Source organism: Aythya marila, assembly GCF_965140915.1.
Source record: "Aythya marila genome assembly, chromosome: 7".
Lineage (NCBI taxonomy): Eukaryota > Metazoa > Chordata > Aves > Anseriformes > Anatidae > Aythya > Aythya marila.
In genome coordinates this window covers 34,494,153-34,566,241 of record NC_139048.1, presented here as the reverse complement: position 1 = coordinate 34,566,241, position 72,089 = coordinate 34,494,153, and the positions used below count along the sequence as shown (strand labels likewise).

At 40.0% G+C, this 72,089-nt stretch overlaps 1 long non-coding RNA gene across 1 annotated transcript; it reads left to right on the top strand.

The window, feature by feature from the left end:
- Window positions 1–38,857: 38,857 nt before the first annotated feature.
- LOC309879960 lies at window positions 38,858–66,439 on the top strand. The gene is made up of 3 exons (XR_014317870.1): window positions 38,858–38,888; window positions 40,714–40,884; window positions 66,347–66,439. It is a non-coding gene; the product is annotated as an uncharacterized lncRNA (long non-coding RNA).
- Window positions 66,440–72,089: the final 5,650 nt, after the last annotated feature.

The window sequence follows — 72,089 nt, the reverse complement described above, 5'->3', positions numbered from 1 at the left end:
GGTCTCAGGGACTATTTTTTTAAGACTGAAGCTGCTAGTAAATCAACAGGGGGTTCTGGTCTTTAACATTTGATTTAGAGGCAAGAGAAGTAGTTAAAGCTAACAGCTGATAATCATCCCTTAAAAAGTTACTGTGTACTTCCTTTTCCAGTAGCAGTAAAATAAATCCTGAGGAGAGAGGCATGGGTCATGTGCAGGGCCTTTTGGAGTGAGAGGGTGGTGAGTGCCAAAACTCTCGCAGCTGGTGGCTTTGTCATTACTTCAAGTCACGATCTGCATTCGTGAAACAGCCACTTCAACCTTGATTATGGAGTCACTGATAAATCCACAGAAGCTTATTTTTCTAATAGCATAAAGGTGGAAATTACATGCCTGAAGTCAATTGGCCACAGCATGGTGATGTTTTTTAATCACCATTCCAGCCCATCTTCAGTTAGTTTTGCCTGAAATTCCATCACTGAGGTGAGAAATATACCAGTATTTTGCATATGACACCTTCCCAGCTTGGCCCTGGGCTCGTAGTTGACTGGAGTTTTTTAGTTAATTACTAATATATTGACTGATTTTCGTATATTCCACGGGAACTTAAACATGGGCAAAGTACATCACAGGAATTGTGTAAAATGTGGTCATGTGGGTCTTACTAGAAAGTCAAGAATTTAATAATCCAGACAGATGCTAAGTGAGATTTTCAAAATCGTGGAGGTGTGTAGCTCCTGTTTCAAAATAGTTCCAAAAATCCCTTCAGTAGTCGCCTGTCTTTTTTACACTTTTTCACTGTTTAAAATATGCCTTATGGGCTGTCATTTATACTTGGAAATTACTTGACCATACATATGCAGCATTAGCAGTGTTGGATGAGAGTGGATGAATAAAGATTGCAAATACCAATTAATTTGTAATTACGTATGATACAGAGATTATTGGAGGCTTTTTGAATTCATGCTGTGTTGGAGGACTTTATTTTTCATTATTTTGTTACTCCATTAATCCGTAGAAGAAAAATAACTCCTGATGCAAGATGAAGCACTGTGGTGCTTCTTATTTTTACCTAGTTATGGACTACATCTTAGGAGTGTAAAAGGAAAAACCAGTGTGCCATTGATTTTGACAGAGGCAGAGTTAATCCTTGCTACAGGGAGCAGCTTTATGATTGAACCCAGCAAGAATACCCTTGATAACTAGTGTGTGCTGTTTTAGTCTGTGACATTTAGTCATCTGAAAACATCAGGGCTGTGATAATAGAAAAATAAGCTTTAATTTTCATTTCTGATCCTTTCAATTATGCTGATACATCATCTTCTGGGACTGTTTATAGGGTATAATTTAATCATATTCTTTCCACCTATGGATTAAACAATAGGTAAATTAAAGTTGAAGCATCTAGGTGAAGTTGTCTTTGCCGTAATTAACTGAAATGACTGGGCAGTATCTACAATTATTATTATTACTAATATTTACATAATGGTAGCGGTATCTAGAGCTTTGTTTATCAGTTATAGTCTATACTGTTCATACACTGAGAGAAATGCATATGTTAATGATATATCCTCTCATGCTCTGTTTTTCCAATTTGCTGACTTAATCCCTACAAAACCCTATTAGTTGTTCTCTCAATGAATATTTATTGCACATTCACTTTATTTTGGCCTTTGTACTAGTGACAAAGGTTCCTGTAGTAGCACGTGTGAAACCAGGGCATGACAAATGGGGTGCCATATCTTTCTCTTACATATCTGGAATTAAAATATGAGCTCCATAGCTGGTGCAGCATGATTAGGTCTGTATTCTTTTACAATGCAAAAGCTCTAAGTGAAAAGTGATCAAATATCTCTGCAAAAGGACTGGAGATGATCATCAAATGGTGATCATCAAATGCTGAATTTCACCATATCTGCTGCTACTTCTTTCATCATGTATTGGGACCACGGGCTTATGGTTTGAGATGTGAGGAGACAGGAAGGCACAACAGCAACTTGTCATGATGTAACCCGTATGTTTTTCTTGGCCACGTTTCTTGGTGTCTTGTATGTACTTTTCCCATGTCTGCTGTTTTGGGAGACCGTGACAGAGGTACCTTCAGGGAGAAAACACTATTTTGGCATTGTGATGATTTTTGTGTCCTTCTGTGGAGAAGCTGGAGCTGGAATTAACATTGTCTAAAACATGAGCTGGCTTTGCCAGGTAAGATACCCAGACCTTCCACCAGCAGAGGCTATGGAGAATGGCATCTGTAGTTCCTGTTGCTGGTAGCATATCCGTTCATTATTTTGTGGTACAAAGCACAAATAGAAAACGTTGAGGCTGAAAAGCCTAAATGATTTTGGCACTGGTTTCTGCAGTAGGCATGCATGTCATCTCTCTGTAATGCTGTTGCTGCATAGACTCATACTTAAAATTGCTTCAGTGCTCTCGTCTGAATCAGTAATATGAAAGAAAGAAAATACAAACCTGTCATTTTCTGACCATACAGAGAGTGACAAACAAACTGTGAGCTTGCTTGCATGCCTTATATTGTTGTGATGAAGTGATGTGCTTCCATTTCAATCCTCCCAGCCCTTAATACGCTCTAACAGCCACTGTTAAAACTGTGTTTTCCTCTTTTTAGACCTTGATTTCTTTTCTGTAATGGCTGTGCCTTTTGCTTCAGGGCAAGGGTTGCTTTATGGACTCTGCATTTTTAGTTTGTTTTCATTGTTTGTTTTTCTGCACTGCCTAGATGTAAAACATCAATGTACAAATTGAGTGTAATAGTTCGATGAAAATTTGGTCCCAGAACACACTCCTGGTCCTCAGCTCTCTTTCCCTGCTCCACCCATACGCACCTAGGCTGGAGTGCTAACTGTAATCCTTGAAATAGAAGGAAAAACCTGAACTGAGATGCTGCGTAAAGCAATTAGTCAGCTGCGTGCAGGTTCACTTTGAGAAATCCCTCCTGATAGTGAGTTGAACAGGGAGGTGCTAGTAGCTCTAGGATTAAAAGCTCTTCTTTTGCTTGAGTAGGAGCTGTGCGGCCTTCCTGTCACCCAGCATGGAGGGAATGTTTCTGAGCAAGTTTCTGAGAGTTCACTGACTTTCAGTTGGGACTGAAGATGATAAATGCCTTCCTTACTTATTTCAATTTTATTGCAAAGAAAAACATTTTATGCTTGAATTTTCTGGCACCAGTTCCCGTGGCTTTAAAGAAAAGGTAATAACTCATTCTAGACCTTATTTAATGCTGATGAAACTGCTGGATTTTAAAGAAACTTCCCACAGTCAGGTTGTTCCATGACGGTCTATTGTAGGGTTGTGCGTTGATATGAAAGACGATATCTGCTCTTCACTGCCGGTGTTGAATTACATTCTGCCTTGTCATGGAGTAATAGTATGTGAAAAGTTGATTATAAAATAAAAATCAGGTGAAATGTTGAATCTTTTGAAATGAATGAGTAGCTTGTCATTAACTTGATTGAGGACGTGACTTCTCCATTGACAAGCTGCTCCTGTGATAGGGTGTTACTGTGTGGGTTTCCACTGTTTCTGGACAAGGGGACAAGGGATGTTTTTTGACTAAGTATGATTGTTAGGTACCAGCATCTAATTCCCTAATGAAAAGCTATCCCCCAAAACAATGGGAGGAGCCCTTACAACAAAAATCAAAGGCAAGTCTGGAGGGTTACTTTCTTTCTCCTAAAAGCTAAGTCATGTTATGGGGCTTGCTCCTAGTTTGTTTTGACTAGTGATTCTTCTCACCTTCAATGGTAACTGGTATAAAAATTGGTATTATTTCGTACCTATTTGCATCATCTAAGGAAATGGCTGACAGTGTTTGACAGAAGTTTTTTCTTTTTTTTTTTTTTCTTTCCCTCCTCTTTATGAATTATTTAAATTCCTTAATCAAAGCACTTTTTTTTCTTCAGGCAGGTAATTCAGTTCCTCAACGACGAATGGTACCACCTGTGTACCGTGCCATCATTAAAGTGTTCTTTAGTCCTGCCATTTGAATTTGGAAGGAAATCCATTCCCTAAAGGAATAAAAAGAGCAGGATTGGTGGCCAAAAAGTCAGGGTGAATTAGTCACCAGAAATATCTTTTATTCATGGAATTAATAAATAAGGGAGAACTGCAAAAGATACGCTGCTGGGTTTTGTCACAAAATGAAATAAAAGGAATTGAAAAGCTGGCTTCCTGACAAAACATCACTTACACTTTTAACAATGCATATTTTAAAATCAAATGCAAAAACTGCTGATCAGTTTTGTGCTCTTCCGAGTTTGTTTGTGTCTTCTGTGGGTATTTTTAGATCTGAAAGCTGTCTTTATGAGAATATCCACTGAGAGCTGTGCTCCTTGCAGTAAGTTTGGCCTGCAAAATCTGTTTCATGTGAAGTTAGTTTTGTGCTGCCATCCCTGGCTTGCTGGAGCAGTAAATTCACAGGTGGGATATGAAGTAAATAGGAATTTGAGCATGAAGGATCATTAGAGATTCAGGCAGCCCTATTCTCCCTCTGTTATTAAATGCTACTTGTGTGGTGAAGTTTGTGTCTTCTGGCTTTAGAAGTTGGGCTGGCAGAAGAGAATTTGGCAGTTTCAAACAATCCCCAGCATTGAATGGGACAGTTTACTTTTTGTTTGCTCAATTTTCGGCTTTGCTTGAAAAGCAGCTGTCCAGATAGTGCACATTTTGAATCCCTGTGGCCTGGCCAAGCTTGTTCTGAGAAACAGGTGAGGGGAAAAAGAAGAGAAGGATCCTTTCTTTCTTTGCTGAAACATACTAAAACAAACAGACAAACATAACAAAAAAAAAAACACTACCACTAAGAAAAAACACCTTAAACCATTAAAACTACTGAAGGTTTTGTTGTAAGAGTCCTTTAAAAGCAGTTCACTAAGATGGTAGACTTCTACGACCTTACGAAGGTGTCACTTTTGGGCTGAGATACACAGGGGCTCAAGCAGTAAGAATGAACACTTGCACTCATGGATAGTAGGGAAATCAGGACAACTTGTTCCCCTGCTATTTCAGGAGAACTCTTAGGGAGGATCAGAGGATCTAGGAACATTCACTCAGCTGTCCAAGAGAAACATGAAAGACCTCTAGGTTCAAAAGCTTGTACTGAAAGGAAGCTCTAACACATGTCAGTAACATCCTCAACTCTTTTTATTTTAAATTATGCTACAGTACAGTTCTTTTTTTTTTTTTTTTTTTTTTTTTTTTTTTTTTTTTTCCTGGAAGACAACCCGTAAGTTTGTAGCATTAAAGTAGTTTAGAAATGTCATACATGGTATGCATAGTGATAAATTAATGTTTATTCTGTGCTTCCAATCTTGAAAGATTTGAAATGAGAAAAATGAAATTTTACAATTACAGGTTTATCCACTAGACGATGGCACCAGCGTAGCATATGACTTCCTAACTATATTACTTTTAATCAGCTTCAGTTGAATTTAACAAGATAATCTCTGCAGTTGTTTTGTAAATATAGAAGGCAGTGAATTTGCTCTGGTCTGTGCTTGCGAAGCATCTACCCAGGCTCCAGCCTCCACTCATAATGGCTTTATTTTCTTCTTGTATCAGTTTGACCTGATGTAATTAAAGTACCTTCAAAAGACTGTCTCCTCATTTTATGTGAGCAGGATGTGAATTAGACCCAAAACATAATTTAGAATAGATAGAATCCAAATTCAATACAACTACATAATTAACATATCTTTGTATTCATGCAGAAAGGACTCTGTTCAGAATGAATTTCTATTATGCTACTGTTATCACAACAGTAAAGGTGAAATGCCACCTGTACTATCCATTACAGTCGTGGAATAGATGAGCTGTATTTTATTGTCAAAACCTGAATCAGTTTTGCTGCCTGAAAAGGTACTGATCTGTTGTAATGAGGTTCTGTCGTTGGTATCTTGCTTTGGTAAGTACCACTGATGTGACCAGTGTCTCCACGCTCAGTTCACACACCTGACTGCCTTTCAGCTGTGAAACCTGGGACTAGGCATTCTTTGATTACAGGACCAGCACCTCAGGTTTATTCACTGCCAGGCTGCAGGTGCACTAGTTGGCTTGGCCTTGCTTCGTACAACACGTGTTGTCACACAGCAGAGTGGGAGGGATAGTTTTTTTTTTTTTCTCCTTTCTTCTGCCCAGTTGCTTCTCCCTTGCAGAATCCAGGCTAGCTGCAAAAGTTTCAGGTTTCTGGGAGAGAGCACAGCCATTCATCTGGTCTTTTTAGACCTCTTGCGCAGTGACTTTGAATATGTGAATACTGAATAATGGCGATCTATCCTGAAGTCAAGACCTCCCCCACCTTAGCTTCCTTCTGCCAAGCCCTCCCTTTGCAAAGACAGAAGAGCTGACTGGTGTTTGGGGGAGCAGGGCTTGGCTGGCTGAGGCCCGGGAGCAATTCTGCATAAGGTGACGTGTCTGGCACAGGCCCCTATTCTCCTGCCCCCACATAAGTTTCTGTGGAAAAAATAGTTTGTTCAAAGGCAAGGAAGCTCTCTGGCAGAAACCTTGTGCAAGCAGTTAGGAGTCATTTTGGGTCAGCAGCCCTCAGTTCTTTTCTTGCAAGAAGGCCTAATTCTTTCCATGTTTGTAAGGGCTATTGCCACATAAAGGATGATCCAGTCCTTGCAGTGTAAGTTAGAGTTGATAAGTGGACTGTACGTACTTGTGAACTTCCAGATAGAGTGTGGAATATGAGACAAAAAGTTGGTGACCAGGACCTGGCTTTTCTGGAGATAGCTCACATCTCCTGCTATTTAACCAATGACTAATCACACGTTCCTCTTGTTACACCATATGAGATGGTTGCTTTTGTGGTGCTTGCCATTTAGCATGTACTTGATCTTACCTAAGGTCTGCATCCTGAGTTTGGGCTTTGCCCTCTGCAGCTGGGAGATGTGGAGAGGTCCAAGCGTGGGTGCGGGCAGTGGCAGTATTGTGGTGTGTGCTGGTACTGATTAGCATTCCCTTCTGTTTACTTCAGCTACGTCAGGGGAAAAGCCAAGAGGATTTATACACCACTGGAGCCTGTGCCTGCTCATTTGCACTATCTTCTGCTCTCTTTTTACCAGCTCCAGATAGCTAGTGCTTAGAGAGTCCTGTGGGGATGAGTTCTGAATTGGCAGGGCTATTGACCTGTTTGTTAGCTTTCCTTCTGCCTCCTACTACTTGGTGACAGAAAAGGCAGAATGCAACTTGAAATTTAAGGCTAGTGTTTAAGATGCTAGTGAACAACAGGTGGTATCCTTTGGCTTTTCCATTGCGTTTTGAAATAAGACTTTTGAGCAAAAAGTCTTCATTTCTGGTATTTTCAGGGTTACAGTACTCAAAAAAAAAAAAACAAAAAACATTGATTTTGAAAGATATCCTCCACTGCTATTGGCTTCTACAGATCTGAGCTTCTACAAAATGATATGGAGCTCATGATTCCGCCACTTTAAATCTCCTTATCCGTGTATAATTAAGGTGAAAAATCAGTTTAATAAAGTGAATTTAATGACCAAGCTTAAGCTTGGTGTCAGCTGGAAAAGTTACTGAGCTTCTTTTCTCTAGATTTGCATATAAGATTCGATGTCTGAAGAGCTCAGTTGTCCATTTTCAGACTCTGAAATCCTGATTTTCCTATTACTATTTTATACGGAAGATCAAGCTTGAGAAAACACTCCTGCCAGAATTTGTTTTACATGTTGATTTCTGGAAAGAATACTCCACTGAAAATATTTTTCAAAATTTTAAGTTATCATATTTGTTACTTGAAGAAGCTCTTGGCTGTAGTTAACCTTTTCGTTGATATGTATCTAACTCAGAAGGCTCCCTTGATTGTTTGGCCCTCTGGTATTGGCTCAGCAGAATAGGAAAGAAACATTTCAGTTCATTTTCCTGAAGGGTGTGGGTTTTTGTTTCCTTATCACTAAGTTAGTAGTACTATTAATGTTTTTTGGCAGCAGCTGGAAGTACAGAGTATGGAAGGTGATTGTATTTATTTTACTTTTCTGGGTTCTAGAGTATAATAGTTAATTTTCACAGCATAAGACCAATAATGGAGATGAGTATCACTGGAGAGGACAAAGTTTTCTGCCCATCCAGGTCTGCCACTGCCTGACCTGCTGGACATGGTCTCTGAATTAGTTTGTATGTGAGTTTTTAACACTGCTCTACGCAGAAGCTGTTCCTGTATATATGATAGAATAACCAACCAACCAACCAAAAAAAAAAAAAAAAACCAGCTCACAGACTACTTCTGTACAAGATTTTTAATGGGAAAAAAATATATATATTACAAATCTTCAGAAGTTGATTCCTGAAATTTCTTTTCATTGCAAATGCCAGGTCACTTAAAATGTTGAGGAAAAACTTAATCGTTGCATATTGCTTATCAGTTTTATCTAGATCTAGTAGTAATTTAACTCCTTAAGGAGCACAAGGGCATAAAAATAGTTCAGCAACTGCAGTAGAAATAATAGTTGATCTGAAGTTATCCAGTAAGAGTGTTCTCATGTTTAATCACTCTGCTGTCTTACTAGTTCGCATTGTGAACATTTTTGGAAATGCTGTGCTGTTGTTGTCCTGGTATGGAAGTGTTCATAGATACTCAAAAGGAAAGGCAAAAATACTCCAACCATTAGGAAGGCCTAGGTGGTCCTTGGACGGTTAGGAAGGACCTTGCACAGTAAACCATGAAGCTGACTTCTGCAGAACTGCCGCCCTCTGCCATTAAGTGCCCCATTTTCTAATCCAGAGTAGGACAGGAGTGCAAGGATTAGATGAACACGCGTTTTTGTTTCCATGTCACTGCCATAAGGTACACATCTCCAAAGTGCAACATTGTTGTTCCTTACATGGTGGATTTTCCAGCAGCAGGGGAAATGTCACCAAGTGACATCAGCTAAGCTCAAAGGAAGTGCAAATGCACTTTAACAAAGGCAAATATTTTGTATCTGCCATCCTGTTTTAGCCATACTTAAATGTGCATTTCAGATTGTTGGTACTTTATGCATCTCACATTATGTAGAAGTAGAAACTAAGTTAGTTCATAACAATGATTTATATTCCATCCAAGCAACACACACATTGTCTGATGAGATTGGGGACTGGAGCATATTAATGCGGTTGAAATGTTCCAGTTTCCAAAATAGAAAAAAAAAAAAAAAAAAAAAGTTCTGAGGAGTAAAACTAGAATAGCTACCATTACTATCTGTAGAAGTACAGTAAAAGGCAAGTGGTCTGCATCCATATTGCCTGCCACTGTGTTCTGTCTGTTTTTTATCAGCTGAGCTGTGCAGGGTGCATCCAAGGAGAACCTGCAGGTTTTGGTGATGTGCTCCTTTGGCTGATCTGGTTTTGATGGTGGCAGGGAGGGGGTGCTGTGCAGTGAATGCAAAGCAGAAGTGAGATGTTTTAATTCCTTTGCTTGTTAGAAGATCCTCCTGCATCTTTGTGAGAATGAGCAGAAAGCAATTATGATGCTTGGGGCAAGTCTCAGGACTAAATTCACCTGGTAAGAGAAGTTGGTGGGGAACATTAAACTGTGCCTAACAGCTTTGTCTGCAAACATGTTCTTGCCCATACCACACACACTGCCACGGCTGCACAACGCCTCCCAGTCAGATCAGGGCTCTGTCCACCCCAAGTGGTTTAATTACATTTCCTCTTTAAATAACAATAATTAGTTAAGCTTTCCTAGGAGGCTCAAAGGAACAAAATCAAGCATTTTGTTCTGTGCCTTGTTGCTTATTTCTTTGTGTCTTCTGCACTGTGTATGTAGCTTTGCCTAGTGGAAAGGCTCCTGGAATGCATCAGGAAAACAGATGTATTTCATTTGTGATTTCAGTGATTTCCATATATGAGAGGATCCTTAGAGATGTCTGCACATGAAATGAATGCAGCTGCTCAGGTTGTTGCCCAAAAGAACAAACACACGGAAATTAAATGTGCTGCTAAGACACTCTCATTTTCTGCTTGTTCTCACTGATGTCAGCGTCCATCTGTCTGCCCAGCCCTGAACCTTCACTGTCATTTACCACAACTGCCTCTCCTCCAGCTTCTTGGTCCCCACTGCCAAATACTTGCAGTACTCGCTCTTTCCATGTTCTGATAGATCGCTGCACACTGGCTGAACATAAAGAAACCCCAAACGATTGCTCCCTCCCGCACCAGGCTGTTGCTTAGTTCCCTGCTCTGCAGACTGGGGAGGGCTGGATAAAGAAACAAATCCAAGCAGAAATAGGTAAGTAGCCTAGGGCTATATTTTGCTCCTCCATGCTGTATGGGCTGTCCCAGATCACAGTTTAAGATTTCAGACGTTTTTCTAACGACACCACACAATTTTTCTATCCCTTTTATGTTGAAATGATGAAATTCAAAGTCTGACTAATGTGCATCCCTTGAAAAACCTCCTCTTCTGCCATGTTCCTGACCCCTCCTACACTGCCACTGTGTGAGAGGTTTATGAGTGCAGAAGTGGACTGGTGCAGGAAATAGGAGTATTCAGATGGATTGAACCAAGACCAGGAGGTTTCTGTTGGAGAATTTAATGTATTTTTCTGAAGCGATCTGAGAATCAGGCCTTGTGGTTTAACCTGGCAGGTGGCTTAGCACCATGCATCCCCTTCACTCACTCTACCTCCAGTAGGATGGGGAAGAAAATAGAAAAGTGCAAGAACTCAGGGGTTGAGATAAGGACGGTTTCATAAAAAAGAGAAAAAAAAGAATGGAACACAAACCCACCGCCACACAGAATACCCAAAGCAAGTGGTGCACGATGCAGTTGTAAACCACCCACTCACTGATGCTTGTCCCTGAGCAGCAGCCCCATGGCCAACTCTCTCAGTTCATTGTTCAGCATGACCCATGTGGCATGGGACATCCCTTGGGGTCACCTGTCCTGGCCCTGTCTCCTCCCAGCTCCTTGTGGACCCCCAGCATGAAAAGTCGAAAGTTCCTCGACTTAGTGTGAGCAGTGCTCTGTGACAGTGACAACATCAGGGTGTTGGCAGCATTCTTCTGTCCGAAATCCAAAACAGCACCACGCCAGCTACAAGGAAGAAAATTAACTCCACCCTGGTGAAACCAGGATACCTTTTTTTAGGCTTTGAAAGTTTCCCGTTTTTGTCAAGTGTTTTGCCTTGACTCCTTGGAGGGTGTCTGAAATCAATCCAAAGAAAACATGACCTCAGATAGGGACTTTAATCTGTGTGCAGCTATTTTCTGATCTGTTCTTTGACCAGAGTGGTGCTTGTCTATGCTGTTACAACGTGCATCACCATGTATGGAAAGGCTGAAGGAGATGCTCTTTTTGCTGCCATGCCCCCTGGGTTTCTGCTAGCAGAGACATAGCTGTATTTGTTGCTCTGACAAAGGAGGGTGCAGTGGTGGGAGGACCTAACAAGGATCCTTTTATTCCTCTGTCTGTCCATCCCTCCCTTCCCTCATGTCCTGTCAGATTTGCGTGGGTACGGGGGGCACATCCCAAGGTTGGTGTGTGGAGGAGCAGAGCAAATGCTCCTCCAGGGCAGGCAGCGGCTCCAGCTGGGCCCAGCTGCTGCTGTGTGCAGCTGGTGCCATAACTGGAGTCACGATACAGGTGTGCTCTGCAGCAAGTGCTCTCACTGGGCTGCTGCTGGTGGTGTTCAGCTGGGAACGGGTAATGTTTTTGTGTTTGTGGGAACTTTATGCTGTCTTTCGATACATCTGGCTGCTGGAGAGAGGATGGCAGCTTAGCATGGGCTTTGATGTGTCTCAGTGAGGTATTTCTTTTTGTTCTTTCGCAGAGGAGGCTCTAGTGGTACAAAAGCATCACATCCTGGTTGCTGCACTAAATTCTGCCCCTGTCCCTTCTGATGCAGCTAAGAATTCATTATGATTTAACCTTGAACCTGCACATTTTTATCTCGCTGAGAGGCTCGAGCACTTGTAACTGAAAAATCTGTCACTTCCAATTCATCTGCTAAAGAACTGAAGCAATCCCCCAAGTTCACTTTTCTTTGCTAACTACTGAGTGTGAGCCTGTTAATGCGGATGGGTTTCTCTCAACAAGGGGCAGCAATGCTCTAGAGGGCAGGCTTGGCCTGTCTTAGAAAGAAGCATTTCCAGCTAAAGCCCACATTCATGCAGCCCAAATAACATTTCAACTCCTTAGCTTTCTTTTTATTCATAAATCAGACAAATCAATAATTGTTTAAAATGTGAAGGCTTTAATTTGCTGGCATTACGTGAAAAGTAAAGGCAGCGTTAAATCAAAGATGCTTCTGCAATGAGGTCATGGTGTCTCTGAATATGCAAGTTGCCTTTTCACTGGTGTGGGCTTTTCTTTCCCATTGGCATTAAGCAGGTTCTGTGTTGAAAATCATAAAAGGTCAGCATCTAGAAATGCAGTTATGTAAAGTTTCTTCTTGGGCTGGTTGCAGTTTCATAGAATGCAACATCTTATGATCCCTCATTAACTCTGTTAAAAAAAACTATTGTAAAGTGTTTTTCTGGGAGGTCTCTGATGGTCCCCTTAGCAGTGGGCTTTGCCAGCTGGCCTCGTCTTAGTTGGTGGTGAAAGATTCGGAGCTGGAATACATTGTCTGGTCCCACAAGCTCTGGGTTAGTACTTAGGCTGCCAGAGGGAGGGGAGGATTGAAGAAGAAAAAAAAATAAATTCTCCAAGAGCTACATTCACTGTGTTTGTGATGCAAATATTCATGTGGTCTAAAATGGTACAATGCGCTGCGATCAGCTGGGCAGGATGGCTTGCCTTTCCCTAGGGCCAGCTCAGGTCTGCTGTGGGCATACAGCAGGAGTCACAACCCGTGGGCAAGATTCGGATGGACGTGTTGATGATGGAGACTGGTGGCGCTTCGACGTGGCACGGAGCAGACAGCGGTGCTCCTCGGGGAGCGTGGGGCTGCTGATGTGCTTCTCGTCACCTCCGCACTTAGGTGAGCCAGCACGCAGCCAGTTGGGAAAATGAGTATCTCGGGTGAGTGATGGAGAAAGGGGCCAGCAAGAAGGCCAAAGGAAGTCGGCTTTTACTCCATGTTTTGTGGTTCTCTTTACTTTCATCTCCCGTATATAAAAGTTTGGGATGGAAATGGTGGTGAGATAAAAAGGATAAGGAAAAGCTCTAGGTTGTTGAATCCAATCTTATCTTTTTCTTTGCTCCTGGGCTGGTCAGTAAGGGTAAAGGAATAACGATCTTTTTCTGTAGCTATGTGTGTAGCAGAGTGAGGACATTGGGGAAAAAAAAAAAAAAAAAAAGCCAAGACTGTATAATATAACCATCAGTTTGAAATGTCTGCATCCTAATTATGGTGTGTTTATATAGCAATTTTGCTCCCCCCACTTCTGTTATTTTGGTTGTTTTTATTGGTGGTGGTGTTTTATTTTTCCCCTCAGACCTTTACTGCTCCCCTCCTAAGGCATTCGCAGTCTCTGGACATGGGGTGAAATGATTAATAGCCTGTATTGATTTTTTAGAATGAGGAGATACAGTAGGATGAAGCAGGGAACAGCAGACTTTAAATTTTCCATTATGTTTTCAGGCCTGGAGAGGGTGCTTGGAAATGACTATTTCCATTGGCATGTCCGTGAGTTTCTGAATATTAACAGCTTTTTCTTGTGTTTCTTCTAAAGCTGATAAATGCTTCCATTTACTTTTTTTTTTTTCTTTCTCCTGCTAAATTCTCATTTCTGTTAGGAACCGATCTTATTAAATGGGATTCTAAAACAAAGTGTCAGAAGAAATAGATCAGTTGTCTGTCTGTACAGAGGTACATGATTACCAAATGAACTGTACATCAAAATGGTGGAGCAATGGGGCATGCAGATAGAAGAAGATCATTTTCAAGGGATTTGTGAAATTTACAAAGCCAATTACTATTCTGCCAATGGAGAATTTTTCACTAAACATCCAGTAAAAGTTTAAATGCCCATTAATTAATGTTTAACTGATCCTTAATGGCAGTGAAGTCTAGTGACAGGATGACTTCGACATGAAAATGAGTCCGGAGCTGGCTCTGTGGCATGGGGAGATAGATCACTGTTAATATGGTCGCCCATTTATTACTCTGGTGTCTTAATTCAGCTGCATTCAAGGGCAGCGAAGTGAGAATTCCATAATCAGTTTGGGTAGAAACTGAAATTAGAGGTGTGTCAGTGTGGTGGCTGGGCAGCAGCCTGAAGGTCGGGGAGGAAGGGATGGGGAGCTTGGGGAACGGGGAGCTGTGGGGTACAACTGGCCTGGGTGCGCCCAGCCATAAGCTGTGTGAGCAACCCTGGCCTCGGTGAGGCCCCTGCCAGACCTGGGGCTGAGATCCCCTGTTGTACGGCTCTGTACGGAGCAAAGCTTGTGCTGGGTTCTCCTCCTGACACCTCTTGTCAGCCACGCTGCTCGTGAACCCACAGACAGAACGCAGAGACCTGCCTGCCTGCCCTTATCCTAGCTCACCCCATCACGCTTCTCCAAACAAAATCCCTGCTGCTGACAAGAGGGGGCTTTGTCTCAGCCAGGCCTGACTGTTGCCTGCAGGAATGGGGAGAAGAGGGCAGCAGGGCTCTGTCCTGCCACCTGGGTTTGAGCAGTCCCTCGCCCTGCGGGTACAGGAGCAAATGCAAGCCCGAGCTCCCCTTCCAGCGGCCACGGGTCTTGTGAAGGTGGAGGATGCAAAGCTCCCAGGCCAAGCAGTGCACTCAGTTGTATGGCAATTATCCCTATCAGCACAAAATGACTTTTTTGGTGCTGCAGTAATTTATGGAAAGCCAGGTTCTGTCCTCAGTTGTGTGGCTCAGGAAGGAAAACTGTTTTAAAAATAAACTGCAAGATAAGATTTTATTATTTTTTTTTCCGCCTCAGGTATTTTAACATATAAACTCCAGCATGTTACTTTAGAGGTACTGATGGCCTGGCATTCTGGTCTAGTCAGAATGATTTTCCACTCCTGACCTGACATCTGTAATTTCCAGTTATTTTTATTTCTAAGCTGCTGAGAAAAGAAGGCCCAGAATGAACCAAGCTCTTCTCTCTGCTCAGAAAAACAGGGCTGGGAGCAGGGAGAGTACTGAAACCTCTGCCTAATGATCTCCTTGCAAAGTCCTGTCCTGTTGGGCCTTGAAATTGGGTCTCCACTACAAAATTGAGGACCTGAAAAGGAATTCAGTTTTGCCCTGTGAACCAGTGTCCCTGCAGCTGTCAGCCCATTCCCTCTTGCACATGGGGACAAGGTGTCACCTGCCGTGGGTAGGCACAGGAGCGGAGCAGAAGCCACAGCAGTGCTGGGAAGTCTGTGAAGATGTCAAGGTAACGCAGAAACACGGCTGTCCCCCTCCTGAGCTAGCAGTGGAGGCGTGAGCAGGGCAGTGTGACAGGCCTGGCTCTGCTCCTTTGTCCACAGCGAGCTGTGAACCCCGGGCCCTGACACCAGGAAGGGGTGTGCCAGTCTCTGTGGCTGCTTGCTTTGCCTGGTGTTTTGCTGCCACTCTCCCACTGGTTTCTGAGTGCTGGAGTTAAATTGGCTTAAAATATTAAAACTATTAATATTAATATCTCTCTGATGTTTAAGAAGTAAAGCCTGGGGTTTGTGCAGAATTTTATCCCATAGCAGAAGCCAGAACCTCATGCATTTTATGTTTTTGGTTTCTTCTCTTGCGTGTCTTAAATTTCCTCAATTTCTGTGGTATGAAGAGGAAACCCCACACACCTAGAGTGTCAGTGAGTCATCTTACTGCAGTTTACCCTGTTTAGAAATGAGTGTTAACTGCATCTTTAGATCAGCTATCCAAAATAGTCAACAATAAGAATTGTTTCAGTTTTCCTCTACTTTGTGCATGTGGGCTGATTGTTAAATAACACAGTAAGAATGACTATGTCTGTATAAAATTCAATTTCACTGTGAAAGATGAATTGTTCATGTAAATGATTGTAGAACTGTATTGAGCACCTTTGATTCAAAGTACCATGCATGGATGCTTGAAATATGATCAGTAATTAATTCACCGATAGAGAAAGTGGAGGATTTCGGTATTACTGGTTAGTGTTCTGGAAAAGATGTTCAGAAGCTGAAGCTTAACTGTCTGTGATTTTTTTTTTCTTTTAACTTTTAAAGAGATTGTCTCTAAACCTTGCTTCTGAAATAGACAAAATGGTTTCAGTGAATTAAGGTGGACCTTATTTTTCTTTAAATAAGAAATAAACACAATCTGGCTTCCTCCTCGCTGTTGCATTTCCTCCTCGTTGTAGTATGTATGTTAATCTTGGTTTTCTATGAGATATTTCTGCAGTTTGTGTAATTTACTTCTATGTAGTTTTGCCAAGGAGGTGTTCAGAAATCAAAAGCCTGTTCTGAATCATACTGTGACAGGGGCTACATGTTGAAATTTTGAACACAATGAATACAATGTTTGTGTTCTCTGCCACTTTATTTTTGTTATATTTTAGGATACATTTAGGATTTATATTTTAGGATACTTCAGGCATGTGCAAGATTTACATATTTATGTTTTAATAGAAGCTGAAATCCTTTGCAGTCTCCTAACTCTACCACTGAGGTTTTACCCTGGACATAATTTGTACTGAATATTCTTTTTAAGTCACAAACATTAACAGCGGTGGCAATAGTTTACAAACTGTCCTGGCTACATGGGGCTAAATAGCCATGAGAGGTGTGTTCTCAGTAGAGAACCACAGGATGTTTTGCTCTGTAGAACAAAAAGAAAACATTTCAGGAAGCGATACAGAGTCTGTATTCAGTTTTCAGGTGAAGGACATGGAGGGAGACTGTGCTGAACATTAGGGAAGAAACTATTTGTTTAAATATTTCTTGGAACAAATCTTTCACAGCTCAATAGTTGAGAAGGACAAGTAATCGGTAGATTTTGATTCAGAAGCTTTGAGCTTTTCTGTAGAGCAAGGTGATGAATTTTGTCCTGTAACTGAGTGGCTAAGATGATAATACGTCTCCTTTGCTCTGCTTGAGCTATCCAGGGCAGCCTAAATACATCAACAGCTTCTAACATGCAAATTTTTAATATATATTTTTAAATTAACCATCTTTCGAAGTGCTGGTCCTCTGTGACACCAGATATGTGGAGCCAGCAGCTGGCCATGGAAGGACTGTAACATAGAAGTCTTGGATGCCCATGTTTTAAGCAGAGCACTGAAAAGGGAGAGCTCTACGACAACAGTTTGAGAGCTGTAGAAAAATGCCTTACCAAAAGGTATCACAGGGCTGTACTGAAAGGGTGGAGAGGTGGTCTGATTCCTGTGCCTCAGTCTTCATAGCAGGAAATAATAAGCATAAAAAGGCAGATTACTCCTATGGATGACGGTGCAAAAAGAATTACTGACTGAGTGCTGAAGTCAAGCTGAAATAAGAAATTAGGGAAAGGTGTTAGAATATGTTACAGCAGGGGAGCTGCCCTCAGCCCTGGGCCAGAGCTGCAGTTGGAGGGGTGGTTGCTCTGCCAGCCAGAGCACAAACAGTGCTCGCCACCGGGCATCTATGGGACGGCTGCACGAGCATTGTCCTCTGAGCTGAAAAAGCTGTGCCTCCACGCTGCCCGCAGGGTGTGACTGCACTTCAGCCAGAAACAAGAGGGCTGCTCTCATCAGTTGGCAGTCGTAGGTCAGCTGGAAACGGGGCTGTAATTCACCGCAATAAAGTTGCGTGGACCAGCTAAGAAAGAAGGGCACAATTAGGTGAAATCTCATCTCATTGGATTGTATTCTGCTATTTAAGACTTCGAGCAATCTTACACTGTATGGCTAAAACTGAGCTCTTTTTTTGCCCTGCCTTGGACTGCATTAATATAAAATCACAAATACGCTGGAGCTGAGCATTAGGTTATTTAATTTAGCCGTGCTGTAAAGCCATCACTGCTGGACTTATAGAAATGGCAAGTCTCTGATATTTTGTCAGTTTTTATTAACAAATACCTGAATGGAAATTAGTGATCAATCTTAGTAAAAGAACTGATTACGTAATTCATATCAAGGCAGTTTTAATAAAATACCTAATCCTTAAATGTGCATAATTAGATTTACACATTCATATCACTGCAATTAGAAGTTGGTATTTAAAGGGCACACTTCTTGTTTCACATGCTTTTAATCACTCTGCTCAAATTTTGAAATTGCACAGTTAAGGTAAACATGCTTGTTTTTTTTTTTTTTTTCCCTAGGCATGTCATGTTTTTTCCTCTGGAATGAAATTTATATATTTATTTTGGCTTGTGTTAATCTGTAAAAGAGAGAAATAAATAAAGAGCTAATCCCATTCAGCAGTGGGAACTTTCAAACCTTTAAAAGAGTGGGGAGATAAACAATTTTTTTCCAACTGTTGAAATATTCTGGCAACACCAATGCTCTGAATACAGCTTAAGCTTCCTCCCTTCCCAGCTGTCTGCCTTTGCTCCCTAAAGCAAAGACCTCATTACAGTCTCTGAAGAATAAAGTTCATGGTCTATGGATTGCCTCGTCAGCTTCTGACCCTGCAGTCTTCTCCCTCCCCTTTGGTCAAATCTGCAAAAATGCTTCTGTGAAAGGCAGTTGTGAAGTCAATGGGGTTACTTCTGAAATCAGAGAGAAGCACGCCTGTGATTTTTGCAAAACCCAAGTCTTGCAGTGGAAGATGCAATTGCAAGCTGTCTAAAGCAGGGTGAGCTGCACATCCACCTGCGTGGTGTGGGTATCACGGCAGCCTAGGCTTGGCTTTGGGGCACAAACTCTCAGTTCTGTAGGAAGGTTCCTCTGAGCAGGCAACTGCTTCCACCTGCTTCTGTCTTCTGCAAGAAGGCTGAATCCTCCCGCTGCCCTGGCTGTGTTATGCTTCCCTCTGCCTCCCTAAAACACTGATTTTTTCCTAAAGATGCCATTCAGCCTGCACTGTGTGTCTTCCTGCAGGAGTGCATCTGGTAACGATTTGGTGCAAGTTTGTTATTTTGCACGCCAAGTAGCCTGAGTTGGTAGATGTGCCTTGTAAGGCTGCGGCGTCAGAGCCCTGAGCTTCTTTAGACATTTTAAAAAGACTGGGGGGTGGAAAGTTAAACTAGTGACTGGAAGGAGATTAATAATTCAGAACATTGAAATGAAAGATGAATATCAGACAGGCAATAAATTAATGCTCGCGTTCTGCTGACCATGCACGTTTTGGTATGAAATGCTTTCTCATCAGCTGGCAAAAATGCTAATGGCTGTAGTACCCCTGCGGTATGGCTGCCCTCCTTAACTCAAGGAACCACTAAGAATAGGTTTATCTGTCTTTTTAGGAGCATATATAAAATGGTATTTGCTTTGCCTATGACAGTAGAAATGAATTGAATATATGTATTTTTTTTTCATTCTGGTCCTCTCTTCTGATCTCCACAGTTAACCTCTGGTTTCATGTGTTTAAAAATATATTGACTTTTTTTTCCCTTTTTTCCTCTTGTCCTTTTTTTCCTTTCTTTTTTCTTCTTTCAGTTCAAATTTACTTAGTTTTTCTCCTTTTTTCCCTCCTGTTTTCCCTTTTATTTTATTTATTTATTTTCCTCTCTTTCTTTTTTTTTCTTTCTTCTTTTGATTTGATTCCTTTTCTCCTCTCTAGTAGGTGGTGTGCAGTCTTTGGCCAGGTGGGGAGCAGGTAGTCTGTTGTGGAGACACTGAAAGGCCCCTCTGCATCCAAGTGCATCTGTACCACGCATGAAGGCCAGCCAGGTACTACAATCCATGGCCGATGGACAGAGCAGAGGTGGCTGCTTGGCTGCTGCTGGTTAGCCAGGTGCTGCAGAGGGCTGAGGGGTTGCAACCGGCTTAAAGTTACCCTGTAGTCCCTAGCTCAGAGCTGTGCTTTCAGATGGTGCTAGGAATAATGATTTTTCTGTTTTGATCCTGAGTGCACCTGGAACAATGCAGGTCAGCTTTTCCCACCCGTGACCTGCAGCTAAGTTCGTAAACTCTCTGGTTAAAATTATCTAGCAGATTTGGTTTTGGCTGACCGTGTGCATCTGTGTGAGTGAAGCTAGAGAGAGAGAGAGAGACGGTGATTCAGGAGGAAAGAAGCCTGTCTATTGTCACATGGTTCTGGAGTCACATTTTCCTCTTTTGCAATCTCATTTTGCTGCTGTGTACCGAGTTCTTCTTGCCAAACAAAAGGCAGCTGCAGGGAAGTGAGAAAACAAGTCTAGGGAAAACTGGTGCTGCTCTTGGAAACGTATCATCTACTTAACTGTACTGTTTGTTGCTATGGGGCCGCAGATAAAACTACCCTATAGCAGCTCTTCAGTGCTCCTGCAACCCCAGCCTTGCCCCAAACCCTGATAAGAATTGGGGTAATGCACATTTCCCTGCCAGGTGGGAAGGGAGCACTGAGAATGTTGATGAAAAGGGAAGAGCTCTGCTTGATTCATTCCCACATACATTGCCTAAACCATTGCCTAAAGCAGAGACTGGAATCTGTGATGCTTTGATGCTTTTTGCATATTGGCTCATCAAAAAGGAAGGGCCAGGACTTGAGACTTTGGGACACTTGGTTACAAAACTCCTCTGGCCAAAGTGTACATGGAGGTGGGAGCAGCAGGGGAGAAGAGGGCGATGTGGTCCAAACTGCAGCTTACAGGAGCCTGATGGAGTTGTAATCTTCAGAAGACATGTTGGTTGTCACTCCTTGAAGAGCACGGGGATGAGTTACTTCCTACCAGACTGAGTGGTTGTGATGCTTCTTCTGTAACTTGGTCCCTTTCTCTTACAAACAGTGATAGCAGATGTAATAATTGACTAAGCACCAATGTTAGCTTTATTTCGAGTATAATGTCACTGCACACACTGACAGCATGCTTAGTTTATCGTACATACTCAGTTCTGAATGTGATATTCTGAAGAACTGACATCAAACGTGTATCCAAAGTCAATATTTGTATAATGTCCCAATGCCATTCTGCTGAAATGGTGCTGGTTATGTAGGTGCTTTGGATGTGAACAGCTTAAAATCACCAGCTAGAGCGTGAGGTAGAGAATTGCAATTGAAAATTAAATATGCTGTTAGAGATGTTACATTTCATAGAAATGGGACTGTTCCAACACCTCTATTATACTTTGTAAGTCTGAAATAAAATGAAAAAGAAAGATCAATAGTGTGTTACTGGTATCTCCAGTATCGCATTGCATAAATTGCCTTTCTTGACCTAGGCAACATATGATGAGTCTGATAGGAAGAAGTAGAATGAATTTGATGCGCCTAATTCAAATCATAATGAACTTCATTCTACATTACGGTGAAATGAAAAGTTTGATAGATTTGGTAACCCTCTATTTACAGAAGGTTTCCAGAGTGTAACAAGCAGTGCACAGCATCAGAAACACAAACACCTGAACTAGAAATTGGTTCCTACACTAATGAGAAACAACTGCACGTTTTTGAGCCAGTAAAGCTAGCAAGGAATTAACATTTGTGCCTTTACGTACTTGTAGCTGCTGACAATACGGTTGGCTAATTTATTCCTACAGATTTTTTTTACAGGAAAGCATCTTTTGAATGTAGTTCTACCTAGCTCTACTTTTGCTGCAGGTGGGTGGAAGCCTTTTGTTCTTTCTCACCATTGATTGTGAGTGATTATCACCACTTTAGAGGAGTGCCAGAATGCAAGAAGGGGGGTTACCAGTCAGTCATCACAAGTCAAATTCATTTCTTTCTAAAGAAGAGGAACCGTTTCAAGTAAAGACTTTGATGCCAAAATGGAAGTAACAGGTAAAAGTGTTCATGCAATTTACTCAAATAATGGGGTAATAACTTGCAAGTTATTCAACAGTTTTCTGACATTTTCATTTACTTCATGTACCTTACTTGGCAAAGCATTTAGGAAGACATTTAATGAGAAGTATGCAAGTGGTCCTCCTAGGTTCAACAGGAAATTGTCCCTTAGGAATAGCAAATCCTAAACCCGTTGTTAAATGTAGGGACATATTGGTACTAGTTACACATGATGAATTATGCAGTCTTCATTTTATTCAGTAGTGCAGTTGGAGAAATTGTCTGCAAGTTTTCAAATATTCCATGAGCAGGGCTGTGCAAATTATTCTAGAGAAGCTGCTACTGGGTGACGTGAAACAGATATGTTTCTGCTGCAACGGCAAAACGTAAATCCCAGGGAAAGAGGAAAGGGACCTTTTTTGACTGAATAAAATATTTTATTCAACACTAAATATATATTTTTTAAAGTTGGATATGTTAATGCTGATCCCAGAATACCATTTCAAATTAAAAATCATAATGCTTCACTTAGAAAATGTCAAAATACATTTTTGTATGATATGCCTATTGCACATGATGCAAATTTGCAAAGGTTTTGGTTTCCCCAAACTGCTTTCCAGAGAGAATGAGCTATTTATATGAGAGAAGAACTTATTTCCTCCCATCAGCATTTCTTCCACAGTTTGCTATATATTGCAAATACCTAGCAAATGTTACACACAGTCTTTGCTTCCTATCCATAGTTACATAAACACAGCTTTTCTATAAGGAGGCTGTACAGGATTGGCACCTGAACTCTGGTCATACATGCTTATAGTAGTATGCGATTCGTGCTGTGTTTTTTCTTTCCCTAAATTGAAGACTATTTAAAGGAGGCTAAAGGTTTCAAGTCAGGTAGCCTAATTTTTACCTTTTTTTTTTTTTTTTTTTTTTTTTTTTTCCACCTCCCGTTTCCTATTGTCTGGCCACAGAAATGATTACCAGAAAAACTACTGGACAAAGGAATTTAGACAACTATTAGACAACATGAATCTGGTCTTACAGGGTCTTTATCTTCACATCACAGACAGAGTAGCTAAAACACAAATAGTGAAAAGACTTGCTGCTGAAACCATCAGAAGCTGCTTGTCCAGGCTTCTGGCTGTTTCCCCCACATAGGGTTATGCCTGGGCTTGATGTGACAGGCTGGCAAAATACAGTCGGTTCTCTAACTTTGCCTGTGCCTATTTCTCAGCTTTTACCAGAGGGCAGCATATGGCCTTCTGAGCTATAAATGCTTCAGGCTGTTCCATTTAGGATATTACAGCGATCATATTTTTTGATTGTGGAACCATGGCAATATATTGAAATCACACGTGTGCTTTGTCTTTCCTTACAACCCTCTAGGTTCAGAACACCTAGAGACAAATGATGTGGAAAAAGGCCTCTGTGTCCCTCCTGGCATTGACCGTACAAGTAGAAAGATACCTAGACAAAAGGTAAGAAAAGTCTCTCTTAATTTTTTAACTTCACTGATGTGAAGCCTAATGAGGTGATTTTAATTTATTTGGCTACCAGCAACAGTATTTAAATGAAGCACATAATTTGTTAAATACTAACAAATATGCTTCAGGCTGTAAAACTAATGCAATTTTTTGCTTCACTGGTAGCCTTGGAGGCGTTTGATTTCCCCTTGCCCAAACTTCAACTTCATCTGTAAGCAGGCCATACCAGCAGATTTGATCAAGCTTTTTTTGTCACATTTTAAATTATGGCATTTTAATTTCTTCTTAAGCCTATTGGACCCTTCCTTGAGCCTCTTCCAAAGCCCTTGCTGCCTGTCCATCTGCCACTTCAAACACGTGTGTCTGTTCAGTAACTCTGAGCGAGCCGTGCTCCTTGCTCGGCTCTTGTTCGCTTGAACATGCCACTTGAATATACTTCGGCTGCTCACTTTGTTTCTCACGTTGCATTCTGCTCAGGCAGTGGAGGAGTTCCTGAGAACTGAACACTGAAACCTCATCAAATCATTCTGTCAAACAGAGACTTTAGGACCTTAGCACAGTTTTCACGGCGAATACTTGTATATAGCCTGCATCTAAATTTTTTTCATCTTTTCTTGTCCTTGACCCTGTAATCTGTGATACGTAGAGCGGGCAGCATAGAGTGCTCTTGGAGCACTGCAAAGCTAAATGCTCACAGTGTTACACTTGCTACCTAGCCCACAGAAGAATATGAAATATTTGAAGACATAATGGGTTCTATGTATTATTTATTATTTAAGAGTATTTTGTGAAGGTTGTGTGGCTATTTTGGGGGAAGGAGGAAAGGCAGTATTGTTTGATTATTTTCCAGACAGAATGATGTATGAAGCTTCAGAGAGCTGTTTTAACCGTCTGATACACATAAAACTGGACTAAGAGGCAGTTTGAATGATAGATTTTTTTTGGTGAGAGTTCTTCTTTTGATACAAAGCCGCATAAATATTGGGGCCTTTTATAATGACTGTAGTTGCAGAGATTTTGATGGACATTCTTAATACATCAAAGCAAATTGCTATTGTAGGGAAAAACGAAATGCTTGCCAGCTATAGAAAGCTGAAATGAATGTGCATTTGTGGAGATACTGAGAATGGTTGTAAGGAAGCAAGGCCAGTGTTAAAAGACCAAAGAAATGTAGATTGTAATAACAGCGTTGAGTAAAAAATAAGAAGGTAACACTCCAAAATTTCAAGTAATATACAGAGCTAATATAATGCTCTTGCAGGAAGATTTTGCCAGGGAAAATGGAAAATATTCTTATTCCAGGTAGGGTGAGGAGAAACATTATTTGAATCACAAATCTTCTGGAAGAGCACTTATGTTCTCTGTCAGATATATGCAAATTAAACAGTATTTGAAATCTTTTCACTGGATTCTGCTGGATAGAACATGTCTCAAGGGCAATCCAAGGGAAGGGAACATTTGATAAACACACATGGCTCCAGGCAGAGCTCCGTGCATCCCCACAGAGCCATGATGCCAGTGAGCTTTCTGCTGTGCCACACTTTTTTTTTCCCCTCCTTCTTTAGGCTCTGAATCAAATCCATTTAAAATCAGTGGGGTACTTTCTTTAGACTTCAAAGAGCTTTGGATCAAGTGTGGTGGTGGAAGTGCAGGTCAGGAAGTACTGATCTGAGCTGCATTTCTTTTTATTTTCCTTTTCCCTTATTTGCTCTAATTTCAGAAGGGAACATGCTATGTTCTGTCCGCTCTCAAGCAGTCGTGGGCCATGAGCCACCAGAGCCTGACACCGTGTCATTGGGCTTTCAGAATAGGAAGGTACACAATTTTTCTTCTGTTCTCCTGGCTCCCTCCCACCAGATGTTCTTTTCCTTTCTCATTACATGGTGCAGTGGAAGAAAGTATCTGGCATCTTAATACTATTAGTTTTATGATGATCTGGTCTTCAGCTGTGAGATGAACATCAGATGCTTACATGGTTTCTCTACCCACACACTGAGCATTTGTGTGTATGTAAATTGGTACTATAGTATTGCTGCTACAAAATTGTTCAGAATTTAAAGGCAACTATGAATGGGTATATATGTGACAGAGGCACAAACAGACGATGTCCCCATGCTGCTAAAGGGATAGCTGCTATTGCATAGCTTCCTTTTGCATCTGGCGGAAGGACAAAAGACTTCTTGGAATGCTGTTGCTGAAAACTGGATCAAATTTTGAGGCAAAATAATTCACTTAAACTTCTTCCCTCTGCATGCAGAAAGGGTGCATTTCCAGGCAGGCCCAGAGAGGGTTATGGCCATTTGAAACCCAGGGGCAAAATATTCCATCCACTTCCCTCCCTGCTATTCTCCTTCCCAGTGTCCTGCTTCGTGCCTTTTTCCCTCCCCTCCTTTCCCTTAATTTTCTGATAACTGAGCACAGAAAACCTTTTAACAGTGTATGCACCTGTCAGGGCAGGCTGAAGGAAAGAGATGCTGGAGTAGCTGTGACTTCGGGGTCAGATTCTCTGATCAGGGAGAATACAAGGCATAGCCAACCTCTTCCAAAGAGTATAATAGGCAGGTTGGACTTTCCTCATGGAAATTAGCAAAAGTGCTCTTCTAGAAAGAGTAGTCTTCCAGCAAAATCTCTATTTTTCCAACTTGCAGTGTTTGCATTTGTGATGATCTTCCCATAGCAAAGAAATTCTGCTTCCGGCAACATTTCACAGAATAAAATTCTTGTAATCCTCTTCTCTGGAAGACTGGAGGAAATATGCTCTGTAATGAAACATTTTCTGAAGACAGAGCCTCAAACACTCTTCACAAAAGAAGAATGATTCCTAACTGACACCACAATGTGCATTTTGCAAAGCATGTTTACAGTTAGTAGTTAAATCTATTAGTGAGATCGCTGACATGACTGAAAACATAACTTTCCCTCCCATCCTTTCCCCAGAATAAAAGGATCAAAAGCCTATATATAAGTGTATAGAAACTATGTAAAGCCTCCAATATGTCGTACAGCAGATGTGGTCCTGTCAGATGTGAAATTGAAAGAGGGTACCCCAGGAAAGTTTCATGTTAATTATTTAAAAAAATCATTGCTTGTGCATGATCTTTGCTGCTTCTGTCTACTCTTTATGCTGTCTCCGAATATTTGAGCTCTTGGCACCAGTCAGATGAGAGCTGGGGGTTCCTGTAGAGACCAGCACGAGCCCTGACAGCCCCTGAGGGTGCCCAGGCAGACACTGTGTTGTGAGAGAGTGCTGCTGATCTCCTCAGCTGTGTTCCTTTACACGGTAAATCTGATCAATCTATGATCTGTACTGCATTTACGTATGCAAGAAGACCAACCAGGAGACATGCTCATGTGTGATTATGTGATCGCTCATATTTTTTTATTAACCGTGACCTTTCAGAATGGATTTATACATTCCGCCAAAGGAGAAAAGAGAAGAAACGTCAGTGTAGTGTTTAGATGAACAGTGAAAGAAGCTGAACTGGAAAGAAAAACACATAGTTTTTGCTATTAAGTGTTCTGGGAGTTTACCCAACAGATAGCTGATTACTTGGTAACTCTAGGATGTTACAGGTTTCCATGGTGGCAGACTATCAAGAAAAAATGTGAACTGGTATTTTCCACCCTTGCAGTTCAGTAGCTTCTTGAAATAGAAGAGTGTGCTCATGAATTCCATCTTGAGCTGGAGGCTGGGAAAGTTGGAAAATTTTCCCAAGTGACTTGCTGTTTGTGTCCAGAGATTTGGAAGGGCGAGAGGATGGAGTAGTGCTGCCATGTCAGTTTTGTGCCAAAGGAGTTTCATACTGAGTACAGATCTACCAGGAGCACAGCGTTTTTGTGTACCAAGCTCTTTGAACTTGTACCTATATTCATCGTGATTGCTCCCTTAGGTCTCTAATGACTGAGACTCTGGAGACACTAGCAAGAACAATATTTGTACAACACAGCCATCTTAACCTGAAAACTGGTCACTAGGAAAGAGGATACTGGACAAATACCACAAAGACACATGCGTATAGTATTTTGTGTGTGTGTGTGTGTGAGCAGTGACCAATATTTTCAGATAATGATGTATTGAAATCTCATGGGAGAAAACAACAAAGTCGTTGATTAATCATGCAACAGCAGGGAACAAAGCAAGTATACAGAATCCCTAGGTATATTTGAATTTCATAAACAGGATTATATTCTTCTATGCAACTCTAATTCAAAGCTTTTGAAGCATCCATATTAGAAGACACTGGCCTGGAGTAATAATGTGATTGATAAGATGAAAGAAAACTTTGAAAGAACCGGTATTCTCTGTGCTCAAATAGAAAAGGTGCATTAGCGTTCTCAATAGGATTACAAGCTAGAAACAGGCACAAAAGGCATGAGGGCCTTATTCTACTTCTACTGTGTCTGGTGTTCATAATTACACCTGCTCAGGGCAGGTTCAAACAAGGTACTCCATTGCCATCGCATTTTACTCCCCTGCTGAGAGTCAGTGTTTTAAATTAAAACCCAAAGAAAGCATATAAAGCCAGGGGGCTATGAGGAGAAACAAACACAGTGTGGTTTTGACCTAATGCAAATGAAATATTCTAATTCAGAGTCTGAATCTATAACCACAGTCAGATTGAACTTGACTAGAGGGAGTCCTCAGCTGTTAAGTGTATAAAGCTGTTTGTTAAAGGCCACGTTCTGCCATGCTTCCTTAGCAATTCCAGTGCAGCTGCCTCTGTTGTCATTCCCAGAAAAGAGTGCTGGTATAGCTGCATCGTTCTTGTTCCTGGAATGCTCAGAGAGTTCAGAAGAAGAAAATCTACGCAGAGTTACGGAAAAGAAGTCCCAGCCTCTGTCAGGTAATATCTGAAATGAGTGTTGAAGCCAGAAGCACACCCATTCCCTAGAATCTCCCTCTTGTTAATTTGGTTTAATGTAATGGCAGCTGGCCTCACTAGCATGTGCATAGCCATCCCTCTGTGAACGCCAACTTGCACCGCACATCTGACATCATTTTGGGAATAAAACATTGAAAGAATGACACTGTCATTAGTTTGGAAGCAGAATTCTGCTTTCAAACTATATGCATTCATATATATGATTCTGTTTGTGAACTCTGTGTTCGTATATATACACATCTATTCCATTTGGATTACCTTTTACTGCATACTTTTAAATATTTGTCAATAGGTGGTTTAGGATGTGGGTATGACACAATGATCAAGGAATGATGCTGAATTTAAATAGGAACTTCTGCATGAAAGTAAACAAAATGATACATCTTTCATTTGAATTTTCACAGTTGGTTCTGTAAAGGCAGGAAGAACAGCGCAGCGTAAGAAGCTTTAATAACAATGAAGAGCTACTTTTTTCTCTGACCAATGGAGTCTGTTATCCTGTAAGTACATTCCCTTGTTTTGGCGTTCCCTATTCCCCCTTAGATTTGTGTCACTGCTGGGACGAGACCCAAAATGCTATGGAGAGTAATTGACCAAACTTCTTTATCTATTTTCTTCAAAGAACCATCAAGTAAAAATGTTTTTACCTTTGTCAGCTGTCTTCACAAACATACAATCCATTTATTTTCATTCTCTTAGCTGATTTAGGCTGTTACATACGTTAAGCCTTTCAGTAAATCAACTTAAAAATTTAATACTTTGCAGGTAAAAGATCTTACTTTTATTTTAATGTCAACATGTCTAGCTTACACAAACCTTCTAAATGATTAGCAGCGTATCTTAACCAGCCTGTTGAACAGGAAAAAAAATCATGGAGTTCTCAGCTGTTTTTGGCAGTGAAACAAGGGCTGTGAAAGATTTAAAACAAAAGGATTACCTGATTATCTGTATGCATATGAAATTGTATCATCAGGTTTGCAGACGAGGCAAACAAAACTGCCATTTTCTGCTCATGTGGAATTATGTGGGTATTGCAATTTACCTTTTATTTTAGCAGGGGCTGAATTAGAGCCATCTGCAGTTCTACTATATAAGCGTGAGAGAGATTGCGAGAGCTCTATTTTCATATCTCTTTTATATAATAATACAATTCTATGATAGAAAAAATAGAAAAAGGAAAGACTCTGAGAGAAAAGAGAAAGTTGTTTGGGGAATTCGGATAACAATTTGATAAGCAATCTTAAATTCTGGATTTTCAGTAGTAGATAGAACTGCCTGGAAAGTTGGAAAAGCCATCTGAGTTGAGGCTTTTGTTCAAAAGGTCTGAGATGAAAGCAAACTGTGTGAGTAGGTATCCGCAATAGGGGAGGAAATGGAAGAACCGGTTATCTCAGCTAGAGAAAAGATTATGCATCAGCATTGATTAGTTCCCTAAAGAAGCCCTGCTTTTTATTTATTTTTTTTTAACTTGCACTGTGTATTTAAATGAGTAAAGGAGCATGAATGAAGTTACGTTTTGTATTTGTGTGTGTGTACGTTAAGTGCAGTTGTGTAGCGTTAATTAAGCCTGATGGTTTAATTTTAATTTCCAGAGGTCTTGGCATTTAGTATTTGAGAAAGAGAATACAATTCTGAGTATAAGAATAAGATGGCTCTCATGAAAATAGCTTTTTGAAACAAGTTTATTTTTAGATCTTTTTGCTCTAATGACAAAAAGAAGAAATTTTATTTGCTTATAAGACATAAAGAGGAAATCCCCCACAGCAGAGGTATCAGCTATTACAAAATGGCCTGATGACAGAGCCCAGAACACAGTGTTCAGCCACTGCCTTATTCCTCCCCCAGACAGAGTGGGGATTACATCCTGCAAACAGGTCTTGCTTTGAGAGAGTGTATCCAGTCCTGTATCTTCCTAGCAACACAGAGATATTTATGGGTGCATAACTGTGTATTCCTTGAGGCTGGGAAGGGATGTATTACTCCAATTGAAATCTAATGATTTTATTTGTATATCTAAAGCCCAGCAATTATTTGGTGTGCATAAATCAGCCTAGACTCACAGTCTGAGAGAGGAAGGATAGGGATGGCATGGTGAAGGTAACTACAAGCCATTTCTGTATCCTCCTGGGTCTTTGGCACATGGTGAAACCTACATGGCTGAAGAGGTCTAATAAGGAGACCTTAAGCACTTGAGCCAGTGGACTAGCACAGCTTCCTGCTCAGGCCCTAAAGCAGCAGCCTAGGGCTGCTCCTCAACAGCCCTGCTCTGGTGGAGAGGGATGATAAGGCTCAGGCTATCCCCTACGTACTACCCCAGGCTTAATCAAAGCTCTCCTGAAGCTTTGTTGCTGTTACGTGGTGGAAAAGTGTTGTTACGAAACAGTGATCCCATTTGAGGTTTAAATCTAGAGGTAACTTTTTCACACAGATGCTTTGTTTTCCTACCCAGAAGAAATGACAGACAGAAGGGATTAATGTCCTATTTACCATACAACTGGTTCTCACAGCAGCAGGCAGCATAACTACAACGTGATAGTACCATTTCTCAAGACCAATCTGAGGGATAGAATGGTAAAGCAAAATATAAAACTGCATAATCAAAGGTATTGGTAGAAGCTAGCAGCATTCGTGGGTATGCTTTCTTCTGTTTAGGATGTGATAAAACTGATTTTAGGACAGGAAGATGCTCACAAGTAACGAACATGCACAGTTTTTCTTCCTCCTGTTGTTTAGCTTTGAATTCAAGATGATCTCAAACAACATGCCTGCCAAAATTTATTCAAGAATGTAAGGACTTACCATGATGTGCACTTAGATTAACTGGAAATGATTCAGAAGAGAAGATGTCGCAGCACATCCCTGTGTGTGATGAGCTGTTTGTCATTTTCTGTTTTAATGCAGATGCTAGCAGAGTACAGACCTGGAGATAAGTGTTTTAAATAGAGCACCCAATAGGTCTGAACCAAAGAGATTCATAAATATTCAGACAAACTCTGCTTCCCTTGAAGCCTGTGGTTAAATCTGCCAAGCCCTGTAGCTTCAACAGAACTGTACAATTGAGATCAGTACAAACCTTGTGACTATAAGTTTTCACATCAGTTATTGCCACTTAGTAAAATGTGCCAATTCTTAAAGGACTATTTTAATAATAAATGCATAATAATATGCGAAGACAACACAGCTGGATTGGGGGGTTATTTAGCCTATAGTTAGGTAGGCCAAAGGAAGGAAAAACTAGAGGCTTGAGAGAGAAAGGGCATGAGGAATAGAGGACACACCAGGACTGCAGAAAAATGAACGAGAATTTGGTCTCCTTATCTTAGGTGGGTAAAGCAAGAACTGATATCCTTAAGTGGGAGCAAACATGATTTATATTAGCTGTTAGGAAGACTTTTCAAAGTGCAAATTTCTAAAGCATCTAAAATCCACAACTGTTTCATCTCCACCCCAGAGAGAGGACAGTGGGGAGAAATGCCTGCCAAGAGCAATCTCTGTGTTTACATGATCTCCTTGTCTATTGTTCTCCCACCATGGGGTTTTCCTTGGAACAAAGCAATATGAATCACCAAGTGAATATTCAATTAGAATAAAGAGGTTCACCCAGTCTCTAATTCATCAGTGATCTGTATTTATACCCCTGCTATTATTTAGTTTACTCACTGAAAGAGCTACACCATTATTTTCTGTTGCTCTATAAATATAGATGAGAAACAGTTTTGTTGATACATGTAAATAGGTAAGCAGCAGAAGAAATTGAACTTGGAGCACATTGCTCTATCTAACAGCTAAATCGGACTTTTTAAATGAAATATGACTGAACTGATGCTGCTTCTTGCTGTTTTTTTTCTGGAAATGTGCAAAAATAGAAGTGAAAAAAAAAGAGAGAGAAAATAGATTAAGTATTCAGCTTGGAGAACTGTTTCCAGTATTTGAGCTCAAATTCTCTTAAAGTACAGAGTACTGAGGCTGTGTCTGTGGATTTCTTCAGCTTTAGTAGTAAATGATCTCTTGATGTGCCAGTCTAGACAAGAACTTGTAGTTTGTAATGTTAACATAAGCTTTCATCTTGCAATGAATTGCATGTGCTGTGCTTCACTCAGATGCAAACACCACCTGGGCATTTGCAGGTGGTAGATTTCAGGCCAGATCAGAACAGTATATTTTTTATTAGTATATTTTGGTAGGGATAATCAAATGGGAAGATTCTTAAGTCTTAATTCTGTAATGTTTTAGGACTGTCAGATGTGGAAGCGTTCCCCAAGCTGAGTAAAAAACCAGACTGTAGAGTCTATTTCAAAAATCTAGCAAATCAGAAATATTAACAGTTCCTATCAAAAGCATTTTATTCTTAATATACTGATGCATAGAACTCTTTAGATTAGATTGACTTCAGTATTTTTAGAAAATAATTTAAAAAAAGCTTTTTTTTTTCTGACAAAGAAAATTTGCAAACAAATCTATACATTGAGAACACCGAAGAGTTAATGGAAAGGAAACATGATGCAGATACTTTGTTTGAAAATCAAGATGTTCTCTTTCTTGGGAAAGGGACCTCTTTTCTGGCTTTTTCTGTTAATGATACTCCAGTTGTTCTTGGCAGCATGTTCATCAGTGGGGGCTCCCAAGGTGACCTGCACAGGCTCCAGAGGTGTGGTGCATTCTTTGTACTCCTCTAGTGTTGTGTCACAGGTAACATGTTAGTACATTTGGAAATCAGACCTGTCTGCATGTAAACCCCAGACTAATCATTTCAGTTAAAATGGGACAGCTTTGTTTTCAGGCTTTCTACTGAAGGAGCCTGAATCATTGGTATTTAGAAGATGTCTAGTTCTTTATTTTTTATTTATTTTTACCCTTAGCTTTCAAAGTTATGCTGCAGGAATTGTTTGCAGTTGAACTTACTTCCTATATTTGAGGAGTACTATGTTTGCTAATGAAAACTATTTCCAGAAACTTCTGTGAGAAATATTTTCATATGAGCATATGATAGCAGTGTACAGGTACTGATTGTTTCCACAAAACTGTAAGGTCTGACAGTCACCGCTGTTAAGTATTCACTGCTGAGAGATCTGTAAAACATTAATGGCTTGCAGTCATAACATCTACCTGCATTGGAATTTTGTCTTCTGTACATTATCATAAACCTAAACTCGTGAAAGTTTAACGCTTGTTCTATCATGGAGAGAGCAATGAAGTGAGGATGTTCACATCTGTGATAACAGCTTGACTAGGGTAAGTAAGTTCTGAAAACAGCCTCTGAAGTAACTCATGAAAAATACCAACCAAGAGAAGCCCAATCTAGTAAAATATTCTATTCCTGTGTTCATACCACAAATGTAGCTTTGTTGTCATTCTGCTGTACTATCTTTTTTTTTGCACGTTTACATCGCTCATCATTCTCACCCCTTTGCAGTGTAAAATCTCTCTGACACTGGAAGACTACTTGCAGTTTAACCCATTGTTCAAATCAGTAGGAGAACAAACACAGCAGGAAATCAGCACAAGAAGCCACAACACTCTAGATTTCATTCCTTTTTGACTGTGGTAACATGTCTAAAATGATTTATGATAGGACAGTACTGTCATCTGTGACATATAGTAATTGTCAGTTCCAGTCCTTTCTTAGGTTCTGAACTCTGGGCCTGTAACTTCTCTTATTGAAGACTTGTAACAGAAGATTTCTCTCAAAGTCATGTGAAACAGGAGGCATTTCCCCCTACCTTGGCCATGCTTGCTAGTTGTGCTGCACTTCCCTGCGCTGTGATGCAGTTCATGCTCACTCTTAAGCAGGGCTAGAAAATACGAGGAATGGGGTCTTGCAGACACTACCATATGGTGCTTTGGTTGCATCAGGGATGTGCTTTTCTCTTTGATTAACCAAGTAGCTGTCTGTGTGTCTGAACTCAGTTTTTCCTGCTGTGATTCTAGGTTCCTTCTGAGGCAAGAAAAGGTATTTTAAGCATTCAGATAGAAGTTATGTGTGGATGGGAACGCATTAATCACTCTGGTTTGGGGATTCTGTGGGTGGGAATATTATTCCTGAGAATTTTAGAAAGAAATAGCTTCAGGAGGCGTCAATGCCTATTTATTTTTGTCCTAGTTATGTCTCTTCCAAGTGTTCCTATGCCGTATTGTTTCAGGGTTTATTTGTTTGTTTTGAAGCCTAGATTCTGGATCCTGAAAAAAGATCCATGCTGAGCCTTACACCATATGACTGGACTATCTAAATTCTGATAGACCACTTAGAAGATGAACTGAAGCATTTTTAAAGGTCTTTCTTAAGGGCTTTGGCCTGAGAAATTACAGTGATGTGTATTGAGAGTGAATTACCAAATAGGTATCTTCATTTGATGTACCTTAGAACAGGTGAGGTAGTCTCAGTGCAAACAATCAATCAAATCGGAATTGGTCTTTGTATTTATTGGTCTGCTGATGAGTTTGATGAGGCTGGCTTTCAGTAGCAGCTCAGACCATGGTAGCACTCTCTAAAATTCTGTGCCCATAACTCATGTTTATTAAATGTAATGTGAAATGCACCAAGAAGACACACAAAACTTAATTTTCCTCTTTTATAATAGTAACACTTTATGCAGTTGTAAAACCATGGATTTGATTCTCTTGGCCAGGTTAATATTGACTAGAATATAGAAAAATAAATTATCTATTAAAAACACACACACACACACAAAAAAAAACAAAACCCACAAAAAACAGGCTGACTTTGAAGAAAATTAATCTTCAGATAGATACATAATTTGTGAAAATTATGTACAGCACTTAAGTAGAGGAAAAATACCTAATCCAGAAGAGAACAAAAGCTGTAGAAAATATTTAAAGGTAGAGAGCATTAAAGATGCAGATGGAAACGTTGATAAGGTATGATACAAACCTAACCATAAATGCAAAGTCAGGATCAATCTAGGCAAATAATAAAGGCCATTTCCACATAATTACTTAGGGAGGTCTACTGAAGAGTGGGCACTGCTTAATGCAGAGGCTGCTGGAATGAGGGCTCAATCATTTTTCTGCAGCTAAAGTATGTGATTATTTCCTTGTGGAAATGAGGAACAAAAGAAGTGGATTTTCCATTTCTGAATGACTGTAAATATGTCCTTAGACATATTCCAGGCTGCATTTCTAAACACTTCAAAGAAAAATTGGGCTGTTTGGAAGGTTTTAAAAAAACTGAATGCATCCATTTATATTTAACTGAAGTCTGTATGCTTATAAAAAGAGTAAAGGATATGGTCTGAGATTATTATTTATTTTACAGTGGCATCAAGACATTTCTGGCAGATAAAATGGCTATTTCATATAATGAGACAGGACTAGATAAAATATGTCAAGAAGCATGCTGTGAGCATAAGCTTTCAGTTGACAATAGTTGTTGAGAACTTTAAAAAATCTTTGTGAATGAGTAAAATCAATAGGAAAAAAGACAGAAGGAGTTAAAAAAACAAACAGACAAAACATCCCAAAACAACTACCTTAAATCTACAGCTGCATAGAAAGGATAAATATTAGCAGATACAAAGGAGTGAGCCTTTAAGGGTAAGGTATTTGAATGGAACAGTTGGATGTAGGATCACTGTGTGCTTTTGATGTTTTTATCCAAGTCTTTGCAAGGAGGATCATGAGAACAATGCAACCCAAGAATCTCAAGCAAAACAGAGCAAAGAATGTGGAGAATCTGTAAACACAGTGCTTGATCATGTAAGAAATAAGATGCTTCAGAAGTCCCTTACAGAAAATAAATCTACTTGTTTCCTTGAAACCTTTTTTGTTAAATGCTTTCAAATCTTATGAGAACTTCCAGAACACAAAAGAACAGGTAGGAAGAAACACAGATACTTTGGAAAGTTGGGGGTAGGAGGGGTGTTAGGAAGTGAAGTCACAGACTTGCAAATTGTTGTTGTTATTCATGGACGATAATTCAGCTAGTTTTAGATGATTATGATCAACCCCTGATAAATATCACAGTGATGGAGATGTGTAAATGAAGAAGGTGATTTGAGGAGGATGGCTGGCCACCTTTCTGTTGAGTACATCAGTGTACTCAACAGAGTACATTCCTCGTTTTTGTGAACAGTGAAATGCCCGAGCAGTCATGTGATGGATAGTCAAAAATGCTTCATAGTTCTTTGTCCATAAGCTCATGTAGCTTTTACATGCAGAGGTATAATTATGTATAGAATAACTTACCCATCTAGGATATTAATTTGTTTCTGTGGATTAGGAAGGTGAACTATGAAACCCGATCAAACATACTTGAAGTTGTTCGACACATTTACTTTGCTTTCCAGACCAGATTTAAACAATATTTAAAGGAAAACTTCCATGTATTCTAATGGCAGCAGGTTTAGGCACAACATCTCTCTTCAGGCCTTCCCAAAATACCTTCTCAAGGAGGGTCATCTTGCTCCCACAGACTTCCAAATATCGTTGGTAATTATGTGATTCTCAGGTAGGAAGCTTACTGATGTTTTTTTTCTTCATAAGTCAGTTTGCATTGTGGTCTCTTGTGAGAGATTTTACTTTAGAAGCTGTGTCCAGTCAAACGACATATCTGTTGACAAATGACATAGCTGTTATCAAATGACATCCTCAGATGTATTATTTAATTATTCATACAAAGCTAGCATGCAGAGAAGAGTGCTAAAAGGACCCAAGGGCTTTCCTTCATCTAAGCTCTGGGCTTTGTATTTCCCTCTTAGCTCAGTCAGGCCTAACTGATTACAAATGCCTTTGCCTTTGGCTAAACTAGGATTCACTTTGTTTCCCCACAGAAATAAATTCCTTCATCTCAAAGGTCAGGTTTTCATCTAGTCTAACATCCTGTGTATTACCAGGATGCACAGAGCTTCCTACCAGGAAATCCTCCTCTCCACTGCCAAGGGCTTTGAATACTTGGGCAGAGGAAAAACTTCAAAGGTTTGATTGATTTCTTTATTTATTTTACTTTCAAAGGCATTGCTTTCCTTTCTGTGGATTTTCAGTCAACTGGTGCAGATACAACAAGTTCCTTTGAACCCTCTGAGTAAAAAATATCATAACCAAATGAAAGAAAGAGATTCTGCTTGAGAGGTATAATGGGCATTTCCCATGGTCCTTGCACAAACAGGTTAAAATAAAAAGAAAATGTTCTTTTTTGTGTGTTACTTGCTTATCCTCTTCCCTTGCTGGCACACTATAAGTCTTTTGATAAAGCTATGCATCCTAGCACACACCTGTACAGCCTGGCAGGTTTTCATGTGCTTTATCTTCCATCTTGATGGAGAAGTCCTGTATTGATTTCAAGATCCATCAGTGGAGGTAAACAGAGCCCTGTGTGAGGAAAGAACCAGCTGGGACATATATCATTGCTGTGCATCCTCTCTGCTCAACCGTGCCAGAACACTGAGCCACAGTGGAACTTAATAGCACGTTGAATAAAGGTTAGGATCTTCTAAAATAAAACCAGAAAATGGTCCAGCATCAGTGGTGTCATGTCGATACACTCACTTTGGGTACTTTGGAAAAGTTATTCTAAAAGCAGTTGTATTAGCAGCAGCTTCTTAAAAAATAATGTATGTATTTGAAAAACCAATTAGCTAAGCTAAGCTGAGGTTTTAAGCTTTTAAAAAATCCTGTTATCCATTGAGTCTGATAAGCCATGGAATCATATGAAAGTCACCAATTAAGCTCATCTTTTATTTTTTTAAATGGGGAAAAGATCAGATATATTTGAATCTTATTCAAGCCAATTATGTTCCTTCCAAACAAATGAACTGAAACTGTTAACGGATCTGACTTTGCCCCAGGCTTTTAGCTACCAAATCCACCTCATTTTGGTTGTTTCTCTAAAACACACCAAAAATATTGTTCCTTTATTGTTGTTAATCACATTTTCATGCGTTTCACGCCATACGGAAAAGATTACACAATTGTGTATCATTTTATATAATCTTAATGAGAGAGCTGTAATAAATAGGAAATCTTCTGGGGAGTCTTTTGAGTTTTTAGTGTAATCATTACAGATACGGATGCTCAGTGAATTGTATAGAATTGCAAAAGGTGTCTTTCAGGCTGTATTTTTTCCCCCAAACTACTGGGTCTCATTCCATGAGCATTAAATCGAATGAATGAAGGGTTTTAGAAGCTGTGTAGAAAGCAGTTGACGTCTATACTGCCTTTTTAATGAACCACGTTGTCACTATTGCCTGAATTGACACAAGGCCAAGGGTGTAGGAGAAAGATAATAAATGCAAAACTTCCCTCTCGCCCTACAGAGTGTAAATTCATTATGTGATGTGACATTTCAGTTGAAGTTGGCTGCGCTTTGTTTCACATTCCTCATTTAGATACATTTCAAATGGTTAGATCTTTACTTTTCAGTTCTTTGTGGCTGACTGAAAGCTCTCCAACACACAGTAATCCTGCCTTAACTACAGGAGAACCCAGAACTCCACAGTAATCGCCTTGATAAGGAGAAAAGCAGCTCTCAAGTGTATGTTTTGCATATTTAGGAAAAAAAAAATCTTTGGGGAAAGATTTACAAATTAATATGTCATAAATGGCATCTTATTTATAAATGGTATAACTGAAAAAATGAGCAGCAAATTATGATACTTAATATATTATGGCTGAAAGATTGCACTGCACCTCCAGTATTAGGAACAGCGCTCTAAATCTACAAGTTGGTCACTCCTTGATGGAGTATTTCAAGTTAATTTGTCTGATGAACTAGCAAAAAATTAACTCCCCCTTTTTCTCTCCCTCTCTACATGAGGTAAAGACACACATCTTCCTGAAATGAGCACTCTGCATGCGAAGAGCGTGGATTGAAGGTAAACTGATGAAGTCAATACATACACCACGTGTTGATGTTAAATCTGTGTATTTGGTTCAATCCTGAAAGAAAATAATTATGTGCTGTTCAGTCTTGGAATATTTAAATAGAAGTGGCACACATTTTGTCTTTGGGCAAACAATCCAAAATCCAGTGTAGGATCAAATTTTGCACCTGGATTTTCATGCAAGCAAGTTTTGGTAAGCTTCTAATGGGCAAGGTGGCTTAGAGACTAAACGAGGAAATGCAGCTGGACAAAGAGAAAAAAATATTCCTAGTCATACCTGAGCAGGTAGGAAGGGGAAAATAATTGCGATACAGTCTTTTTCCACCTCCGATGTTTTATTATACTAGATTATTTGCTTTCGACAGTCTTAACACAAGCAGCATCTTCTGCCTTCTGCTGTCAAAAAAACAATTCATTTCTTTCAGCGAAAGCTTGAGCCACTGTGTTCCATGTGTTTGTCATCTCCACGATTCACTTTTGTAATTCATTCACCCTACCCAGGCTTACTTAAGCTCCGAATGAAGCCATAATTCACGAATAGTGTGGTAAACCACATCCTCGGGCAGCAGCAGTGCAGAAAGCCTATTATACAGGTGCTTTATCACATCTGCTATACTGACTTCTGAGAGGAAAAAACAATTCCTGTGATAGATTAAGTCTATCCCAATAAGGGCTTCATAAATCAGTGCTACCAAAGGCAGGATTGGTTCTGAATGTTTGTCAAGATCCAGAAGAGACTGCAATCTGGCAGGTAGTCTAAAAAGAAAGAGAAATGCTCTAAATGGAACTGAGAGAAAAGACCAATCAAGTGTAGGGAAATGGTTCTAGTAACCTCCCACTGCTGTAGGATTCACTCACTCGTTACTTCATCATGGCATTCCTCCAATAGCAAGAGCAGAAGGAATCCCACAGCATGCCCAGAGGAGTGTAAAATTCAACTGGAAGAGCTTGCTGACTGTGGGGAGAAGTCGAGTCCGTATGGACCAGTTAAGGGCACATAGGAGGAGGAACATCATAAATCTTGTTAGACAATTATCAGAGTATTTTTGACCTTGGGGTTGAGGTTTTGCTGAAGGTTTGACAGCATTATTCCTTTATTGGAACTGTTTTGCTCAGTTTCATAAGTGTATCACTAACACCTGCAGCAGGAAGAATGTAGGATCTACCTCTTTTTTTTTTTTTTTTTTTTCTTTTAATGAGTGTGTGCGTGCTGCTTGTCACTGTGTGTGAATGTCACAGTAACTTCTCAGACAAGGTTAGTGGCAGATTATCTGCCAAGATCCTGACAAGTAAGCAACTTCCAGCAGGACAGGTAAATCAGTCTTCCAGAAGGTTATGATGATAGAAGACCTATGCATGAGTGAGAACAAGAACATTAGAGAGCAATGAGAGTGTGCTTGGCTGGGGAATGTCACTCAGGTCTGGGTTCTGAGCAGCCCCCTGTCTTAGACTGGGGCTCCTTTCTCAGATGCCCTGGCTGTGTTCAGGATTAAAAGGTGTGGCAGAGAATTCGGAGTAAGACTCTGCTCCCTGGGAATGCTTATGCGGCTGGATGCTCGCTTAACTCTGCTGACCAATTTCTTTTCAGCAGAAAAGAAATAGCTACGCTGCACGGTCAGTATGTATGCTCGTCTAAGCCATGTATATGCAAGTTAATACTGTATGAATAACCCTTTGGACTTTTCCTCCATTAATCAATAAGGGAGGTATGAACTTTTTTTGCTTTTATTTAACAGAATAACTAAAATGCTAACAAGTATTGTCAAGCTAAGAAACTCAGACAAACCTGCATTCTGTGAATTCAAACCTGTTGCAGGGAAGCGTCTGTGCCCTGCCAGCACAGTCACAATTGTAATCCGCATCGGCTGCTGCTCCGAAATGGTCATTTATTTCCTCTGTTTCTTTCTGGTCTGAGAGATGCCAGTTATTTCTGACCTGCCATCCCCATCACAAATGCTGCATCGGTGTGTCGTTGTGAACTGTGAAGGTAGGTGAACTACCCTTCCAAGTCCAGTTTTAAAGAAAGTTGCAATATGAACTGAAATCTGTGATCTTTTAGCATCTATTTCAGGTAAGGGGAGCAGACTATAATTGGTAAAAAGCATGTCTTTAAGAATAAAAAACACTTTATAATTATGGGGGAAGGGTCACACAGACATTATTGCTATATCAAAATCACTCCCATGTGTAGCTTATATGACAAGTTATTGAGATCTCCCCTTTCAAGAATGAGCTTTAGTTAGTGAGAGATTCTCCCTAAAACAAATGAGAGAACCCAGAAACTGCACCACAACACCATCTGTTAGTCTCTCATCTAGACCAGGAGAAGTGAGTATCTTGTAATCACCTCCAACAATGTTTGTGCTGTGCAGGCATTTGTCTACATTTACAATGAATTCAGAGCATGTTTCTACTGTTGGTCTACACAAACTACTCCTCTGAGAGCTAACTCTAGGGAGAAGCACTAAGAAGCTGGCCTCATCTCCCAGCCCTAAAATACTACAGAGGAGAAAGAAACAACCCTACAGTTTTCAGGCCCAGGGAACTTTGCTCATCTGTTTTAGGGGCTTTTTGCTCCTGCTCCAGGTGTGTTGCAGACGTGCCAGAGGGCATCCAACTCTGCAGCAAGACTGTGGAGTGGCACCTGATGGTGAGGATGTCTGGTCCCACTGGCCTGGCCTCAGCCTGGTTGGAGTTCATGGTGCTGTTTTGTTTCTCTTTGATGGAAGCAGATGGCAAATGACCCTGAAGGCAGGTACCTCCATGGAGCCCGTGTCTAATTAATGGGTATCACGTGCAGCTGGAGTCACTGCAACTTCATTCTTTTTGCCAGTTGGAAAGAAAGGCAGTAAAATAAGATCTCTTACTTCATTACGCACAAATACTCATTTCTGAAATTATGGGTTTTGGGAGTACTTTAAAATAATGTCAAAAGCATTTCTGTTCCTTCCACTTCATGTTGAAATCACTGGTAATTCCTGCATATAGTTGTTTTCACCGTACCCAAAATGCTGAAAAAGCTGAAGAGGAACAATTTGTTTTGAATTTGTTTTATTTTTAAGTTATTGCTGATAAATATTTTTGTTTATGATTTCACAGGGTATTCCTGTGGACTCTCGCTGTGTTTCTGCTCTTCTAGATAATTACTTTAAGATACTGCTTTCAGAGAAAGAGAGAAATGTCCAAGACCTAATTTTCAAAAATTCTCAAAATTAACTCTTAGATTTCTGCTGAGCCTTGCACATTTCAAATGTCAGACCTTGAGATAGTGCTACAAATTTTATCTGACTTAACTGCCACTCTCTGAACTGCAATTACTGTTGTCTGCCTGTAGGAAGAGAACTGGCTCTGTAGGAGCAAGATGCAGATCTGCATTGCTAGAGTTTCTGTAATATCTATCTTGTATGCTGGTGGCATGCTAGAATAAATTGATCTGTTTCATGCACAGATTTACTCCTTAATTAAAAAAGTTTAATTAAGAAGATCAGCGTTAATTTAAAGTCATTAAAAAACCCTTAACATATTGTTGTAGATTTATTAGTGCTAAGAAGCTTGTTATGTTTTCAGGCCTGCTAGGATGAATAGTGACATGTATGAGCAGATGTAATGCTTGCTTATAATGTTCTTTGCTGACATCAGAAGCACGTAATAGGTACAAAAGCTGACGTGGTTTCATTTTGATGGTGTTAGCCTCTATCTTGGTAATTTCTTTGCTGTTCTGTTGACTGCAAGTTTTAGCTGAAGTGGAGGGAGAGGATGATAGGTTGAGCAAGCTGTCATTTATTGGGGTCCAGTGGAGCTGTATCCACTTCGAATGCAGGAACAGGGGAAGCCCTGCCCCTTGTGCACGTATTGCAGGGTTTCTTTTTGACGTACAGTAACAGTAAATTTGTCTTAATTGGTCATAATATTCCCAGCGATTGTCTTCCAAATTGCATCCTTTTAAATGGGACGCTGCTGCATTATCAGTTTGGGATTTCCTTTGTTTCAGTTAGTACTGTGGGGCTCTGACACATCATGTAGAGAAATAATGTTTATAAAGTAGCAGTAGAAGAAATCTGATAGTGACAGCCTGGGGAAATTGTAGTCTCTAGGAAGGGAGGTCTGCAGGAACAGGTGAGACCAGCATCTGCCAGGGTGCGTTTCCCTTCTGCCCATATGTCTCCCACGTGGGGTGGCGCCAGGTCCCAGATGACCTCGTGCTCTCTCCCAGCCCTTCTCTCCTCTCATTCTGTGTATTTAGTGTATTACTTACCAGTGAGCTCTAAGTTTCACCCAAAAGTTGATTTTTCTGGCAGTGGGGATTAGTGTATTTGTTTTAACAGCAAGGCTTTTACTTCACTCTTGAGTTTAAAATGTTGTTCATGTTTTTAATGGTGGTGGATAACTAAACAAAAATTATCGGTATTCATCATTGCTGTAAATTTGCTTTGTTCCATTGAAGTCTAGGCAGTAATACCGATTTCACTCCATCAAAGTATGTGAGCTAGTATTTCATGTATACCAAAACATTCATTAAAGACAGCGAAAAATGCTATCGGCATTTCAAGTGAGGAGGCAATGGAGGTGGGCATTTCTGGAGGCTGAAAATGCTATAGATGCAAAACCATTTGCTTATGATTTTTAATATGCTATCAGATGGTGTGTGCATAGATAATTGAACTTTTTGAAGTGACAAATTAACATCCTTAGAAATTAAATGTGATGTTTAAGAAAGTTACTGAGTGTTAATGGATTTCTTCATTTGTTTTTTATACATTGGGTGTCATTCTAAAGCAATTCAGGAAAACAACAGAGGAAGCTATAAACATTTTGCGAATATTAAGATGAAGTTCCAGAAGAACTAATGAGTATGTAATTGGAAACACAAATTTACATACAAATTTGAACATGATATTTCAAAGCTCGCAAACATCAAAGTGTATTAAAATGACAAGCTCTCCATGCTAGTGTACAGTTTTTATTTTAAATGGATGAAAGAATGAAATCAAAAGGTTTTACTTGTGAGATGGCTAATTATATCAAATTGCTTTAGGCAAGAGGCAGCATCAAGCCATCATGACATGCATCTGCTTTGTTTTTTTCTGTTATTGTATGCAATATCCGTGTACCTTGCGGGTCAGAAGTGAACCATGTGTCAGGCATATTAAGATAATACATGGCTTTCCATCTAGCAAATAATAGAGGTGTCTCTAACTCCTACTTTGAACTCCAGGCAAATGTGCATTTTGTGAATCATCCTCATTTCATTCACGGGATATAGGAGAAACTAGTTAGGCTGCTTTGCTAACCTGGAACTCCAGAAGCTGTTTGGATGTGACTGACAAAGACCCTGAGCAGAGAAATGCTGTGCAGAAGGGCAGCTGGTGCAGGGGTCACCGCTTTAACCACAAGACAGTGATCACTGATGCTGCAGCATCCTTTGGCTTCACACTGACCAAAGCTCACCCCCTGAACTCCCCATCTTTTATCCTTCCCTACTGCAGCTGGAGAAATGGGGAGCCAGAAGGGCTTCTGTGTTGTAGAGTTGTGTTTGTGCTGCTGCGCTCAGCTGCATGAGCTTCCTGGCTCCCGTTGCGCTAGCTCATGGCTTTCTGCAGCCTGTTCTGGTTCTATCTGCCACTGAGTTGGTGCATCCTGCTTTGGAAGGATTTAGGACTGTCCTAAATCCTTCATCAGTAGAGCCCTTTCCTGCATCCTTGGTTGGGAGCTAGGAAAGCAGTTCATCTGGCTAAGTGAAACCACAGGAGCGGTGTATGAAATGAGTAAACAGTGCCTAGCTGCTGACTGTTTAATGTGCAAAATAATTGTGTAGTTGGCAAGAGGTTAAAAGCTAAAGAGGCTTGTGCACTAAAGTAATGAATAAATAGTCATGGGTTTCAAAAGGCTGTGAGGAATATGAGAGACTTCCTCACTCCTACGGAGAACAGCAGCAGGTCACTGCAAACATTCTCATTGATGTGTGAATTTCTGGAGTCTTAAAATGCAACCACACCTGAGGGTTCAGCAGGTTTAGCAGTGAAATGCATTACAGCAATTTAGCTGAATGGTAAGAAAAGTGTGGATCAGCGCTCCTCTCTTGACTTGAATTTCAACCAGAAATACAGCAGAGAAATTCAATACTAATTCAGCAGGATTCTTACATATTGACTTTGTCTAGTTACTGACCTTTCATGTGAAGAAAACATTTGAGGCTTTGTGAGAGAGGCTGTGTATATCCGAGGTGGCTCTTAGTGCCAAGAAACAGCCTGACTGTGGAGGCTCCAGCAAGGCCAGCTTTTTCTGCACCTAGCCCATGGGAGGCAATGGGAGCGAAGTGAAACTGATGGCATGGAGAGTTGCCACAAAAACCTGTCATAGTATGGCTACGGAGGAGTGAGAGATTCCTCCAGGAAACTGCACCCTCTGTGGAAAAGTGGCTCCCTCTCAACAGGTGGGTACTTGCCACACAATGCCATGGCTTTCCAGGATATCATAATACGTCCTCTACACCACTGCAACTGTTCCTTTTGTCAGGGGCACATGACTGAAAGAACTGTTTTTCTTTTTTTTTTTTTTTTTTTTTTCTTCCCATGAAATATAGCACAGAGTGACTGAGATGGAGAAAAGCGTACATTTAATCTGAACATCGTCAGGCAATCTTAGCCAATGAAACATTCTGAGGAAATTGTTTGAAAGCTGGGGAAGTACCAGACTTTGGAAATTTAAAACAGACTAAACAAAATGCTGAAAAATATGGGGGAGAAGGGGGTGGAGGGAATGCTGTCCTGTCACATGACAGAGATAAGAGAATATATTTCTTTCATCTTCTGAATTCCAGGACATACTTTACTATTTTCTGTAATTAGTGTATTAGAGGCTATCAGTGCCACACAGAATCGTTATTTATTTTTCTCTGGTGAGAGACGACCTGAGTGCTTCTCAGAGCTGCCTGCCCCCGACTCTAGTAAAGCTGTGGTGGGAGATACTTTTTAGCAGCTGTTGCTGAGTGTTGTGAATGAAATGTTTCATAGGATTGGTTTGGATTTCTTCTTTTGCTTGCGTAGTGCATATAAGTTGGCCGCTGTTTTTCCTATTCTTTTCCCAAAGGTTTACTGGAGGAAAATGCAGTATGGTTTTCAGTATGGAAAAAGGAGGAGGAAAATGGGTATGGTTTTTGTTTGTTTGTTTGTTTTGCTTTGTGTCGTGCTTTTCTTCTTTTCCTCCAGAGAAGGAAAGCATGGCCCTTGTAACCTTGGAGGACGTTGATCAGGATTTACAGCATCTGGGCTGGAATTTCCCGTGGCAGTGCAATTGCCAACTACAACCCCATCTAGAATAACACTTGCTGGTGGTCTGACAAGCATGTCATTTTGAACCTTTAGAAACACTTGGCTATTTCTGAATTCTGACTGATCAGAAAGGATTTGCAATTCTCCTTCCTCTTGATTCTTCCCTGTACCCCTCACCTCTTGCCCTTCTTTCTCTACCTTCCGTTCTTGCAGATTGTGTGAGAAAAGCTCTAAAGTCAAAGAAATTCCCCCAGCATTGTTTAGACATTATAGTGCAAAAAAAAGAGCGGTGTTGGTAACACAACATACACATGGCCATGTGGGGAATACAGTGTTCAGAGCATCAGATCCAAGTGTTCTGTATCGAACCTCACGAGAGCCTTCTTATCACCACTCTGTCTTGCACATCCTCCGTCTAAGTGTGCACCACATACTGGACAAATTATTAATGGCTATTTGTAATGCCTCAGAGCTTTAGCAAGCTCTTTGGGGTACAAGGTCTGTCATTCAATTCTGTATTTGTACAGCTGCTCATACAGTGAAGTCTTGGCAGTGTTACTTTTCACACATTTAGGTGATTTTTTTTCTTCCTATCTTTGTGGTTGTCTGTTTTGTTACTTCATTTTTCAAGCAACAGTAAATCATGTGCAGAGAAAGCTGCGTATCCTCCTAGGTGCAATTCAGGGAATAGACAGCTGGCCAGAGCACATCTGCCCTATAGCTTTCCCCTCTGGGGTCTGTTTCCCACACAGTGTCTGTGTTTCGCTTGCCTTTCTCTGCAAGCGAAAAGCTTGCATAGTTAGCCAGTTGGGGTAGCCAGATTAGAGATACTTTCCTTCCAATTGTAAAGGTTTCTTTACCTGTCATCTCTTGGCTGTAAGTACCTTGTGCATGCTGAGTCTAAGGTACTCCCTGCCATAGCTAATTAGTGCTCAAAACCCCAGCTTCTTGCACGAGGAGTGACAAATTGGGTTTGTTTGACTGCATGTCCCCATCACTTCATGGACTTTTTAGCAGGTTGTTATAAACAAAAGAGCTATCCAAGATCTGCCAGTTTGTGTACCTATATCTCAGTGCATCACAAGTTACAAGGATGTTTAAAATTTCTCTTGCATGTTAGGCTAATATTGATGCTAAACATAAGCTATAGCCTACTTTGACTTTGTTATGAGACTGTTGCAAAATGACTAATGAAGCTTATCAGCCTCTTCCTGGGAGGAGCTACTATCACCTACTTACAAAAAGAAAAAAGTAATTAATTGAACATCTTTTAAATTCTAATAGAAAGTGCAAAATGCAAAAGGTGTCTATTAATAAGCCAGTCACCTGTGAGGATCATTTTAAAACAGATGGTGAAGAAACAGTTTAGCCAAAAAGTCAAAATTAGGGCATAGTCCTGGAAAATATTGCCTGATGCTTATTATTACTGTAGTTATGACCCTCAGACATTGTGCATTCATAGTTAGTTGGGCTCACTCTTTTAAATGAAATTTATTGTGCCGAGTTGCTTTCATGGCACGTGTGTTTGTAAGAGAAAGTTCCAGCAAGATGAAATACTCCATTTTGGTCCAAATACACTGCTGACTTTCACTGTTACCGTGTTTGCCGTCTTGCATATTCTAAATCTATAGAGCTCTGCTGTAGGGGAACAGATGTTTTGTGTTGGGGATGAATAGACCACAAGGCAGAGCTTCCTCCTGGTGTGGAATTCTTCAGGTGATGAATTCGAGCTATTTGCTTGTACAAATTGATCCATGTGGGGAGATTGCTTTAAATCGGATGAGTATATTCTGCTTTAGGTTAGTAGAAGACTAGTGTGGGAAGTCCCACTTTTCCCTAGGGGTAACTAGTGGCATTATTTCTTAATCTAAAGCTTTTGACAGATGCCTGATGGTGACCATCTTTGTTTGGGTTTTGATGTTTTGTACACCTGGTATGCACAGCAACTCTGAGGGAGCACAACTCTTGCTTGCAAGGCTGAGCAGGTATCATGGGAAGGATGAGCCAGCTGTTCCTCCTGAGCAAGGTGCTTGTAGGATCTGGTCTGTATTTCCATGCAGAGCTTGAATTTTGTAGATAAACTCACTAGCACCATTCTGAAACGTCAGAGGGAAAAAGAAACAAACCCTCCAGGTATTTTCCTTAATGTTGACTGATTAAAAAAAAAATAATTGTTTGAGAGAGGTGCTGCTCTTCAGGCTATTTTTTAAAATAGCCGATAAAGTATTGTGAGGTTCAGGACATTTCGTTTCCATTAGTTGTCCTTGTTTGAAGACTTTGTGACATGAGGACTACTGTCCTTGTGAATTCTGAGATAATTTCAAACTAAATTTTGAAAAACCTATTACAAGATTTTTCTTTCTTTCATTTCTTAGCTATGTGGACTTCATCTGTAAGTCTGGAAATAGTGATAAGTATGAATGTACATTAGTAGTATGAAAACGTATAGTGGATTTAAAATTTACTTTGGAATGATGCCAAGTAGCAGTTTTTTGTAATACTTTACTTTCTAACAATCAATTTCTTTTATACATCAGAAAGCTATTTTAGGATTTTTTTTAATACATGAGGAATTTCTGGGCTATATTTTAGAAGTTTCCTCAGGTTCTTCTTTTAGCTCTATATATAGAATCATAGAATCATTTAGGTTGGAAAAGATCATCCGGTCCAACCTTTAACCTAGCACTGCCGAGTCTACAGTTAAATCACGTCACTAAGCTCTACATCTACACATTTCTTGAAGACCTCCAGGGATGGTGACTCAGCTACTTCCTGGGCAGCCTGTTCCAGTACTTCACAAACCTTTCAGTGAAGAATTTTTTCCTAATATCCAATGTAAGCTTCCCCTGGTGCAACTTAAGGCCATTTCCTCTTATTTTATCACTTGGTGCTTGGAAAAAGACTGATTCCCACCTCGTTATAGCCTCCTTTAAGGTAATTGTACAGTGAGTTTTATATGTGAGTGTTTATGGTCCCATGTAAGGTTAATTTATTTTGGGATATGTGAGATAGACAGAAGGGAAAACTGCCCTTAAAGGCTATCTAAAATCCCACTGGTTTTCAAAGCAGAACTCCTAGTTACTGTCTACACCTGACTGCAGATACATTTGAACTTTTATTTCCAATGGCCTGTTAATCATCTATTGAGGAAATAACTATGAAAATAAAAATGTACACGAGGAAGATGTATCTCTGGGTGAGAGAATAACGGCATTTAATGTGTAATGAATTACATATCCACAGGTAAGTCTTTTGCTGTACTGAGGCCAGAATGCTTCAAGAGTGAACTCTAAGGGATGAAATGATTGAAAGCAATGAAGAAGCAGGAACTGATGGTAAAATGACCTTTGTTTTAACAGCCATGTTTGTTTTCCTCTTTTAAGTGTGATAAGTAGTATCTGGAATTAGCAGGCAACTTGCTGGACAATGTTTTTTTACTTGTAGCAAAGCTCAGAGTGGTTCTGTGTGAGATGTATCAGTCATACACTTGCCAGAGCACATTGCTGAGTGAGGAAGGGCAGGATATCTATTGACAAATGAAAGGCCAGTGAATGATACCTATCAGCTAGTGTCATTCATATTAAAGTAGCGGTCATTTTATTGCCACCATTCCTTCAGCCCAAGCCTTGCAACTGAAATGGAGGATGTAGCTCATACGTGCAATCTAGAAATAATGATGTGTAGCAGATTTGGCTGCTAAAAATTGAGAGAAATGGTCCATTTGGGTATTTAGAGTACAGAGCTGGGGAAGAATAAATATGCCTAAAGGTTTTATTTATATGTAGTAAGACAAAAGTTGTAACAGTAAAACTTAATGCAGAAGTTACCCCTCCTAGCCATTTTCATCTCCTGCTCAGTGGGTGGAACAGTACTTAGACACTTGCATTTCATAGAATAAGCTTTCTTGTTACAGGGAGAGCGCTCACCCACTTTCTTTTTTCTACCTTTCAGTCAAGTAACTATGACTAGGTGTCACAGTACCTTTCACCCATTGTTTTCACATCCTGCTTTTAATGCAGGTTTTAAAGTCAGCATAAGAATAACTTTGAGTCTTGCTGGTCCACTGGAGAAAAGGGAAATTCCTCAGTTGGATCTCTATTATTCATTTCTTGGGCTCCACTGCATTGGAGCCAAAGAGATCTGAGTTAACTCCTGACTTGTGTTGTAGCCAAATCCTTGGAGGAACAACCTAGATCTTTCTTGCTTTACCATTTTAAAATACATTCTGTGACAAGTTCACTTTCCAGGAAGGTACTTGTTCTTGTCAGTGGAAAGTAAAACTGGGAATTTAGGTTTCCATTGCAGCTGTAGAAGGTGAAAATGAATGAGGTGTTTTAAAAAAGACATGTTCCGTGAGACAGCCTTTTCTGAGCCCACGACTCTCTGGTGCCAAAATTAATATTTGTTACTAAAAAAGTGAAAATGACAACTAGCTTTCATTTTGAAAGTGTAATGAAGTTATCACTCAAATTTGAGGAGAAAATAGAAGTCTGTTCTATAGGTGGGGGAAATAAGCCTATTAAAGTATTTTTCATCAGTTGCAATTTATTCCCATTATTATTGTTTTGAAATACTTTCTTTTAATCCTGGGATCCTCCTGATTATTGAAGTCTTTCTCACTTGCTGTTTTACAGTGTGGAGTTACATTAAAAAAAAAAAAAAAAAGGAAAGAGAAGAAAAAAGCAGAACAAAATCAGTTTCAGCCCAAATCACAGTATGCTTGTTTCTACAGGGAGACATTGCCTGGTGGGTGTAAAAACTGTGTGTTTCACCTCAGTGGGGACTGCAGATTTTAGCCCTAGCTTTAATTATTAACCACAGTCCTGTGTCAGTGTGCCATAGTTTTTACTTGCGGTGAAAACTTAGTGCTGTAAAAGGAATATTTTTTGAATTAATTAAAAAAGTAAAACATTGCCTTGTTTAAATGACTCACAGTAGCTTTCTTAGGGTGGATTATCATTTTACATTTCACCTTTATATCATCTTAATGTTATTTCTGTCCTAGGCAGTTTAATAAGCTACTCCATTTAAATAAGCTCATTGCTGTGAATACTGGGAAGAAAATTGAGTAAAAAGTCATTTAAAAAGTCAAGTTTACAGCAGCTCATTCTGCCCCTTACACACATCTGGCCTGGGAACATTTGAATGTGAAATAATGAAACTGGGTTCTCAGAACTTCTGTGCTAATAAAAAAAAAAAAAAAAAAAAAAAAGAGAGAGAGAGAGACTTGTTTCCAAAATATATATATATATAAATAATGCTGCAAATGATTCAAGTTTCGCAGTGATATTCTGTGAGCTCCAAATGCAACAGCCTCCATGGGGTGCTAACAATTCCAAGCAGTTAAGAAGCCCTGGTCGGAAATTTTCCTTTCCAGTTGGAAAACAGTGATTTGCCTATATTGCATTGTGTGAATCCTGTTGACACTAGGTTCGGCACTGTTAAGAAGCAGGTTTGCCCAATAGGTTCTTGCCATGCAGCAGCCTGGAAGGTACACAGGCTGTCTGGGACCTCCACTAGCAGCTCTGTGCTTTCCAGTGTCCTAGGGGTATTTTAAGCTACCTGCAGCCTTCAAATATAACTAGGCAAATCCTAATCTGATGTGCTTTCTGGCTCCTTTCCCTTGTCTCCCTGTATAGTGACAAAGATTGTTAACATATTTTCATTCTGCTCAAAATTGTGTGTTTTTATTGCTAGTATCAAAAATATATTTCATAATGAGAAGTCTCTTGCAGAATGGAAATTCCAGTTCCTACCAGTAAAAAAAACGAACAGGAGAACTAGTGCTGTGCAATGTGTTCACAAACATCCTATATTTCTGGAATTAGGAAAGCTGTTAAGCAGGTGCTTAAGCAAATCTATCTTTAGGTAAGTATTCAATCAATAGGAAACAAATAGTTGAATGCCAAGTGCAAATCAATTGGAAATTAAAGGGTATTTCCCCCTCGATTATTTTTGTTGCCCTTGTGACTAAAAAAAGGCACAATATTTCTAGATGGAAATATATTTCCTGAGTTGGGTGTGTTTTTCAATGTGTGATTGAAATTTTATATATACTTGGCAGGGTTTCTGTCAGTGCGGGAGGCCTGTGAGCAAGCTGTGTAAGTCTGATCCCGGGACAGCCTCTGAGGAGGTTTCCCTGTAAGGCTTGAGCCCTTTAGCCAGGAATACCCAGTTGGTGTCTTGTCTTGGGGATGTTAACGAGCAAGAAAACCAGGTGTGATATTTTTCTGCTGTTGTGCCTTGTACAGGACAAAAATCAAATCTATATGAAAGAGAAAATAGGCAAATTGGAGATGCAAACTCCACTGGAATCTTCTCATGCAGTGTCCCCCAGCCCGTCTGAGGGGAACGGGCCTTGCCTCCCCTCTCTGCTTGTGTGACTGCCGTGCCCCAGTGCTGTACCTGCCCACCAGCTCCAAACTGCCACAGCTCTCCAAGGGGAGAAGCAGTGTCATGCCGTAACAGCTTTGGCCAGCCACCCTAAAACATAGGTGTCAGTAAATGAATTTCTGGCTGTTAAAGGTTTTCTACACCTCTTGTCCTCAACTTAGTTATGGTCATGCTTAATTCTCAGCCTTGCAGTAGGTTAATGGGCTTCTCAAAAGTGTCACATTATTGCTGCGTATTTATGGCTGCCAAGTTGTTCCGATTCAGGGACACTGCAGCAATGAAGCCCAGGTGAATCCTTTCCAAACAGCTCAGCTGTGTCTTCCCCAGACAAACGCCCTCCTGGATTTTCTCCTCATGCAAATGCCGGTGATAACTGTGCAGCACACACAGGACAAAAGGCTCCCTCTCTTCATGGATGTCTCAGGAGTAATCTGGTGGACCTGTATCATGCATGCTTTGCATACTGGTTTGTGTCACACACAGACTGATAAGTCTCAAGGTTAGGCAAGTAGTTCACCTAGCAATTCACGTTCTGGATTCAGATGGAATTTGGTGACCAACGAGTTAAAAAGTGCTTCCCTTCCTAATGGGCTGTAGGAAGTATTGTTGCTATTGTTGCTTTTCTTCATTGCTAAAACAAGCATAAGAAAATGCATTAGTTCTGGAAATTGTGAGAGGGAGTAGAGATGCTGATTGACTGTTATTTTGACAACATGTCTAGAATAATTGTTTTGGAAAAATGATAACACAACAAGGTAGGACAAGTTTTGTAGTTACAGATTCAGATTCAAGGGAAATCACCTCTATAAGGGCCCATCTCATTTTTGCAATCATGATAAATTTGATTGTGCTACACTGATTATAAACTAGACCAAACTCCGTGGTTATTAACATTCCAGTCTGGATACATACTGAGTGATGGTGTTGCTGAGAGGTATAATTTTGAAGCAGAAAGAAATTGCTGGCTGTGCAACAAGCCTGTCTGCATGTGTCCTTCACAGTCGCACACATGGGAGGGTGTACACACGCACTCCCAATGTGTGTGTGCATACAAACCCCCAGGTAGACAAGTATGTAAATGAAAATAGCTGTCATCTAGTTCTGTTCAAAACTGGACTCCAGTGTAAATTTTACCAGCTGGCAGCCAGGCCAATGCCTCAGCTCTTGAGGCTGAGCTTTGCTCTGCAGTGCAGTCTGATGGGGCAGAGAATCTCATCTGCATCTCCAGCCCTGCTGATCACATCTCACTTGGTCATTGGCACTATCTTTTACATTCAGTACATATTGTAGAAATCTGTGCAAAAAATAAATAAATAAATAAATAAATAAAAAATCTTAGAAAAAAAAACAAATTACAACCCTCTAAAAAATTGCCACTGATGTTTATAAAAAGTTGTCTTTAAGAAGTACATGCTTTGTCCCATTGAAACTGTTTCTTGTAAAAATTGTTTAGAAGAAATATATCTTCGATTGACTCTTTTATATTCTACCAGGAAGCAAGGATGGCAGCAAGGAAGTGTTTGTGACTCAGAGAACATTTGTTTGTCAGCATGGTTTCAGCTTTTTGGTCCCAAACCTTCCCTGTTCCACACAGATATACATGTAACCTCTAGAGATTGTGCTACCAAGGAGGGGTATAACAGTGGCTGTGAGATCAGTGAGAAAAAGCGAAGGAAGAGGAGCCAGTGAGATGTGGTTGTAGCTGCTGCCCTTTTTGTAAGAAAAGGTAGAATTGGATCATGATGATGAAATGTTAAAAGACATTAACAGCATCCAAGCATGTACAGTCAGTCTGAGGTGACAGTGAGCTGCCAAGGACAGCAGATGTTGAAGTCACAGAATAATCTGGATTGGCAGTGACATCATCTAGTCCAACCATCCAGTCAAAGCAGAGCCAACTTCAAAATGAAGTCCATTTCAAAGTCATTAAGGTTGCTTGGGGCTTCCATCCAGAGGTGAAGGTCCCAGAGATTTCCTGGGAAACTGTTTCAGTATTTGGCTACGCTCTTGGTGAACAACTTTGTTCTTTACAGCTTATTGTAAATTCACTTGTCACAACTTCTCACTTTCTCTCATCCTTTGGCAGGGTACCTCACAGAGTCCGTTACTGTCCTCTAGAAACTCCCGTTTGGTAGTTGGGTAAAGGAATTAGATGCCTCCTTAGACTGCTCTTCAGGCTGACTAAGCCCAATTTGCTCAGGTACTTCTTGCGCATTCTGTGTCTCATCCCTCCTGACCATCTTTATGGCTTTTCAGTGGACTTTTTCCTCTTGGTCAGTGTCTTTCTTGTACTTGGGTGCGTAAACTGAGTGGAATACTGCAGGTGTGGTCTCCCAGGTCTCAAAAAGGGAGAACAACCACTTTCCTTAATAAGTTGGGTGCAATCCAAGTAATGCAGCCCAGGGTCTTAAATTAATTACTGCAGCTCCCAGTGTCTCCCAGGTCCTCAAGAAGACCTGGGGCAGTGGTACAGCCTCTGGTAGGAGAGGTTTGTTGTAACTCAGGTTCTGCTCATCATGAGAGCTTGTCAGGTGGCTTGCAGGTGGCCTAAGAATGACTGTAGCCTAGAAGATTTCATTGTGTAAACTGCAAGTAAATTTCTTGCTCTAACTTAAGCCCTGGGTTGCTACTGGTATGATTTTAGTGTGTATCTTTTTATGTTGTACTTAGAGATACACTGACCAGTATACGTTGTGGTTCCTTGCTAAAGCTGTGACAACACAAAACAACCATAAGCCGTCCGATCTCGTAAGTTATGATGGGTTCATGATTGCTTTAGTCAGCACCGTGCTGCAGAGGACGTACAGGATTGCAGCAACTTCTGTTCTTAATATTTCAGCGGCTGAGAGTTCACCCTGAGGCAGATGCTCAGAGACTCATTCTGATCTTGTTTGCACCTCGGTAAGTCAGGAGTAACTTCAAGGCAGTAAATTGAATTATGTTGTGGGTTGGGGAGAAAGGCCAGGACAAGCTACATGTCACTATTTTTTGTTCTAGGCATTTACTTTTTTTTTTTTTTTTTTTTTTTTAATGATTTAATTTAGAAAGGGATTAGAATTCTTTGAGCTGCTTTTCTAACCATCTTTATTATTTGCTTCTCATTTGCTTGCTGCCAATACATGATGTTTTCTTTCTTAATCACTTGCTAGCATGGTAATTTTTTAAAAATGTATTCAGATCACAACAATTTTCTGGCAATGAAAAGCATGAAATTCACTGCCCTTGAAATCTGCATCCGCATGGAGGAAAATACATCCTTTCATATTTCACTGTCAGAAAAGAATAGTAACCGTGAAGTTATATTTATGTATTGAACCATGTAATATTCCAAAGGGGAGGAAAAAAAAATATAAAAGATGCTGATTTTTCTCTCGCTTATGTAGCATGTATATTATTTAACTGACAATGTTCAGATAATAATTTGTTATGAAAACCTGCATGTTTCGGAATAATGTACGGGATGACACTGAACAGACTGTCATTACTGGCCATATGGCTGTGGTCTCAGACTCCCTAACAGAGTCTTCTAGCCAGTTAGAAAGCAAGAGAAAAAGCTGGTGAGATTTCCAGGTCCATCTCACTTTCTTTGCCCTGAATGCTAATCCTGGTTTAAGATGGGAAACAAATTCTTGAAATATTGCATAAATATAAATGCTTAGCACATGCTTCGTGCTTCTGTTCTTCAAGCTGTTCTTCTCTAGTTTTCATATTATACCCAGGAAGTGGCAGCAGAAATTCAGAAATGATGTGGACATCAGACCTTTGAAGAGAATTGGTAGATTCTATAGGTAACACAATTCTTATTTAATTTACCTAGCTGAGGACAACAGGTTAGAGTTCAGAACTTGTGATCTGTATGAACAGGACCTACATGTTTTCTCTGCTAGCCCCTGACTTTGTGAATGTAAGCTTCATGTGAGCTGGAGAACTCCTTGTCCTGAACAGAAAACAGAGCAGGAACTATATCTGTTGATTTCTATAAATGAGCTTTCTAATTGTTGAATCTTTCTCATATTATTTATGTTAAGAAATTGGGAAAGTTAGCATATTATTTATTACCTGAATTATAATGTCAGGAAGAAATAGAGCAACTACTTTGCTCATTCATTGAGAGAGAGAATTTGGGAAATTATCTCATGTGTTTTGCAACCAATGGAATTTTCAGTGCCTTCCCCAAAGATGAATTGTCCCCATCACTGTTTTTGTTTCTCTTTGCCTAGCAATTCTACTCTCATGAAGTGACATTTGTTTTTTCAACTCAGTTTTAGCCTTTCATCCACATTCTTTATGGTAAGATAGTAACTGAGATGTTTTCGTTTTGTAGAAATACTTCCTCATTCGAAAGAGGGTCCCTGGGAGATACACAAGGATATTCTGAGGCTAACTGGGCTCAGTGAATACTTAATGTGGAGGACAGAGGAAAGACAAGGCATATCAGAGATTTACCATTTCCCTTTCACTATAGTGACTCACAGATCCCGTCTATGTTTTTTTTTTTTTTTTTTTTTTGGAATTCAGCCTTACCTGAGTTGTTTTGCTCTTCATTTCAGAAGGACCACATAGACCCCATGATTACCATTCTGTTGTTTTATATGCCTCTGAAGCCAGAAATGTTGTGTCGCTATTGACATTTTCAGTCCTCTGCCTTTTTTCCAGTTACCCAACACTGTTTGATATCTTTACTTCTCTAGTATTCTGCTATCACATTGAAGACTTGGGCCTGTTTGTGTGGAGAATGACTCCTGGATAACTTCTCTCTTGGCTTTTTTTTTTTTTCCTCCTTTGTGTCTCTTTTTAGCATAAACCATTACTAAGAGCCCTCAGGCATGCCTGTTTGGCTCTTCTCCTTCTTTGCCATTACATGTGAGTACCTGATTGATCTAAGAAACAGGTTAGGAGATGGCAGATACTCTTTTCCTGTCAAATAGATAACCTGAAAAAAATAGTCAGTCTTTATGAAAAAGAGCCAGAAGCCCATTCCTCGACTGTAATTTATAAAAGTATATCTCCTTTCTGCTTACACCAGGTACTCATATAGACCCCAATCTTTAACGGTCATTCCCTGTGTATTCACTGTTATTACAGCATAAATGACAACAAGACAGTTTCTTGGGCTGCCTTATTGTGATGTGAAGGAAAGGATGATCACCTTTTATCTAAAGCAGGTTTGTGAGTCAGTGGTCTGTCCACTAAATGTGTAAATAGCTGCACAGACAGCCTGCTTCTCCTCCACTCTCTGATGAAAAGCACTCAGAGTAAGGTAAGGGAAAAGAACCATGAGGCATAAGAAAGGTCAATACAGACACACAGTTTTGCTTTGAATGTGGCATTACTTTTATTGTACTTGGATATTGGACCCTGGAAAAATATTTAGAAAACAGCAGAAAAGTACATGGTTTGTTACGGTGCTTCAGATGGACAAGGCAATCCTGCTGTAGATAAAAAACAAACAAAACAAAAGGCTCACTGAGCCTGGAGCTGTATCACAGAAATACAATATGCATATTGGACTTTTTTTGGTAAGATGCTTCAGTATTTTACTGACTAATGCATAGATTTTAATAATGTTCTGATTTTTGCCAGTGTAGATAAATTTGCCTGTAAACTGCTGTAAATACAGCATTTTGCTTCAGGTATTTGTACAGGGAGTTCCATTAACTGCATACAGCCAGAGGGCAAAATTAATCTGAAATTAATAATGGAGAGCAATGCAAGAGGACTAGTGAGTGTGCTACAAAAATGGGCTTTAAAATCTCTACCAACTGAATTTTTAACATTGTACTCAGGAGCAAGCAAACATTATAAACATTCAAGAAATGTTTGCCAAGTCCGCTTGCAATAAGTGTAGACAGCTAAAAGATGTCACCAGAGCATATTGTTGTAACACTAAGAATAATGTGTTATCTAGTGCGTAGCACTGAACACCATGTAAACAATTAATCACAGAACAGAAACTACTGAAAATCAGTAACATGTGAGTTGCGTTTATAGGCCTGTGCTAATCAAGGAAGTTGTTTATTACTTCTGATGGATAAATCTTTTTAACCTTCTTTGACATGATATGTCAGCATCTTAAACACCTGCATCATCTTGATGTTTGTGTGATTTTATTTCTGGAGAGAGAGTGAATACAAATGTTTATTTTTCTGCAGTGGGACGAACCTTGTAAAGAGATGAGAGTAATGAGAAGTATGTTTGCCAAGCCTTAGGGTGCAATGCTGTTGTTCAAAACGTATGGTGTTGGTAATCTCACATGCACACATGTAAAAGGCAGTCATAATGCAAAGCCAGCCATTTTGCTTGACAACTTTGTCACCATCTTTACACTCTGTCACTGAGTGACACGCACTGAAGTTGCAGGTATTTCATGAAATACCAAGGCATTATTGTTAAAGTTATGGTACAAGAACTGGTAGCAGGAGATTTCAGTGTCCCAGTGCTGCAAAAAGAGGAACTCTTTGTGCATTAAATGCGTTTCACAGCATGCGTAGTTTACAAACCATGTGTATTTTACACCTTAACTATTCTTTGCAAGTTAGGGAACTCTTTCTTGATTGGAAAAGACAGTGTGCACGTACACAAGTCTGCTCTTGAATTAAATGGAGAGAGGACGAGGCCTGGGCCCTCCCGGTAGGTGGCCAACTGGTGGGAGCAGTGCAGGAGGAGCCCTTGCCTGGGCTGGGCAGTGTCCCACGGGGTCTGATGGGTACCTGACACCTCAGCAGGTGAGAAGCAACAAGTTGTCAGAGACCAGGGCTATCAGAGCTGAGGTTACCAGTTACCACTGCTGCTTTTCACCCCCTGCATGATTTGTCAGCGTTCTAAGAAGTGGCCTCTTTCTCCAGCCACTGAAATGAAGTATTTCGTTACTGAATTTAATGAGAGCGGGACTGTCTCATTGCCGTAAAGGAATCAAAAATAGTCTGTTTTTCTTGCAAAAGAGTTTTCTTATGAGCTTCAGAGGAGACAAAACAGAAGACTGAGAAGCAAGTCTGACAGTTCTCTTCATGTCCCACCTGAAGAGGCAATTATTATAAGCTTTGTTACTAAAATTCTTGCTGCTGGTGTTAAATGGCTTAACAATGAGGTATTATCTTGTTGCTCTGGGCAAAAGTTGTATCCATTTTGATAGATGTCTCACTTATCACAAAAGTTAGTATGTAAACTAGGAGATCTTGTTCACATTTGGAACTCAGGGGGAAGTTGAATGTATCTTCATTTTGTCTAAGAAGTTCTCAAAGGCATGAAAGATTAATCTCCTATTAACATTTGCCTGCAGCTATTTCTAAAATACATTCATTGGTTTCTGTCAAATTAATTAATCCTAAAGGAATGATCTAGTGTTCTTAGCTTTGTGTTTTTTACACAGGACTAGGTCCTTACTGAAACACAGTGTTTGAACAGCAAAACATAAAAGGGATAAGTTCACAGTAATGCAACTTGACCTTTTCAACTTCCCAGCTCAGTAGAACTCCTGTAAGACTCATTTTCCTAAGTCACAAAGTGACTATTATACCGTAAAGAGCAGCAGTAAATGTGCTAGTATTTCTGGTATTTAAACTGGTTTCTCATAGTAAAAAGATCCATTTAGAAAGATACTGAAGTCCATATAATAATTGAATAACAAGAGAGCCCAGTCTGGAGGACCTTTTTGTGCCTGTTGCAATTATAAATTCTCTAGTCAGTCGTGTTTATCACTCACTTCCCTGCCAAAGACAAGGTGCTGATTTTTTAATGTGTTTCTGTTGAGACCTCACCCTTCAGATCTCTCTTCAGAACTGTAAGCTATTGCGTTAAAGACATTGAAGTCTCTACCCCAATTTGTATCGTAAATTTCTTCTCAACAGTGTTAGTCATTATAAATCACTGTCTGCAGCATTCCCATTACGTTTGATAGGATAACTTCAGTAATGCCCCTGCTGCTGCTCCAGAAAAGGTACCATTAGCAAAGCCTGCTGGGGAAAGCAGGGATGGAGCCCTGCCGGCTGTGCTGTGATGGCTGTTATAGAAACTAGACTTGTTCTGATAAATGTGAATTAAAGACCTTTTTAGGAAGGATTTGAAGGCTAACACTAAAGGGATGAACTTCATCACTGCCTACACAAGTGTGTGGCTTGGAAGTAGGAAGCATATGGGAAGATTGGAAACAGTAATAAGAAAAAATGAGAACTTGCAGAAAAGGTGAAAAAGAGGGGATGCAGTATAATAGGATACATGCAAGCAAGGTTCAGTATGTAGGAATAATGGATTGCACAATTAATCATTACTGCAACAATCTGGAGATGGTAATAGCTCACAAACTGAATGCGAGTCAACGATGTCATGTTGTCAAGAGAAAGGCAAGCTTCCCAAAACCAAGATAAGGCGTCCATCTGCTTTACTTCACACTGCCAAGGCCTTGGAGTACCATGTCCAGCTGTGGGCATGTATCCTAACAAAGCTGTGGACTCGTTTGGAGAGATCCTAGAAGACTGGAGCAAGAATGATTAAAGGTATCAAAAACATGAACCACAGGTCATAGTTTAAAGTTGTGGAATGGGCTTTAGCTAGAGAAGAAAAAATTGGAGGGCAGACATGAAATTATTTTTCAGCTGCCTGTGAGATCACTTGCAAAGAGGAAGTGAATCCACTTCATCTCTACTACTGTTGGGATAAAAAATAATAGGCTTAGCAGGTGAGTTCTGTGCTTAGAAGACAGGAAAACTCAGTAACTGTTGGGGTAGTTAAATGCTGGAATAGATCATGGGATTTTGGGAATGCTACAGAGTTGCTGCTAGTGTCTTGGAGCCAGTGATCATCAGGAATTGCTACAGGTGGAGCTGATCCTACCTTTTGGCAGAAAGATATCTGAGATGACCTCCTGAGGTCAATTCCCATGGTAGTGTCTACAGTATATTAAACTTTTTTTTTTTTTTTTTTTTTTTGGTGGTCCTTTAGGGGCTCAGGAGTTGGACTTGGTGCTCCTTGTAACTCAGATATTCTATGATTCTCTGATTTCCTGTGCATTTCCAGGATCCTTGATGTGAAGCTAATTTCATGACGGATGCTGTGTGGACTCAGTAGCAGGGACAAACTTTTGTTCCAGGTTTGCACAACATCTAATACAATGGAGCTTCCCAGTAACACAACACAAAACAATAGTAACAGTGGCATGGAGGGAGTTGTTCCATAGCTAAGGAGTGTTTTTCTGTAGCTTTCTTGTCGCTCTGTGCATCTCCGATACAATGACAGCACAGAGAAAGAGCAATCTCTAAGCAGTCCTATCAAACTGACAGCTTCTTACTCTTATTCACTGCAGGGCAGTCACATGCCAGCTTTTAAAAAGAGTGATTTAAAAATACCAAAATGAACAATAACATCTGTAAGGCACCAATAGCAAAGGCAGTAAACAAAACAAAACGAAGTAGAACACACCAGGGGTGGAAGTTTTTTAGTGTTTGTTCCCCTCAAGGCATAAAATCATTTTGTAGATGATTGACACATGGGATTGAATTAATCTGAGAAGCTTGCTGATTTGCATCCTTTGAAAACCGTTGGCCATACATAAACCTTGGGAAGTTACATAACTGTCATCCAGAGTTGTGCACTCAAGTATTTGTCAAATAAGTTTAGCAGAGTGATGTTTCTTCATCATTCTTTCTGTAAGAAGTACTTCAGAGTTCTGTGAGATAACAAAACCTGTTATTCCTTTGTACATTTGGAGAACATAGCTGTTTATCAGTGAAATCTAAATCCTGCAACATGAATACCCAGAAGAACAACACTCACAATTAATTTTCATATGGTTCATTTGTGCTTCCATTTTTAAGCATTTTGGTCTGCAGATTTGTTCTTTGTCTTGAGGACCAAGTTTTCTTGTCCAGGAAGGTACAGCCTAGTGGTGCAAGTGTGAAAGTCTCAAGCTAAAAGCATTGCTGTCAATGTCCTTTTGCTTTATTTTGAGCTTTTGCACCAGGCTATCTGGATTTTATACCAGTGACTTTGCTGTTTTGAACATTCTTTTGTGTGTGATTTGCACTCTATGACCTCTTAGAAACCACTACTACTTGCTGCTTGCTGCTTGCTTGGGATCCTGCCCTAAATATATTTTAAAAGATTCAGCATTAACATTTGGCCTGTAATAATTGTCCAGTAATGAAGCCAACACATCTGGCATCTCCTGAAAATTGACTCCCTAGAGGAGAAACCCGTATCATGTTGTTAGAGAAATAAAAATTAAGTCTTGCCATTCTATCAATAGTTGACAAATGGAACATCTATCTATCTATCCTCCTGTTGTCTGGCTTGCACTTGTGTCTTAGGCAGAGAGCAGAGAGGAGCAGTTTTGTTAGGTGATTTGGGAGGGTCTGACCCAATAATAGTTTCTGCTCTCATTGCCTTCCATATGCTCAGGCATCTGATGTGGATAATATTTACATAATAAAAAGAACCCATAAAAATGAGAATAGTAAATGTAGGTCCTCTTGCACCACCGCATCACTTAAACACTCCTGCTTTTATTGCTTGAATGAAGCTCGGTACACAGCCACAAGTAGCGGAAGATGGGGGGTTGTGTGTGCGTGCTACATGCAGTCGTCACGTGCTTGTTCAGAAATAAAGGCTTATTGGTTTGTTTTGCTCCCTTCCAGTAGCTGTGATGAATAGGCCTGCAATTTTCACATTTGCTACCATTTCTTCAAATTGTTTTTTTCATGTGCTCAGCAGGGGTGTGGGGAGAACAGGTGTGTACTTGATAGACTACTGGTATTTAAGTGGTGATTTGGAAAGTGCTAGGTTTATGTTTTCTCCTTTTTCTTACTAGCAGTCTTTTCTTTTTTCCTTTCCTCTACTGCTTTTTATTTCATTTTTAATACCAGCTTGTTTCAATTTCTTCATGCATCTGCTTCTTAATTTCAATTCAGTTTAGATTCTTCCCCTGATGTAGGTTACTCATCTCTGTGTGTACTAGGCATTTAAGGCTGAATGTTTTTAAGGAGCCTTTGGCTTCTCTTTGAGAGAGCATCAGGACATCTGTGTCTGTAACCTCACGTCTCCTTAGTCTCCACCTCAGTGCTGTGGATAGCATAGACCCGGATAGAGCAAGGCCATGTTGAGCAAGGGTGGGTTTCAGAAATCCACGAGCCCTTTCCCTGCTCCCTCTGGAATCTGAAGGTTATTTTTTGCTCCTTGACGATGAATACATGTATGGTAAATTACTCAACTCAGCAGCAACCTTTTAATCAAAAGCAAACAAACAAAACAAACAAACAAAAAACAATTATTTGACAGATTTTACTTGTTTTACCTATGTGTTCCTCTAGAAGGTGGTGTGAGGTGAGATCTGCAGGGGCAGAGGAGAGGATGAGGTAAGGAGAGCCACTGAGCATCTTTGAGGGAATGAGTTTATGAGCTTGAGGAACAGCAAGGTTAGGCCAGCAGGGGAGTTGCAGCAGAGAGCCAGAGCCTTCATCTCTTGCACAAAGATTGCAGGATGGCCAGGAGAGGCACTGAGAAGCTGTCCAGAACTCTTCCATGTCTGAAAAGGTCTGGTGACAGAGATTGCTGCTCCTCAGGAAGGTACTGAGTTGAGTGAAAGCAAAGACACACATGATGTCTGTATAAATTCTAATTTTCATGTCTGTTATAGTTACTTCGAGCTTTCTCCGTTTTAATGGAAAAAATCCATTTTTTTTTCAGACAAAATCTTTTTTTTTTTTTTTTTTTTTTTTTTTTTTTTTTAATTTAAAAGTCTTGCAGTTTTTTTTTGCAAGGGCATCCTCAGATGGAAGAGGTCTGGATGGATGTACTCAGAGTGCGGGCCTGCTTTACCTCTGTCAACTGCAGTGTTTATTGTGGTACTCAACTTCCACACAGGTGTTAGTTCAGATATGCCACACTTCTCTGTGCGTTTTTCACCCCAGATACAGTCTTCTGTCATTTTGTTGCTTTTGGGCATTTCCCCATGTTGCTGCTGTTCTGTTAGCAGTCTGTAGGCCATCTTCTGTCTCTTCCTGTCTGGAAACTCTTCAGACAATCAGCTGCTGAATTGTGATTTGGGGCTCTGTAGCCCTCAGTTACAGCTGTTGGTCAGTGATAGGCATTCTACTTGCTTCCAGACATGCCATAGGTTTGTTAAAATCTGGTGCTATTCACTTGTGTTTATCTGAGTTGCCTTCACTGGTTTGACAAATCCAGACCCCAAAGAAATGAAGTACTCCTAACACTGAGGTACACCTGAAGATTGATAATTTATTTATGGAGTGTGCACATGATTTTGGGTGTTGGTTGTTGTATTTTCAGGACTTAGTTACATGTAGGGACTGAATGCTGTTTGAATTTTCTGGTGGGGAAAAATGTACCTTTTAAAGTGAATTAAAAAGGAAGACAAGCATATCTTCAGGCAAGCTCTTCAAGTTTTAACTAAACAGCTTAACATTTCTTGAATCTAGCAATTTTACCTTGTACAAGCAGAGTTCCTGAAGAGCAAAGACTTAGGCAATGTGGTATATCTTGTCTTCAAAATATAGTTTGTGGGACTAAGGTAAGAAATACATGTTAATGTTTTTTTTATTCTAATTGTGGCCTAAAATAGTGAATTTCCTTCCATATAAAGACTGTTCTAAGATTTTAATTTTCAAAACTTTCTAAATAAGTTATATGAAGTGTAGAAAAATGTTTATTTAATCTATTTTCTCATTATCTTGTATCAACTGTGTTATAATTGAAGTACATTTGAAAGATGTTTTTAAATGCAGGGAGTAATTTTAATACCAGTTGAGTTAAAAAGTAGTGGAAAGAAACAAAGTCATATGTCAAATCTCTTCAGATCTTAAGTTAATAATATTAAAAATCCTGTAGGTCACATGTACTTTTTTAAAATTACCATGCAAAAACATCAGTAGGCAAATTATAATATGCATAATTGAAGCAAGTTAAATGATATGAAGAATGCCTTGAACAAATAGCTATGGGGGACATGTACTTATACATAACCATTAGTGTAACTCCGTAAGTCTACTCAATTAGACTTAATTACAATACCGCAGAAGTCAACACAGAAGCTGTGAGATGTGAAAAGAGACGTTTTACATATTGCTGTAGGGATCATTGTATTTATGCAAGACATTGACATGGCTTTACTATTCAGGGCTAATTGTGACAATTGTGTTTGACTGCAATAGCAATATGGAAACAGAGAAACTAAAACAAGGCAAGTGCCCTAGGACTGCTCAGAAATCAGAACTGTCATCTGTTCTGATTTGCACACGTCATATCAAAAGCATTCTAATGCATTGCTCCAAACGTTTTACTCCAAGAAGCACACATGGACCCGACCCCACATCTCATCAGAACGTTTTAGTTTCACCATAAATGAACGGTTGTACTGTCCTGCCAAAATGCCTGCAAAAAAGCAATTGGAACTATCTACCCTAACTACCCTGAGTCACCTAGCTGGGAAAAGGTTAGACCTTGACATTGATACCACTTACATTGACATAAATCTTAGGACATTTTGTGTTAGTGGTGTCATGCCAACTGGTCTGATACCACAACTAGGCCTGCAGTTTATCCAAACCATTAAAGGTAGTGTAGGATTGCAAATACTGGAGTGAAAATAAAAAATTGCTAAGTTATGTGAAACAAACAAACAAAAAAGTTCTCTGCTATATTTTTCCAAATGCGGTAATTGCTAACTGCAGTACTTAGAAGACAATAGCAGTGGAGCAGCTCTGCTGACAAGCACCTGGGGGGCTCAGTGGCAGCAAGCTGGGTACGAGCCTGCAGCATTCTTCTCTTCTTGCGCAGGAGACTTCATCCAGACAGCGTGCAATTTTGGGCCCACCAAACAGGCAAGACGCTGGTAAACTGAAGCAAGTTCAGAAGAGGGCCACCAAGGTAGTTGGGGCTAGAGCACTTCTGTAAGGAAATGCTAAGAAAATGGGACTTGTTCTGCCTGAAAATTAGAAGGCTTTGGAGGCACCTCATGGCAGCTCAGTGCTGCCTAGGAGGTGGTTATGAAGAGCACAGAACCTCTTCACAGCAGTGAGTAGTGCGAGGACAAGAGGCAATGGGCATAAATTGGAACACGAGAGGTTCAGCCTGGCTATAAGGGAAACCTCTTCCCCCAGAAGGACAGCCCAGCAACAAAGCAAGGTTACCCAGAAAGGTTGTGTTGTCTCCAGCCTTGAAAGCTTCCAGGATGTGACAGGATAAAGCCCTGAGCAACCTAGTCATACCCCATAGCTGACCCTCCTTTGAGCAGGAGATTGGACTAGAGCCCTCGTAAAGCCCCTTCCCACCTGACCTGTTTTATGCTTCCGTGCTAATTTTTAAAAGTAGGTTTTCAGAATGTTTCTGTAGTCATCACTTCCTGGAGTTTATCCAGGAAATTAATGTTGAAGGTAACAGTGGAGGAGATCAGGATTTTCAACAAAATTTTGAGAATATTTTTTCTCAGAGGCAACTTTGTTTTCTTGAACACTTTTCTCTCTCATTTTTTTCTCCTTTTCTTTTCCATTTGAAAATCGTAGTTAAAGATGAGGGATGTGCAAGATGGAGAAAGTCATGCAGAGATACAGGATTTTGCCTTTGAACTGCAGAGTTGTTCTTTTCACCTCCTCCTGTTTACATCACTTCTCCCAGCCCTGGACGTGAGCCTTCTCCATGGGAAGAGTTAAAGTTTGAGGTATGCTGGGTCTGTGGGAGGGAAGAATTAGGGGGTCCTGATTTGCTAAGCCAAAGAATGCTTTACACATCCAGTACTGCTTACTGCCAATTAATGCGGTTAAGGAGATAGAAGACATAAATTTCACTAGAGCTGCTGTTCTCAGGGAGGATGACATCTAATCCAAAAAAAAAAGGGGGGGGGAAGGATGGGGGCTGAGGGGAATGAAGATCTCTTCTGTGCTGAAAGCTTTATGGGAATCATTTTAGAGGACTTTTACTCAAAGTAACCATAAATTCAAGACCTGGGGCCAACACCTCAGTCTGTATAATGTAGCATGGATCCACTGACTCCCATGAGGTAAATCTGATTGATTCCAATGGAGCATGAAGACCCAAATGCCCTTGTAGGCAAAAGGAGCAGGCAAATGTTCCTATAAATGAAAAAAAGCTTAAAAGGAGCTTGTTTGAGAGTAAAATACTACTGAAGACCCTTATTGCAAAACAGCCAGTAGATGAAGAAGACGTTTTCAGGACTGAGGAAAAGAAAAGGGAAATATTTTTCCTCAGTACAGAGAGAAACACATCAGTGAAAAAGAGGCCATCTGGCTCCTGGATTCCCAAAATACCAGAGCTCCTGCAGCTGAAATTTTTTCTTTAAGAAAGAGTGTTCAGCCTACCTGTCACTCAGTGATAGAAAAATATGTTAAAAAATAAAATTTATTAGGGCAGAAGAAGAAGCTGGAATTGTGAAGTCTGGAGAGGTGAAATAAACACACTTTGGCCAAATTAGATAAAGCACCTCAAGAAGATGAAGAACATATTTCATGGAAAAAACCACCTGCCAACAACTAGAACTATACTGAACTGAAAATTGACATACACCGGATTATTTAACCTGCTCTTAGGGAGGAGGAAAAAACACTCAGAACACCTTTTTCCAATGAAATGCCCTAGGAATTCTGACTACTAGACTGCAAGGATTGTTAGTGATTTGGAAGGAAACCATTCTGGGAGAAAACAAGGAATGTGCTGTGATGTCTAGCATCAGCAAATAGACAAGGAAGAAAAACCCATTGTATTGGACAACCACATCTGAAGTGTTCTAAAAGACATTTTAAACCAAATGTTCTCCACTGACTGATGTAGATACTCTCTCTGAGTGGACTGGAAAGTCTTCCCGTGATTGCTAGTCTGGAAAATATAAATAATGCCAAGACATTGAGTGGTGTCACGTTTGAATTATAAAATGGTATTAGTGCTCTAGCAAATTTTAGGAGGATGGTATTAGATTTCTATATCTTATTTCATTGTTCTGACAGAAGAAGTGATCCTACTTAATGGTAACTTCATGAGGAGCATGGAGTCAGCTATATAAACCCTGTATTGCTATGATTGAATTAGTGTACATTGCAACATCAGATAGATGTTTCTATGACCTTTCTGTGGTCAAGACCCTGTTTTTGTGGAGGCTTCTGCACACAGTGAGAGTCAGTCCATGCCCCCCAAAACTTCAAGTTGACAGAATAGTGAAGCATATTGCTAATAAACGGTAGTGTCAAGTACAAATTTTGTATGCAGATATATGTGTATGCTGTATAGTGATAGCACAGGATTTCTAGTTGAAGAATTTTAAATGCCCCTGATTCTTGGTGATACTTGTCATATTCTCAAGGTTGAATACTTAATCTTTCCAGGTATTTTTAAAGAACTTCTTGGTGTTAATTCATGTTTTTATACTGCCAGATGAATTTTTGGGAACTGTGCATGGTGCTTGAAGATTTTTCTGAAAGCGTTCCAAAGATTATTTAAGCCACAAACTACAAGCTTCGTAGGCTCCTTAATTTGATCTCATACATCTGTTTGCAATTTGGGATGTTGCAAATGGCTAGTGGGAAGTTCTGCCCGGTATTTGTTTCTTTCTGGATAGATAACACAACTCACTCAGGAATAAGTCCTTGGATTTTAGGAGACTTAGAAAAGAAATTAATGAGGTCTGGTTTATTTATTATACTTGTCAGACATTTATGCAATGTGAAATCAGATCAGTGTGGCACACGTCAGATCTGGTTTGCACGCTCTAGTTATGCAATTTGTTTGTTCCATGCATACAACCAAAGCATACATAATACACTGTGCTGTGAAGGCAAAACTACACAGTCTTGATTTATCTGTGTCTTTATTAAAAAAAAAAAAAAAAGAAATCATAGGTGCATCTCTGCAAATAAAATCATATTTCAAGTTAAGGTATGCATCCAGCTTTTTATGGTAACTTCAGTTTTGCACCTGCACTGATCCACAGAGGCTTACCAGTCGTTCTCTGTATATCAGACGCTGCTCATCAGAACCAACTGAAACTAGGAACTTGCTATCTTTCAGGGCCACTTCAGTCCAAGTAAATATTTGTTTGAAGGATGTGAGCCTTTCCCATTGTTCAGAGTGGTGTACAGATATATGCAACAAGGGCAGACTAGGGCTCTTTTTAAATCTTTTTTTGATTCCAACAGAGAAAGCGTTTTCGTGACGTTAAAAGTCAAGCTCTTCTGTTTTAAAGGAATAAATTGTGTATACATTTGTGACTGTTTTTTTTAGAAAGCTTAGATTTATTTCTCCAAATAGAGCTTACTAAAAATCCATGAACAGAGATTTTCATCAGAATGTTTTGTATACAGACTCAGTCCATTTAGTTAGAAATCACTCCTCCAAAAAAAATGTAATTAGTGTTTTATACTCAAGATAAAAGATCTGCTCAGTTATCCTAAAGATCATCAGTAACTGATGCTGTAGAAGTTCAATTAAGATGTAAATGTGAAGTGTAGGTTATAACCTTCAGAAACTAGTCTTTTATAGGACACGTCAACATTTCAAAGTTTCAAAACAGTATTTAGACTACGAGTCACTGAGCTTATCCTGAAGCCTCAACCTGCTTGGTAGAGTAAGATATTCAAAATCCGACTAGACATGGCCCTGAGCAGCCTGATCAAGTTGACCCTGCTTTGAGCAGGGTGGCTGGACTTGCCAGACTCCAGAGCTGTTTTCCAACGCGAACATTTCTGTGATTCTTGATTCCTGAAACTCACCCTTGTGGTGCTGGTCTCTCTTTGTAAAGGAGCTCTTTATGGCAAGCTATGCTATAAATTTCGGTTACAGGAAAGCATCTACTCAACCTGTTTACAGCAAATTATTTGAACAGACTGCTAAGCTTGCCTTTGAGGACACACTATAGCTACCTATGTGGTATTTTTGTTAATTAAAATTAATTTTGTTAATTAAAGTCTTTTATGAAGGTTATTGAACTCTTAAAAGGAATATTGCAGTACCATCCCAGTGTTCTTGCCAAAACTAGAGAGCAATTTCTCTTTTTGATGGAGCACTCCATAATGACGACAAGGAGACAAATTTTGCACTGTTTTGTACCTGGCATAACTCCATTGCCTTCATTAAGTGAATTTATTCTGAGTGTTGTAGATTTTCAAATATTATAGGAATATGACATAAAAGGAGTCTATATTTGAGAAATTAAAATATAAAAAGCTGCTAGCTCTGCCCCCCATAAAAACAAAATGAAAGTATGAGGGATGTACATTCCAAATGTAAGAGCCTGAATTTACTACATTAACCCCAAGCTTGACTTAGGATAGTAAGTAACTGTTTTGGACTGATGATAATTTTGAAATTACTTCCAAGAAGGAGATTTTAAATGGAATTTCGATCAAGTGTAATATTCCTCTTATCAAAACTGAAGCTAATTTGTTGTGGTTTTGTTTATTTTTTGCATAGAGACAACAATCAACTTGATAAAAGCCAGAACAGAAAGTTTAAGCTACTTTCTTGACCTTTCCATAATGGCAGTCTGGTCTGGTGAAATCTGTGTTGCCTCAGTGCCACATGTATGTTAGCAAGCACTCTGCTTGACAAGTTGTCAGCATCTTCAGCAGGACAACGTTCTTTCAAAAATTCCAGTACTTGTCTGCTGGGCATTGATGCCAGCAGTCATTCCTGGGGATTAGATGAAGTGCTCATTTTTTTGTGTTGTCTATTGCAATGTGATATGTGCCTGTAGGTCCCCAAACTAATGATGCTCAAATGTCCTTCCTCCCAGTTTGATCCAGAGACCAGAGACAAGGAGTGGAAATGAAAAGAGGGAGGAACAGACAGGGGAAAAAAAGAGCAGATGCGGAAAAAAAGGTAGGAAGAATTATTATTTTTTTTTAAAAAAAAAGGTCAAATGGTCATCCAAAGAGAGAAACAGATGTAAGGGGTCTGAATAGGGACCTGCAAAGAAATTTTTCTTCAGGATATTTTTTGGGATATATATATATATATATATAATATATGACATATATATGTGTTAGTCTGGTTTTCCTGTGGAGAACCAATATATTTTTTCACACACTCTGCACGTCCCCTCTCCCTGTAACACCTGTTGAACTACTCGACCAGTTCAAATTAAATTTTGTAGAAGGATGATCCTGTAGGTTTCCTTAGCACAAATGGCAGCACCAGAGAGTAAGAAAATCTATTCCTCTTTGGGAGCTGGAGGGATAATGCAACACAAACACATGCTTTGTTACCTGGAGAATCCATATTGGAAAGAAAGCTGATGAGTAAACCTTCGAAAAGCTTCTAGAAGAGCTTATACACCAGCTTATACACTATCAACTATGAAACACAAGTAAGTTAGAAACAAGATTTTGTTAGTTTCAAGACTTGGATTTCCTTAGGTGTTTTATTTTAGAGAAGAATTGACTACAGAATGAGAAAGATGGTAAGAATTAGTTCAGTAGCTAAAAGCAATTTTCAGTTAGCTTAATCTGTGCTAAATTTAGAATTGAGCTTCCGAAATTGAGCCTCTCTGATGGGGTGTGATAGATAGCTGGAGAGC